Raw genomic sequence first — 72,089 nt, 5'->3', positions numbered from 1 at the left:
ACCTCGATTCAGACTTATGAGTTTATGAAATTTTCACTTTACAAAACTCGTGCCGAAACATATTAAATAAATCCGGAATGGTTTCAAATTTGGCGCACTAATCATAAATGATATAACAGAGCTATTCCAACTCTCGGAATCTCAATCTGAGTCCGATATCGGTAAAGTCAAATTCACGGTCAAACTTTGGAAATCTTTAGCCTTTAAATTTCTAGTTTCCGTTAAATGACGATAATTCGAGCTAGGGACCTCCGAATTCGATTCCGTGCATACGCCCAAGTCCCAAATTATGATACGGACCTACCGGAACTGTCTAAATACTGATCCGGGTAAGTTTGGTCAAAATGTTGACCGAAGTCAACTCAAATGAGTTTTGAAGTTCCATTTCACAATTTAATCAATTTTTCATATAAAAACTTTTCGAAAAAATTTACGGACAGTGCAAGCAAGTCGAGGAATGCTAAATGGTTCTATTCAAGGTCTCGGAGCACAGAACTAAATGTTAAATTTAAAGTTGACCTATCGGGTCATCACATTCTCCACCTCTAAAACAAACATTCTTCCTCGAATGGTATTAAAAAAAGTACCTGGGATGGTAAAAAGGTGTGGATATCTACTTTGCATGTCCGACTCGGACTCCCAGGTAGATGATTCAACTGGCTGACCTCTCCATTGTATTCGAACTGATGAATAACTTTTAGACCTCAACTGTCGGACCCGCCGGGCCAGAATAGCTACCGGCTTTTTCTTATAAGTCAAATCTTTGTCCAATTGGACTGAGCTGAAATCTAACACATGGGACAGATCACCATGATATTTTCGGAGCGTAAACACATGGAACATCGGATGAACTGCTGATAAACTAGGTGGTAGTGCAAGCATGTAGGCTACTTCACCTACCCTTTCAAGTATTTCAAAGGGTCCGATATACCTAGGGCTCAACTTGCCCTTCTTTCCGAAACCTCATTACATATTTCATAGGTAAAACCCGGAGCAATACTCTTTCTCCAACCATGAATGCAACATCACGAACTTTACGGTCAGCATAACTCTTTTGCCTAGACTGAGTTGTGCGAAGTCGATCCTGAATAATCTTGAACTTATCCAAGGCATCATGTACCAAGTCGGTACCCAACAACCTAGTGTCTCCCGGTTCAAACCAGCCAACTGGAGAGCGACATCGCCTCCCGTATAATGCTTCACACAGAGCCATCTGAATGCTCGACTGGTAGCTGTTATTATAGGCAAACTCCGCAAGTGGAAAGAACTGATCCCAAGAACCTCCAAAGACTATAACACAAGCGTGAATCATGTCTTCCAATATCTGAATAGTGCGCTCTGACTGTCCATGTTGACACCCAATTTTGCCCTCATATTTTTCCAAATAGTATATATATTCTCAAAATGTCATTCTGCATCATTACTCAATTTACAAGATTTATAAAGATATTTTTATAATTTTTTTCATGATTTTTAGGGCTTTAAAATTAATTTTCTTGCATTTACATTATCTAAATATTTATTAATTATCCCTTAAATTATTTATGATGACTTAATCATCCAAATTACTATTTTTGCATCCACATATATGTTTCATAATATTTTACTTCATTTCATATAATTACATTTGTATTTTTGTTTTTGAGTTATTTACATAATTTTGCAAAAATGACTTATATTCTACAAATAATTGTATTTACTATATTATTTATGCTAAAATAGCATTTTTATATTTTTATAATGTTAAGTTAATATTTTAATAGTTTTACAACATAAATATTATTTTTTACCATTTATTAAACGTTTTAATAATTTATTTTATTAATTTTAAAAGGGTTTCAAGGGCTGGCCCAAAATAGGTTAATTTTCGGGACCAAATTTGGCCCCAACCACTAGCCCAACACCCCAATAACCCTCCAACCCAATACTAGATGACCTTTTAGCCCAACCCGGTCGTGACCCATCTTATAACCCGCCCCATCTCCCTTTTAATCTTGGTCGTTGATCTCAGAGATCAACGACCAACAAACCATCCCTTTCTTTTATCCACCAAACCCCTAACCCTAAAGACCACTCTCTCATTCCGCCGCCCCAGAACCTCTCGAACCTTCCTCCTCACAAACCCTAACAGCTACCTTCCTCAATCTTCTCCCAAATCCGATCAATCTTGAATTCTTCCTACGATTCTCTTACCTTTTATGGATCATCTCATCGTTTCTTACAAGACTATGGTGTTACATAGTACTTGCCTCAATTTTGGCAAGTACCAATCCCCAAATCGGGTGCCACCACCTTCAACCTTTGAGATTTAGACATTATTTCGTCTATATGCACTCACTACCAGGCTATATGGTCCGATTCAGTGAGATTTTCGACCATCTGTGCTTTCCTTTTGAACTAGGGTTTACCGAATTTTCTCCCTAAACTGATTCTAGTTTATTTTGCATGCTATACCTTCCTTATTTATGTTTAATCTACTATCTTTCTTTGCTGGGGACTTAATTCTGATGCTATATAAACCCCTCCCCAATTCCCTTTTGAACGGACTGGAATCACTAAAGAACTACTGTTATTCTCTCATACTCTCACTCACTCGATACTATTCTGAATCTATTGGTCTTGGCCGACTAAAAGCCAAGGCCGTCGGAATCCTCTCTAACGACCCCCTTAGTGCGAGCACTGCTCGAGGTCCATTTGAGGCTCTTGTGAACTCTGACACACTAGGATTTGGATCTTTTGGTTGTTCTCTTTGCTGGTGATATTCGAGTTGTTTCTGACACCTAGCCTTTCTCTCATTTTTGTTTGTTGAATTTGCAACTGGTTAGTGCTTTTGACTCTAGCAATCCTATTCCTATTTTCTGCTTATGTTCATGTTTGTATACTAATATTTGAACTTCCGTGAGCCAGCATGATATGGATATTGTGATACCTTTGTATGCAATTCCATTCGTCTTAATGTTATTCTGCAATTCTAGTGTTCTTTAGCATCAAAATCTGGTTAAGTCTTAAATTTTCAGAATATGTTCACTATGCGTGGTTAACCGGTTTGATCCCTGACCTCCTTGTGTTCATTATGTTTATGTTAAACTTGATTGCTGCATTTGTTGCCTGTTATGAGTTGATCTTCATGCCCTGCTTTGGATTTGTTTTTGTACTAAAACCTCTTAGGGAAATTAATGTTTAAATAATTCATGTATAACTTGCTACTTGCTAATCTGCTTAGAGTTAATTCATGACCATGCCTAACTTAAACTCTCATGCTTAATTCCATTGCTATAAGAACTCTTGTTTGATAGATTTTTGCAATCAAACTTTACTTATTCTGAAAGTCTATCTCTGTGATGCTATCATTTTAAATCTGTTCGTTACTACTCATTCTATGTGTTTGCTAAAGTCTTTTGTATGTGCTCATGTGTTCTTCCACCTATTAGAAATCACCTTTAGTATGGTTACTTAGAAATCTTGCTAATGAGAATCCATGTGTATGTATCCTTGCCTAGACTCTAAGTCACCTAAATGACTGGTTGCATTTATGTTCCTATGTTCCTGTTATTTGTTAATGGGTAAGCGAGACAATTGTCTCAATGTTTGGGCCTGGTTTGTTGGGCCATGTTATTGTTGGACCTGAGCACCGAATTCAACCGTGCTTTAATCATCCTTAAGTACTAGAATTTGGGCATATTGGTTTATACAAAGATTGGGGCTGGTGAAGGCCCAGAAGCATCACTGGGTTATTTTGTATTTGTGTTTGGCCTTTAATTGCTCTATTGGGCACGTAATTATTCTACTTGTGCTTGTAATTATTCTATTTGGGTCTGTAATAATTTGTAAGAACAAAACAGATGGGGAAATTAGTAAAACGAGGAATAGGGTACTTCAATTCTCACATAAATGGGTAGAAAACGTGCCTATAGGATTTATGTGGTCTATTTGCTATTACATGCTTTAGTTTTATGCGTAGAAAGCCTGCCTACAGGAGTCACACGCACACACATCACTTAACTTGCCAACTCATGCTATTTCAAGTATTTGTCGTACATGTTTCTTCTATTGTGCTTTTCTTAGATAGCATCTCTATAGGGCATATCAATGCAATATTCTACTTATTTAGGTGTCGTGCTTATAGGACTTCGAATGAATAGTCTATCAATTGCCTCAATTATCATTGTACTGCTCATCTAGATACCATGCCTATAGGTTTAATAATCAATTAGCTACCCATATCGTTTGTACTGCCTCGTTTAGATAGCATGCCTATAGGGATAAAACTATATAGAGTCAATTGCCAACTATAGATATCATGCTCCTAGGACATTGTCACCTGTCTAAGAAACTCGTCTATAAAATCAGCGCTGGTAATTCATGATTCTGGGGTCTTTCCCTGCTTTTTGCGCAAACAATCTAGAAATCATGCCTATAGGTTTGTAACCTGCAAATCCGTTGCTTGTGTATTGCTAAAATCAGAATCACTTAGAAACCATGTCTATAGAACTTATAATGATTTAATCTATATGTTAGCCTAAAATGCAGCATTGCCTATTTGATATTGGAATCATATAGAGATCATTCCTATAGAACCAAAAGATTCTGAGTCTCAAGTTCGAAACGTTCTATTGCTTAATCTGAAAATCAGTCTGTGTGCTTCTCCATTTATGTATGGAGGCTAACATGAGCCACTCTCTGCTATTATGTGCAGTCCTCTTTGTTCTTGAATACGCGATTAGTTTTATTGTTTTTGAGCAACCTAAATAAGTCTAGAACCACCCAAATACAGGTCCAAAGCCTCCTGGACCATAGGCATGGGACGGGTAGTGCACGCATAGGCCGAGACTTAGAATTGAATTAGAACGCTTTAGGTAAACAACTTCAATATAGTAATCAGGTAGCATGAGATGATAGTCTGTGCCCGCTGAATAATATGAGCAACTCTTATTTAAATGGAGTTGCGAAGTATTATTTATCTTGCACGGGGTGATCCTTTAGGCTAAAAAACTTAGGACCCTCCTCCTTTATATACTTGCTATTCACACTTAGTCATTTAATATAGATCATTATAGTCATATCCTTGTAGTCCTTAAGATTTGTACCAATTCTCATTGTGTTATAATGAACTTCTTCGACTTTTGTATTTCTTGTTTATCTGATCATCTAGCCTAATTACGTAATCCACATAGTCTTAAGTTCGGTCGGGACCCATAGTTATGGACCTCGAAGAGTGCCTAACACCTTCTCTTTGAGGTAATTTGAGCCCTTACCCGATCTTTGGTGGCGTTGACTGGTCAAACAGAGTTATTTGCGTAATAGGTTCCCTAACGCACCTCAAAACCGTTAGGTAGCGACTCTTCTCTTTTAAAACCCTTCCTTTAAAAGAGTTGTCCCACGTCGAGGCCCGCTTTCGAGAGAAAAAGGGGCGCGACAGCATGGCGACTCTGCTGGGGAATTACATTTAGGCTCTTACCATAATGAACTTGACTTATGTGGATTTTTTTTTTAATCGCCTCGATTTGTTAAAATTTTCTATGACATGCACATCCCTTCCCTTATTCACTTGTGTTTGATTAAATTTGCTATGGCATCCTTTCCCCTATTCTCCTTTGTGTGTTGTGACAGCTCTTCGTCTCTTTCCATCTTGTCTAAAACTGCTATATCATGCCTTTCCCATCCCCACTTCCTTACCTGCTTTATTACATTCCCGCATATATTTTTATGAACTAAACTAACTTCTTCCTTTTGTCTTTCTTCAATATTATTTCCATATTATTTATTGCTTTTACATATCATGCAAATACTTGACAACTTGTTATTATTTCTTCATAAAGCATGCTCCATATCATACTCCTTTCGTGCCAACTATCAACCTAACGGCACTTGATGAGTGTCCGCGCTCTTCCGAAAATTATCCTTTTAAATCGGAAAGGCTTATTTGCGGTAGACTAGTCGATCAGCGGTGCAATCGACGGTCCCGTGTCTTTCCCTCTCAAGTTGTCCACTTGGGAGTATCAGTCTAGATCATTCTAGAAACCCCACTCCAACTTGAAATGTACATGCATCATGCTAAACCTAGTACGGGTTGAAACATTATAAACGTAACAACCCGCTAAGATGAACCTTGTCCAAAGTCCGACGGGATTTCCACAATCTCAATGGACACTATCATATTATGTGCATTACTTGGAGAAAATACACCAACGTATTGATCATTATTGCATAAGTAGTCAAATCTGGAGGGGGAAAGGGCTAACCTTTGTTTGCTTGCAGAAAAATGAAGCATGAAGTCCCCAGGTTTGAATGGTCCAAAACATCCCACCATTGCTACTTGACTGGTGGAAAGACCTTGTACCTTGCGACAAGAATCATGTGAGAAGGGTATTGGGTGACCACCATCTTTTCTGAACATTCGACCAAATAGGGCATTTATTGAGGCCGCTACCATGTTCTGGGACGAGAAAATAGTTGTTTTTCGATTTGGCAATATAGAAATGACTCCCCTCCTAGAGGAAATAGGAGGCTTCGCCAAGTTACCATGGGATAGTCCGGGATTACTGGTACTAGAGAATCGCACTCCTCGCGATTTTCTAAAGATGCTGGGTTTTAAGAAAAATGACGAGCTGCTCTGTTTAAAGAAGTCATGCATCCCTTTTGAATTTCTTTATGAGAATTATGGGCATAGCAAGTCATATCATCTACATCATGAGGAACTTGCCATTACTTTCTTGGGTTGGACGCACCGCTGGGTTTATGTGTTCATCGTCTGCTTCTTGGGGTTGTTAATATTCCCAACAAAAAGGGGAAGGATTCATACTCGCTTAGCCATGGTCGCCAGGACTTTGATGGAGGGCATCGAAGGACAAACTTATACCATCATCCCTATGATCTTAGTTGAGATGTACCGCGCTCTAGATCGATGCAAGCAGTGAGTTGGACACTTTGAGGGTTGTAATTTGCTACTACAAGTCTGGCTGCTAGAACACTTGAAAGAGGAGAGTATCGTCAAGAACTTCTGCGACGGCCGTTGAATGACTACATAGCTTACCACCACCCAAAGAAAATGATGTTTATCCCAGACAGGTTTGCACAACATGGAAATGTTGTAAGTTGGGTACGTTTCTTCAGCAATCTCACGGAAGAACATATACATTGGATGTTTGAATATGTTTCCTAGCAGTGAGTTCATCATCAAGTCAAGAGGGACTACTCATCTGGTACTGATTGGGTTACGAAGCATCTATCCTTATGCTCCCATAAGGGTAATGAGGCAAGCAGGGAGAAAACAAGTCATACCTCAGGTTTCCAACATAGTCTAGTACAAGGCAGATTTCAAATGAGACGTCATTCCATTCAAGTTGGAGGCACAACATATGTGGAACCAAAAGGTCATTGTGGAAAAAGAAACCAGTGAGCCAGACAGGTATCACGCCGGTCATATGTACTACTATCTATCATGGTTGGAGGATGACATAGCAAGAGACGTCCAGTCGGGAGTCAATTTGACGGATATGGTCATAGATGAAGTAGCTGAAGCATAGGTTAAGTATAGAAGGCTACGCAAAAGGGTGTTCGAGTCTGAAGCTAAACATCTGGAACAGCACAAAGTGAATATAGAAGCGATAGAGGAATGGAAGGGTATTTCCACTAAGTCAACGAAAAGATTGGAATACTTGGAACAAGGATTGATGGAGCTCGAGGGAAAGATGAGAAAGGGACTCTCAGATTGTCAAGGCACGGATGGCAGTGAAGGAGGACATCTAGCAAAAGCCTACTTACTATTGGATATGCGCGATCTGGGAAACCTGATTGATGGGGTCCAAAGAGCTAAGCACAGAGAAGGTCCTTCAAGGACCAAGCAGACTAGGAAATGATGTTCTTTACAGCTTTCTAGCTTAGCTTTAGATTTCGATTGAAATAAGGCTAAATGCCATTAGTAATTTTTTATTATTGTCAATTTAGTAAAGGTTTGATTCATTTTTGGCATTAATGAAATGACGCAAATGTTGGCATCAATTTTTCTCCAAGTCTACGTGTCGCTTAGGCCTACCTCGGGCACAATGAGGTCCCCAAATTAGGACGCGGATTATTGCATGACTTTGTGAAACTTGTTTAATACCGTAAGCATTCTTTCAATATCCCTTACTAACTTGGTTACCTTTTTGCTTTTTCTTTCTTTTGATTATTCCCATTCCCCAAGGTTGGTTTGTGCATACTGGCATCATCAGCATATCACACTAGATCCAGAGGTCCTCCACCTCCTCCTCCACCAAACGATCCTAAAGGCAAAAACAAAGGAAAAGGGAAAATGGATTATTTGAGTGGTATCAGAAAAGACAACGCCGCCATGGCAGAAAACATTGAAACTTCAGATGGCCGAAGTACTCCGGCACAGAATGAGTTGGTCTTACATCTGGAATAGAAAATCCTAGAACTACAAGGCGAGCTTGAGCAGGTCCAAAATTTAGAAAACCTCTCCCTCACTTTCAGTGTCCCCGACATCAACCAGCAAAATCCGATTACCCAGAACCAAACACCACCGCAAAACGCACAAAACCAAAACCCACCACCCAATTCTCCTACGCCACACCAGTATCCCGCATCTCCCCAGAACCTTAACCTGCCACCAGTACCAACCCCTCAATAACAACACATCCAACTCAATACCCACAAACCACTACTTATCACACTCCCCATAATGTGCCATAACCTACTCTTGATCCCCAAAACTCAACCAATGACCACCCTTATACCCAAGTGTCGGGAATCCATCAAAGCAATCCGATATATGTGAAAACTTTACCCTACACCCCGCAGCAAACCCTATACATACCCGAATCGACTGAGAAGGACCTGCTCATTAAAAACATGGCGGAGGAACTCAAGAAGCTCACTGGTAGAGTTCAGAATGTTGAAGTCGGTAAAGGCGTTGAAGGTCTAAACTATGAGGACCTATGTATTCAGCCGGTTGTGGAACTACCGAAGGGTTACAAACCTCCCAAGTTCGAAATGTTCGACGGGACTAGTGATCCGAAAGTGCATCTGAGAACATACTGTGACAAACTTGTAGGAGTAGGCAAAAATAATTAAATCTGTATGAAGTTGTTCATGGGAAACCTCACAGGAGATACTTTGTCATGGTACATCAGTCAAGACCCGAAGAAGTGGGTTAGTTGGGTAAGCATGGCATCAGACTTCATGGACAGATTCAGATTCAACACAGAAAATGCGCCAGATGTTTTCTACATTCAAAATCTCAAGAAGAAGCCAATAGAAACCTTTCGCGAGTGTGCTACTCGTTGGAGATCAGAAGCTGCGAAAGTAAGGCCAGCACTTGAAGAAGAACAAATGAATAAGTTATTTGTCAGAGCTCAAGACCTGCAGTATTATGAATGGTTGATGGTTATTGAAATCACAAATTCTCCGACATCATCAAGTTAGGAGAAAGAATAGAAGAAGGGATTAAGAGTGGGATGGTAACCAACTTCGAGGCACTGCAGGCCACGAACAAAGCTTTACAATCAGGAGGTATTTCGAAAAAGAAAGAAGTAGGCGCCGTAATGGTAGCCCATGGTCCCAAGTCTCATCTTGCATACCAAATACCTCCACCCACATACCAACCCTCACACCCCAGATACCAATAACTTGCTACCACCTATCATGCCTATAATACTCAACCCGCATATTACCATTCTCCACCACCCGCTCGCCAAAACTACCAAAAACCACGACCAAATTTTAACCGAAGTCCACCTAGACAATACACCCCAATTGCCGAACCCATAGACCAATTGTACGAGAGGCTGAAGGCTGCTGGTTACGTCGCTCACATTCCTATCATTACTATGGATAATTCTTCCCAGTGGATCAACCCCAACAAGACATGTTCCTATCATTCAGGCATGAAGGGTCATACCATTGATGAGTGCCGCACATTGAAAGATAAAATTTAGACATTGATCGACACTAAGGTCATACAGGAAAAGGAAGTTGCACCAGATGTTTGTAACAATCCTCTACCGGATCATAGAGGTGAGGGAGTGAATGTGATAGAGACAGATGAAGAATGGGACTCGGAGGGGTCAATAGGACTCATTTGAGAGGGAGATGCTCCTAAAACAACTCCAGTCACCCTCATGCCGGTTGTGGTCCAAACCCAGGCGCCATTTGAAGTTGAGGTATCTACACCCTTTACCGTGATGGTAGCACCCACATCGTCCTACCAGTCTGATGCCATCCCATGGGACTATGTTGCAGAATCAAAGAGAAAAGGAAAAGCAAAAATAGAGGAAACAGGGGAAGCACAAGGTATGACTAGAACTGGCCGAGTTTACACCCCTGAGAATCTGGGAGGAACAAGCAAGGAAGCCGCATCTAAGCCGCCAATTGTCGAGACTAGCAATGATGATCTTTGGAGGAAGGTGCAAGCAATAGAGTACTCTATTGTTGACCACTTAAACAAAACTCCTGCTCAGATATCCATATTGTCACTGCTATAAAACTCAGACACACGCAGGAATGCTTTGATGAAGGTGTTGAGTGAAGCTTATGTACCCACCAACATCACTAGTGGGGAGATGGCTAACATGGTCGGACAGGTATTGGGAAGTCATATAATCACCTTTCATGAAGATGAATTACCACCAGAAGAATTGAGTCACAACAGGGCACTACACATTACAGTGCGATTTGAGGATAAGTTCATCGCCAGGGTTCTGATAGACGGGGGTTCAAGTCTCAACATATGCCCACTGACTACTCTGAAAAGATTAGGTAAAGGCCTGCACGAGATACAGATGGGAAGCATGAATGTGAAAGCATTTGATGGATCTTATAGAGCTACCATTGGAGAGATCAACCTCGGTCTACAGATGGGCCCGACTTGGTTTGATGTCGAGTTTCAGGTGCTGGATATATCTGCTACTTACAACCTATTATTGGGACGACCATGGATACATGCTGCTGGTGAAGTGGCTTCAACCCTGCATCAGGCTGTGAAATTTGAGTGGAATCATCAGGAGGTAATCATTCATGGAGATAGAAGTAACCCCATCTACACCAATTAGACTGTTCCAGTCATCGAAAACAAAAAGAAGTTGGGTGGAGAAACATACTATCGCAGTGAGCGAGTCAACGCAATTGAAAAGGACCGATGGTGGAGCAACAATATAAAAAGCATACTGCTATGGATAGGGTATGAACCCGGCAAGGGTCTCGGCAAAAATCTCCAAGGGATCACCAAACCCGTATAACCACAACGTCATGGCACGACTTTTAGACTCGGGTATGAATACACATAGCGGGAGTTCCAGGATTGGTCACCACCATGGCGTGGTCCTTATTATCCACTGAAACAACCAGTACCATGTCTACACCAAACATTTCATCAAGATGACATGATGTGGGGATCCGAGGAAGACGAAGTTTTAGCGGGCATGAGGAAGTTGTTTCTAGGCGAAGAGGATATAGACTGCAGTGCAATAGTTGAGGAGGAGTAGTAGGAGGAGGAAGACCTTACTATTTAGACCATGGAGAAAGGAGTTGTTCTCAAGAACTGGACTGCTGCACCATCCCGAGCCCGTCGAATTCCTGGGTAGCCTGGCAAATTAGCATGAATTACTTTAAATTTTGAGCATTTAAGACATTTTTTAGTATTTTGTTTTGAAATAATATCTCGAGACATCGAGTCGTATTTGTTGACGTTTTAAGATTTTATTAATGCATTACTGCTTTTCGTATTTATTATTATTCTTTATATTTTCTTTTTCAGCATTATTGTTACTTATCCCGATGAACCTACGACTGTGACATGTAATGAGACAACGCGACATACGGATAGTGATTCAGAGGATCTAGAAGATGATATAATACATGAGGAAATCATGAAAGAAATAGAAAACTTTGAAAACAAGCCAACGTCTAATTTGGAGGAAACTGAGGTCGTTAACTTAGGGGATTCCGAAACGGTCAAGGAAACACATATAAGCATTCATCTATCACCATCAAAGAAGGAAGAGTACATCAGATTCCTAAAAGAATATAAAGATATCTTTGCATGGTCCTACGACGATATGACTGGTTTGAGCACATCTATAGTGGCTCACAAGCTACCCATTAATCCCATGTGTCCACCGGTAAAGTAGAAGCTCAGAAAGTTCAAACTGGATATGAGTTTGAAGATAAAAGAAGAGGTCACCAAGCAAATTAAAGCCAAGGTTCTCCGAGTGGTCGAATATCCGACTTGGTTGGCCAACATTGAGTTTCAAAGAAAGATGGGAAAGTTAGAGTATGTGCTGACTATCGAGATCTGAACAGAGCAAGTCCCAAAGATGATTTTCCACTGCCCAACATACACATACTGATTGACAACTGTGCCAAGCATGTGCTCCAATCCTTTGTGGATTGCTTCGCAGGATACCATCAGATCTGGATGGACGAAGAGGATGCCGAAGAGACAGCCTTCATTACACCATGGGGGATATAGTGTTACAAAATGATGTCGTTTGGTCTGAAGAACGCTGGGGCCACCTACATGAGAGCCATAACAACCATCTTTCATGACATGATACACAAAGAAATATAGATGTATGTTGATAACGTTATCATCAAATCTAAAAGGAATTCGAGTCATATAGCAGACTTGAAAAAGTTTTTTGACCGGCTTCGAAAATACAATTTGAAGGTGAATCCTGCAAAATGTGACTTCGGAGTCCTTGCGGGAAAATTGTTAGGATTCATCATCAGTCACCGAGGGATTGAGTTGGACCCATCAAAGGTCAAAGCTATCCAAGACCTACCACCTCCGAAGAATAAGAAAGATGTGATGAGCTTTTTAGGGCGTCTCAATTACATTAGCCGCTTCATAGCACAGTCAACTGTGATATGTGAGTCAATCTTCAACATGCTGAGGAAAGATTCTACAATAAGTTGGACTGAAGAATGCTAGAAAGCCTTCGACAAAATCAAGGAGTATTTATCTAAACTACCTGTTCTGTTCCCACCAAAACTAGGAAGGCCTCTGCTGATTTATTTGTCCGTATTGGAGGGAGCTTTTGATTGTGTTTTGGGACAACATGCTGAAACTAGAAGAAAGGAGCAGGCGATATATTATCTGAGCAAGAAATTCACGCCTTACGAAGCCCGGTATTCTTTGCTGGAACACACTTGCTGTGCTTTGACGTGGATAGCTCAGAAGTTGAGGCATTATTTCTGTGCATACACTACATATCTCATATCAAGGATGGATCCGCTAAAGTACATCTTCCAGAAACCCATGCCTACGGGGAAGTTAGCAAAATGGCAAATATTGTTGAGCGAATTCAACATCGTCTATATAACTCAGAAGGCAGTCAAAAGGCAAGCATTGACAGATCATCTGGCAGAAAATCCCGTAGATGGAGAATACGAACCATTGAAAATATATTTTTCCGATGAGGAGGTGTCATTTGTAGGAAAAGATATCACCAAGGCATATGATGGTTGGAGAATGCTCTTCGACGGAGCAACAAACTTCAAAGGAGTGGGTATTAGGGCTGTCTTAGTATCAGAAACCGGCCAACACTATCCGGTATTCGCAAAACTCAGGTTTTCATGCACCAATAATATGGCAGAATATGAGGCTTGAATTTTGGGGCTTAGGTTGGCCATTGACATGAATGTTCAGGAGCTGCTGGTAATCGGAGATTCAGATCTTTTGGTGCACCAGGTTCTAGGGGAATGTGCTACGAAGAACACTAAAATATTGCCATATTTACACTACGTACACCAGCTGATCAAGAGGTTCACAAAGATAGAATTCAAACATGTTCTGAGGATTCAAAATGAGTTTGCAGATGCGTTATCTACTTTGTCTTCCATGATACAGCACCCGGACAAGAATTTCATCGATCCTATCCCAATAGGGATTCAGAAACAACTTGCTTATTGTGCTCATGTTGAAGAAGAGATTGACGGAAATCCATGGTTCCACGACATCAAGAAATACCTGGAAAAGAGAGAATACCCAGAGACTGCTACCCATACTCAGAAGCGCATGCTTCGCAGATTTGCCAACCATTTCTTTCAAAGCGGGGGAATTCAATATAGAAGGACTCCCGACCTGGGGTTACTACGGTGTGTCGATGCCTAGGAGGCATCCAGATTACTCGAGGAAATATATGCCGGAACTTGCAGACCGCACATGAATGGTTTTATCTTAGCCAAGAAGATACTAAGACCAGGGTATTTCTGGATGAATATGGAGACAGACTGCATCAAGTATATTCAGAAGTGTCTCCAATGCCAGATACATGCTGACATGATACGATTACCACCCAATGAACTCAATGCAACAAGTTCACCCGGCCTTTCTTCGCTTAGGGTATAGATGTCATCGGCCCAATCGAGCCTGCTGCTTCAAATGGGAATAGGTTCATTTTGGTGGCCATAGACTACTTCACAAAATGGGTTGAAGCTGTGTCTTATAAAGTGGTAACTAAGAAGGTTGTAGCGGATTTTGTTCGGGACCGCATTGTTTGTCGATTCGGAGTACCAGAGTCAATTATTACCGACAACACCGCCAATTTAAATAGCGATTGATGAAATCCATGTGTGAAACATTCAAGATCAAGCATAGGAATTCCACAGCATATAGGCCACAAATAAACGAAGTCATAGAAGCCGCCAACAAGAACATCAAGAAGATATTGAGGAAAATGGTGGGTAATTATAAAAAATGGCACGAGAAGCTGCCATTTGCTTTGCTTGGATATCGTACCACAGTTCGCACATCAACTGGGGCAACTCCCTACCTATTGGTTTATGGTACTGAAATTGTTATTCCTGTCGAAGTAGAAGTCACCTCTCTAATAATTATACAAGAAGCTGAGCCCAGCGATGCATAATGGATATGAAGTCGCTATAAACAACTAGATCTCATTGATGGAAAAGAATGAATGTAGTATGCCATGGTCAACTATACCAGAACAGAATGGAAAGAGCTTTCAATAAAAGGGTCAGGCCAAGGCAATTCACACCGGGGCAATTGGTGCTAAAGCAAATCTTCCCGCATCAGGATAAAGCCAAGGGGAAGTTCTCGCCCAAATAGCAAGGTCCCTACATGGTTCATCGAGTACTAACATGAGGAGCACTTATACTTGCAGAAATGGACGGAGATATTTGGCTGAGACCTATCAATTCAGACGCGGTCAAGAGATACTATGTTTAAGAGTGTTTGTATTTTTCATTTGATGTAACTGAACTATGCTTGACCTGATTCCCGTTTAAGAGGGGATGCGTAGGCAGCCCTGTGGGTTCGGTCACATCCTAATAAAATCTTCATTTCCCCCATGATCAGAAGCTGGGGCAAGATTTCGAGTTTGTCCGACTTCATCACGTATAGAACAACCAAGGAATGTGTTGCCGGAAGTATGCATTTAAACTGGGGTACCCTCAAAATTCTAAAGCAAAGAGGTTGCAATGTCTTTAAATGTGTCGCAGTCACCGGTTCATCTAAATTATTTGATCTCATGCATTATCATATTTCAAAACAACTACACTTTTGCAAATAACCTTATCAAGTGCATACATGCTTTTCGAAAACTTTGTTTCTATGGCAGCCAGATGTTACTCAGGGTAATTCAAGCAGGACCTCAAGACAAGAGTAAAGGCGAAGCAAGGAATTAAGAGCACGAACCAACCGTTCCCCCACAAACTCACAATTTTTCTTTGGATGCAGGCATAATAAACACAACAAGAATATTTGCAAATAGATACACGCAACAAAATCACTATCTTCATAATAACAAAGTTACCTAACGCAAACACATCAAGCTAAGAAATACTTCATTCTCTCACAGCTATCCACTGCCTTTCATCGCATAAGGCTAAGCACTGCCTTTCTTTACATGAGACTAAGCATTGTCTTCATTTCTTGCATGAGGCTAAGCATTGCCTCTATAATTGCATAAGGCTAAGCACTGCCGCATGAGACTAAGCATTGTCTCCATTTCTTGCATGAGGCTAAGTATTGCCTCCGTAATAGCATAAGGCTAAGAACTGCCTTTCATCGCATAAGGCTAAGCACTGCCTTTCTTTGCATGAGACTAAGCATTGTCTCCATTTCTTGCATGAGGCTAAGCATTGCCTCCGTAATTGCATAAGGCTAAGCACTGCCTTTCTTTGCATGAGACTAAGCATTGTCTTTATTTCTTGCATGAGGCTAAGCATTGCCTCCGTAGTAGCATAAGGCTAAGCACTGCCTTTCATCGCATAAGGCTAGGCACTGCCTTTCTTTGCATGAGACTAAGCATTGTCTCCATTTCTTGTATGAGGCTAAGCATTGCCTCCGTAATTGCATAAGGCTAAGCACTGCCTTTCTTTGCATGAGACTAAGCATTGTCTCCATTTCCTGCATGAGGCTAAGCATTGCCTCCGTAACTACATAAGGCTAAGCATTGCCTTTTCTTTGCATGAGACTAAGCACTATCTCCCCTCCTTTGCATGAGACTAAGCATTGTCTCTATTCTTTGCATGAGGCTAAGCATTGACTTTCCTTGTCAAATACTAAGCATTGTCTCATTTCCTTACATGAGACTAAACACTGTCTCCGCTACACTACATAAGGCTAAGCACTACCCCCCTTTATTCGTATAGGGCTAAGCACTGCCCCCATCTCATATAAGACTAAGCCTTGTCTTGTCTCGTCCTCGCATACAACTAATCATCATATCTTTGCATTTCGTAGGCTGAAATATAGCCATTTTTGTCCGAAGGTGTCATAGTCCGAAGGCACCATCCTCATAGCTGGGAGACACCATTCCATGGCCTGAGGATCTCTCGAAACTGCACATCATTATTCAAAGGCGTCATAGTCCAGGTGTATCATCCTCATGGCCCGAGGACACCATTTCATGGCCTGCAAATCCTTTATCATGCGCTTCATGGCCTAGGACGTCATGGTCTAAGAACATCATCCTCATCGTCCAAAGACAACCTTCATGATCCAAAGGGTATTTGCATCATGTTTAAATTGTCGCAATGACCCATATATGTTCGCATGCACTGTGTTTTAAGTTTTGCAAGTAATTAGGGAGATAACTGTTCTACAACGGGGAGCAATCTTCACTCTAGTTTCTGTTCACAACGTTCAGATCCTTTGACCACCTCGAAACATAACCGACTACCCAAAAGAATCTTTTCGAAACATACGAACATTCTTGTAACAACTTCATCGATTTTGTTCGCCATTGGATCCAGGACTACACACGGCCTGATTCCCGTAACACTAGGGATATGTAGGCAACTCAGGAACCAGGGTTCGACCCCCATTTATTTTTTTCAAATCACATCATTCCCCACTTAATTCGGCCAAAATTGGTCATCATTTTCTTTACCCGACAACTCTTTCATCATTCCCAGGTAAAGAGGGGTAGCTGTTGATACCCAATTTGCCCTCATATTTTTTCAAATAGTATATATATTCTCAAAATGTCATTATGCATCATTACTCAATTTACAAGATTTATAAAGATATTTTTATAATTTGTTTCATGATTATTAGGGCTTTAAAATTAATTTTCTTGTATTTAAATTATCTAAATAATTATTATTTATCCCTTAAATTATTTTATGATGACTTAATCATCCAAATTACTATTTTTGCATCCACATATATGTTTCATAATATTTTACTTCATTTCATATAATTACATTTGTATTTGTGTTTGAGCTATTTACACAATTTTGCAAAAATGATCGATATTCTACAAATAATTGCATTTACTAAATTATTTATGCCAAAATAGCATTTTTATATTTTAATAATATTGAGTTATTATTTTAATAGTTTTACAGCATAAATATTATTTTTTATCATTTATTAAACGTTTTAATAATTTATTTTATTAATTTTAAAAGGGTTTCAAGAGCTGGCCCAAAATAGGCTAATTTTTGGACCAAATTTGGCCCAAACCATTAGCCCAACACCCCAATAACCCTCTTGCCCAATACCAGATGACCTTTTTAGCCCAACCCGGTCGTGACCCATCTTATAACCCGCCTCATCTCCCTTTTAATCTTGGTTGTTGACCTAAGAGATCAACGGCCCACAAACCATCCCTTTCTTTTATCCACCAAACCCTTAACCCTAAAGACCACTCTCTCATTCTGCCGCCCCCAGAACCTCTCAAACCTTCCTCCTCACAAACCATAGCAACCGCCTTCCACAATCTTCTTCCAAATCCGATCAATCATGGATTCTTCCTACGATTATCTTACCTTTTATGGATCATCTCATCATTTCTTATAAGACTATGGTGTTACATAGTACTTGCCTCAATTTTGGCAAGTACCAATCCCCAAATTGGGTGCCACCGCCTTCAGCCTTTGAGATTTAGATATTATTTCGTCTATATGCACTCGCTACTAGGCTATATGGTCTGATTCAGTGAGATTTTCAACCATCTATGCTTTCCTTTTGAACTAGAGTTTACCGGATTTTCTCCCTAAACTGATTCTAATTGATTTTGCATGCTATATTTTCCTTATTTGTGTTTAATCTAATGTCTTTCCTTGCTGGGAACTTAATTCTGATGCTATATAAACCCCTTTCCCAATTCTCTTTTGAACGGACTGGAATCACTGAAGAACCACTGTTATTCTCTCATACTCTCACTCACTCGATACTATTCTGAATCTATTGCTCTTGGCCGGCTGAAAGCCAAGGCCGTCGGAATCCTCTCTAACGACCTCCCTAGTGCGAGCACTGCTCGGGGCCCATTTGAGGCTCTTGTGAACAATGACGCACTAGGATTTGGGTCTATTAGTTGTTCTCTTTGCTGGTGATATTCGAGCTATTTCTGACACCTAGCCTTTATCTCATTTTTGTTTGTTGAATTTGCAACTGGTTAGTGCTCTTGACTTTAGCAATCATATTCCCCTTTTCTACTTATGTTCATGTTCTATATACTAATATTTGAACTTCCGTGAGCCAGCATGATTTGGATACTGTGTTACCTTTGTATGCAATTCCATTCGTCTTAATGTTATTCTGCAATTCTAGTATTTTTTAGCTTCAAAATCTGTTTAAGTCCTAAATTTTCAGAATATGTTCATTATGTGTGGTTAACTAGTTTGATCCCTGACCTCCTTGGGTTCATTATGTTTATGTTAAACTTGATTGCTGCATTTATTGCCTGTTATGAGTTGATCTTCATGCCCTGCTTTGGATTTTTTGTCCTAAAACCTCTTAGGAAAATTGATTTTTAAATAATTCTTGTATAACTTTCTACTTGCTAATCTGCTTAGAGTTAATTCATGACCATGCCAACCTTAAACTCTCATGTTTAATTCCATTACTATAAGAACTCTTGTTTGACAGATTTTTGCAATCAAACTTTACTTATTCTGAAAGTCTATCTCTGTGATGCTACCCCTTTAAATATGTTCGTTACTACTCATTCTATGTGTTTGCTAAAGCCCTTTGTAGGTGCTCATGTGTTCTTCCACCTATTAGAAATCACTTTTAGTATGGTTACTTAGAAATCTTGCTACTAAGAATCCATGTGTATGTATCCTTGCCCAGACTGTAAGTCACCGGAATGACTGGTTATATTTATGTTCCTATGTTCCTGTTGTTTGTTAATGGGTAAGCGAGACAATTGTCTCAATGTTTGGGCCTAGTTTGTTGGGCCATGCTGTTGTTGGACCTGAGCACCGAATTCAACCGTGCTTTAATCATCCTTAAGTACTGGAAATTGGACATGTTGGTTTATACGAAGATTGGGGCTAGTGAAGGCCCAGAAGCATCACTGGGTTATTTTGTATTTGTGTTGGGCCTGTAATTGCTCTATTGGGCACATAATTATTTTACTTGTGCTTGTAATTATTCTATTTGGGTCTGTAATAATTTGTAAGAATAAAACAGATGGGGAAATTAGTAAAACGAGGGATAGGGTACTTCAATTCTCACATAAATGGGTAGAAAACGTGCCTATAGGATTTATATGGTCTATTTGCTATTACATGCTTTAGTTTTATGCGTAGAAAGCCTGCCGATAGGAGTCACGTGCACACATATCACTTAACTTGCCAACGCATACTATTTCAAGTATTTGTCGTACCTATTTCTTCTATTGTGTTTTTCTTAGATAGCATGTCTATAGGGCGTAGCAATGCAATATTCTACTTATTTAGGTGTCACGCTTATAGGACTTCGAATGACTAGTCTATCAATTACCTCAATTATCATTGTACTGCTCATCTAGATACCATGCCTATAGGTTTAATAATCAATTAGCTGCCCATAGCATTTGTACTGCCTCATTTAGACAACATGCTTATAGGGATAAAACTATATAGAGTCAATTGCCAACTATAGATATCATGCTCTTAGGACATTGTCACCTGTCTAAGAAACTCGTCTATAAAATCGGCGCTGGTAATTCATGATTCTGGGGTCTTTCCCTGCTTTTTGCGCAAACAATCTAGAAATCATGCCTATAGGTTTGTAACCTGCAAATCTGTTGCCTGCGTATTGCTAAAATCAGAATCACTTAGAAACCATGCCTATAGGACTTATAATGATTTAATCTGTATGTTAGCCTAAATGCAGCATTGCATGTTTGATATTGGAATCATATAGAGATCATGCCTATAGAACCAAAAGATTCTGAGTCTCAAGTTCGAAACGTTCTATTGCTTAATCTGAAAATCAGTCGGTGTGCTTCTCCGTTTATGTGTGGAGGCTAACATGAGCCACTCTCTGCTATTATGTGCAGTCCTCTTTCTTCTTGAATGCGCGATTAGTTTTATTATTTTTGAGCAGCCTAAATAAGTCTAGAACCACCCAAATAGAGGTCCAAAGCCTCCTGGACCATAGGCATGGGACGGGTAGTGCACGCATAGGCCAAGACTTAGAATTGAATTAGAACGCTTTAGGTAAACAACTTCAACATAGTAATCGGGTAGCAGGAGATGATAGTCTGTGCCTGCTGAATAATATGAGCAACTCCTATTTAAATGGAGTTGCGAAGTATTATTTATGTTGCACGGGGTGATCCTTTAGACTTAGAATTGAATTAGAACGCTTTAGGTAAACAACTTCAACATAGTAATCGGGTAGCAGGAGATGATAGTCTGTGCCCGCTGAATAATATGAGCAACTCATATTTAAATGGAGTTGCGAAGTATTATTTATGTTGCACGGGGTGATCCTTTAGGCTAAAAAACTTAGGACCCCCCTACTTTATATACTTGCTATTCACACTTAGTCATTTAATATAGATCATTGTAGTCGTATCCTTGTAGTCCTTAAGATTTGTACCAATTCTCATTGTGTTATAATGAACTTCTTCAACTTTTATATTTCTTGTTTATCTGATCACCTAGCCTAATTACGTAATCCATATAGTCTTAAGTTCGGTCGGGACCCACAGTTGTGGACCTCGAAGAGTGCCTAACACCTTCTCTTTGAGATAATTTGAGCCCTTACCCGATCTTTGGTGGCGTTGACTAGTCAAACAGAGTTATTTGCATAATAGGTGCCCTAACGCACCTCAAAACCGTTAGGTGGCAACTTTTCTCTTTTAAAACCCTTCCTTTAAAAGAGTTGTCCCACGTCGAGGCCCGCTTTCGAGAGAAAAAGGGGCGCGACAGTCCGTTTGTCTGTGGATGAAATATTGTACTCAACTCAACACGCGTGCCTAACTCACGCTGTACAGCCCTCCAGAAGTGCGAGGTGAACTGCGTACCTCGATCTGAAATAATAGACACGGGCACACCATGAAGGCGGACAATCTCTCGGATGTAAATCTCCGCTAACCGCTCTGAAGAATAGGTAACTGCTACTGGAATGAAATATGCTGGCTTGGTCAACTTGTCCACATTAACCCATACTGCGTCAAACTTTCTCTGAGTTCGTGGAAGCCCAACAACAAAATCCATAGTGATACGCTCCCACTTCCACTTAGGAATTTCTACCTTCTGAAGCAGACCACCAGGTCTCTGATGCTCGTACTTGAATTGCTGACAATTTAAACACCGAGATACATATGCAACTATATCCTTCTTCATTCTCCTCCACCAATAATGTTGCCGCAAATCTTGATACATTTTGGCGGCACCCGGATGAATAGAATACCGGGAACTGTGGGCCTCTTCAAGAATTAATTCACGAAGCCCATCCACATTAGGCACACAAATACGGCACTACATCCGTAGAACTCCATCATCCCCTACAGCAACCTGTTTGGCACCCCCGTGTCTCACCATGTCCTTAAGGACAAGCAAATGAGGATCATCATACTGTCTCTCTCTGATATGCTTATACAAGGAAGACCGAGTGACTGTGCAATCTAGAATCCGACTGGACTCTGAAACATCTAACCTCACGAACTGATTGGCCAACGTCTGAACATCTAAAGCTAACGACCTCTAACCAACCGGAATATACGCAAGGTTACCATACTCACAACCTTTCTACTCAAAGCATCGGCCACCACATTGGCCTTTCCGGGGTGATACAAAATGGTGATATCATAGTCTTTCAACAGCTCCAACCATCTTCTCTGCCTCAAATTGAGATCTTTTTGTTTGAACTGATACTGTAGACTACGATGATCAGTGAATACCTCACACGAAACACCTTAAAGGTAGTGCCTCCAAATCTTCAGCGCATGAACAATGGCTGTCAATTCTAAGTCATGAACAGGATAATTCTTCTCATGAACTTTCAACTGTCGCGACGCATATGCAATCACCCTGCCATCTTGCATTAAAAATGCACCAAGCCCAATGCGAGATGCATCACAATATACCGTATAAGATCCTGAACCTGTGGGCAATACCAACACTAGCGCCGTAGTCAAAGCAATCTTGAGCTTCTGAAAGCTCAACTCACACTCGTTTGATCATATGAATGGGGCACCCTTCTGGGTCAATTTTGTTCAATGGGGATGCTATGGATGAAAAGCCCTCCATGAACCGGCGATAATAACCTGCCAAACCCACGAAACTCCGGATCTCTATAGCTGAAGTAGGTCTAGGCCAATTCTGAATTGCCTCAATCTTCTTAGGATCCACTTTTATGCCTTCTGCCAATACAACATGCCCCAAAAAGGTAACTGAGTCTAACCAAAATTCGCATTTTAAAAATTTGGCATATAACTGATTATTCTTCAAAGTCTGAAGCACAATCTGAAGATGTTGCTCATGCTTCTCTTGACTGCTGGAGTAAATCAAGATATCATCAATGAATACCACCACAAACGAATCCAAATAGGGCTTGAATACCCGGTTCATCAAATCCATAAATGTTGCTAGGGCATTTGTCAGTCCAAATGACATTACTAGGAATTCGTAATGCTTATACCGAGTCCGAAAAGTTATCTTAGGGACATCGGATGCGCTAATCTTCAACTGATGGTAACCAGACCTCAAATTGATCTTTGAAAACACCTTGGCACCCTGAAACTGATCGAATAATTCATCAATTCTTGTCAACGGATATTTGTTCTTGATAGTAGCCTTGTTCAACTGCCGATAATCTATACACATCCGCATTGAACCATTTTTCTTCTTTACAAATAACAGTGGTGCACCCCAGGGCGAGATGCTAGGTCTAATGAATCCCTGGTCAAGAAAGTCTTGTAACTATTCCTTCAATTCCTTTAGCTCTCGCGGGTCCATACGGTATGATGGAATAGAAATAGGGTGGGTGCTCGGAGCCAAATCAATACAGAAATCAATATCGCTGTCGGGTGTCATCCTCGGAAAATCTGCCGGAAATACATCTGGAAACCCACGGACAACTGGGACTGAATCCATAGAAGTAACATCCGCACTGGGATCGCGAATATAAGCCAAATAAGCTAGACACCCATTCTCGACCATACGCTGAGCTTTCACGTAAGAGATAACCTTGCTGGTGGAATGGCCAAATGTCCGTTCCACTCTATTCGAGGTAACCCCGGCATGGCTAATGTCACCGTTTTGGCGTGACAATCCAATATAGCATGATAAGTGACAGCCAATCCATTCCCAATATAACATCAAAATCTACCTTATCAAGAAGTATAAGATCCACGCTTGTCTCAAGCCTCCTAATAATAATCACACATGAATGATAGACATGATCTACAATGATAGAATCCCCCACCGGCGTGGACACGTGCACAGAAGCACTAAAAGAATCACGAGGCACAACCAAATATGAAGCAAAGTAGGAGGACACATAGGAATAAGTAGATCCCGGATCAAATAGAACTGAAGCATCTCTATGGAAAACTAGAACAATACATGTGATCACGGCATCGGATGACTCGGCCCCAGGCCTAGCTGGAAAAGCATAAAATTGGGGTTGAGCCCCCACCACTCGGAGCTACATCTCTAGGGCGGCCTCTAACTGGCTAGCCTCTACCTCTAGCTATCTAACCCCTGCCCCTAGTTGGCTGGGCGGGCGGTGGAGAAACCGGTGCTGGTATGATGGCACGAGAATCCTGCTGAGATCTGTTGCTCGACAACCTAGGGCAATATCTCCTGATGTGGCCAATGTTCCCACACTCATAACACACATCCTGTTGTCGTGGCTGCTGAAGTTGAAGCTGACCCGAACGGGCCGGATAACCGCTGTAGTGACTCTGGAGCGGTGGTGCACTGATATGAGCTGAATATGCACTAAATGTTGGCTGCCCAGAGTAAGGCATAATAGGACCATGACTCCCTGAAGCACCGTGAGATGCCTGAAGTGCTGAATAAAATGGCATGGAAGGATGACCCCTACCATAAGTACCCCTGCCTCCAGATGAGGCACCTTTGAAATTACCGGAATAACGGGGTCTCTTATCTAAAACTGGCCGTCTCTCCTGAGCACGAACTAACTCGATCTGTCTAGCAATATTCACAACTTTCTGGAAGGAAATATCACTCCCTGTCTCCTTGGCCATCTGAAGCCTGATAGTATAAGTGAGTCCATCAATGAATCTCCTCACTCCCTCCTTTTCAGTAGGAAGCAAGACGATGGCATGACATGCTAAGTCCACAAATTGGGTCTCATACTGGGTAACAGTCATACTACCCTACTGGAGACGCTCAAACTGCCTGCGGTATTCCTCTCTCAATGTAATAGGAACAAACTTCTCCAGAAATAACTGTGAGAACTGCTCCCAGGTAAGTGCAGGTGAATTCGCTGGTCTAGCAAGTACATAATCTCTCCACCACCTCTTGGCGGAACCAGTCATCTGAAACGCAGCAAAATCGACCTCGTTGCCTTCAACTATTCCCATGTTCCGCAACACCTCATAGCAGCGGTCAAGATAATCCTGTGGGTCCTTAGAAGGTGTACCACTGAAGTGAACTGGAAAGAGCTTAGTAAACTTGCCCAATATCAATAAGGCCTCAGAAGACATGGCGGGCCTATCACCAGCCTTTGCCGCAACAACTGGCTGAACTACCCTAACTAGTGGAACTACTAGAGCCTGATACTGGGGAGCTATCTTCTCCGGAGCGGGAGTAGTGAGAGTTTGTGCTCCTCCCCTATCTTGTGAGACAGTTGGTGCCACTGGAAATGTGCCATTCTAGGCCACACCCTCCATAAGGCTCACCAAACGGACTAAAGCGTCCTGAAGTACTGGAGTAGCTATGAATCCTTCCGGGACCTGAACTGGTCCAACATGTACATACTGAGCTGGGACCTCCGCTTCCAAATTCACCTGAGGTTCTACAACAGGTGCTGCTACTTGAGCTCGAGGCTGGGCTCTGCCTCTACCTCTACCTCGGCCTCTGACGCGACCTCGACCTCGGCCTCTATCCCTGGTCACAGTTGCCATCAGGGGCTTTGGCTCCTGTTCGGCGGTAGATATGGTACGTGTTCTCGCCATCTGCGAGAGAACAAGAATAGAATGGTTCAATCATCGATGATAGAATAAAATCACACGACAGAATAAGAAAGAAGTGATATTTTTCCTAAACTTCATAGCCTCTGGAAGATAAGTACAGACGTCTCCGTACCTATGCTTCAGACTCTACAAAGCTTGCTCGTGACTCGTAAGACCTAAGTAACCTAGTGCTCTAATACCAACTTATCACGACCCGAAATTCCCACCTTCGGGACCGTGATGGCGCCTAACATTTCACTTGCTAGGCAAGCTAACGTTAGAATAATTTAAACCATTTTTAACAATTCATTTTAATTAAATAGTGAAGAGACCAAACAACCAGAATAATGTCTGAATTAACGTGAACAAACCAAAACAATAAAGATGTCTAAATACCATCCCAGAACAGGAGTCACAAGTGAACGAGCTTCTAGAATAATACAAACAAGGGTCTGAATAAAATAAAGTTGTCTGAAAGAAAGCACACAACCAATATAAAGTAAAAGGGGACTTCAGAGCTGCGAACGACGTGCAACTATATCTCAAGTCTCCTCTGATAGCTGAATTCGAGCAAATCTTACAGTACGCCACCTGGACCAACTCCGGTATCTGCACAAGAAGTGCAGAGTGTAGTATGAGTACAACCGACCTCATGTACTCTGTAAGTGTCGAACCTAACCTCGACAAAGTAGTGACGAGGCTAAGGCAGGTCGCTTACATTAACATGTACGCAATAATAATAATAATAATAATAATAATAATAATAATAATAATAATAATAATAATAATAATAATAATAATAATAACGGGAATATAGGTAAGACAGTTAAATCATATCAATAACTGAATCAATTCAGCAATCATAGCCAATTGTCTCTTTTATCATTCCGTTGCGGCGTGCAACCCGTTCCCACAATATAATCCTCCAATTAATTTTCGTTGCGGCGTGCAACCCGCTCTAACAATATAAACTTAAAATAAAATCCGTTGCGGCGTGCAACCCGATCCAATAATATAATCCTCCAATTAAATTCCGTTGCGGCGTGCAACCCGCTCCAACGATATAAACTCAAAATATAATCTGTTGCGGCGTGCAACCCGCTCCAATAATATAATTTAACAACACTTAAATGTAAAACTACTCCAATAAGTACCACATATAATAAGAAATCATTAGGCAACAAAGCATATAATAATTATTATTTATTTAGGAAACAAGTAATGACAAGTAGCAATTAATAGTGGAAATCAGGGAGAAAATATGCAATTTAATATTTAATATACTAAATGTCAAGTAGCAATTAAGACACATAACACAAATAAGCATGTAGCAATTATAGCATGAATTCAAGACATAATATTGGACAAGGAATATGAGATAAATAATTAATATAATAATTAATTCATGATTAAAAATAATTTATGATTTTCAGATAAATATGCAAAGAACCCATTTGATGACGTATAGGCACTCGTCACCTCGCCTATACGTCGTTACATATGAAATTCACCTAACAAATAATTCAAGAGTTATATTCCCTCAAGTCAAGGTTAACCACGACACTTACTTCATTTCGCAATTTCAAGTGATCACTCGACCATAGCTTTTCTTTTCGAGTTAGTCTCCAAACCAATCAAACCTATCAAATTATTGGCCAATAATTCAATTGGAGCTTTGGAAATTATTCATAATTCGAAAAAGACTTAATTTAAGTCATTTTCAGAAAAGTCAACCAAAAGTCAACGTGAGGCCCACTTTTCGGAACCCAACAAAAAATCACAGAATCCAGACACCCGTTCTGATATGAATTCAACCATACTAAAATTATCGAATTCCGACATCGGATTATCCTTCAAATCCTAAATTTTTGTTTTTGGATAGTTTTATAAAAATTACAATTTCTTCCATCTAAATCCGAAATAAACGATGAATATAAGCATGGATTTATGAAATATAATCACTTTCAGATATAGAATACTTATCCAAGTCGAAGTCATAAAAAATCCCTTTGGAATCGCCCAAATCCGAGACTTAAAACTCAAAAATGAGTAAAAATAGCTAACACTCGATTTTATGTATTCTGTCCAGCATTTTTGCATCTGCGGACACAAGTTCCGCATCTGCGGACTCGCATTTGCAAGACAAGGCTCGCATTTACGATTCCAGGCCAGTGGCCACACCTGCGCAAAGAGTGTCGCACCTGTGACATCGCAGAAGCGACGAGCTAACCGCAAAAACGGTCCTCCCTTCGCATAAGCGATTGTGCATCTGCGCAACATTACTCCGCAGAAGTGGAGCATCATTCCAGTGCTTAGGTCACAGAAGTGGGGCCGCACCTGCGCTCCAAAAGTCGCAGGTGCGAAACATCAGAACCAGACCTGCAAATCTTTTCAAAAATGGTCTGAAACTCGCCTGAAACTCACCTGAGCCACTCGGGACCTCGTCCGAATATTCCAACAAGTCCCGTAACATAATACGGACTTACTCGGGGTCTCATTTCACGTCAAACAACGTCGAAACTACAATTCACACATTGATTCAGATTTATGAGTTTATGAAATTTTAACTTTACAAAACTCGTGCCGAAACGTATTAAATGAATCCTGAATGATTTCAAATTTGGTGCACATGTCATAAATGACATAACAGAGCTATTCCAACTCTCAAAATCTCAATCCGAGTCCGATATCGGTAAAGTCAAATTCACGGTCAAATTTTGGAAATCTTTGGCATTTAAATTTCTAGTTTCCGTTAAATGGCGATAATTCGAGCTAGAAACCTCCGAATTCGATTTCAGGCATACGCCCAAGTCCCAAATCACGATACGGACCTATCGGAACTGTCTAAATATTGATCCGGGTCCATTTGCTCAAAACATTGAACGAAGTCAACTCAAATGAGTTTTGAAGCTCCATTTCACATTTTAATCAATTTTTCACATAAAAACTTTCCGGAGAAATTTATGGACTGTGCATGCAAGCCAAGGAATTCTAAATGGTGTTATTCAAGGTCTCGGAGCACAGAATTAAATGTTAAATTTAAAGATGACCTATCGGGTCATCACACAAAATCGAGGGAAGGTGAACAATTACTGATATATCTAGCAGTCTCGAAAGTAGCGGTAACTGCTGTTTTGGTCCGAGAAGTAGAAGGTATACAATTTCATGTTTATTACGTTAGTAAAATCTTATCGGGAGCAGGGATTAGTTATCCATACCTCAAAAAATTGGCCTTAGCTCTCGTAGTCACCTCTCGTGGTGACAACCTTTCCCTTGAGGAATGTTGTTCACAAACCTGAGTTGTCATGCCATTTGGCTAAATGGACAGTCAAAATTAGTGAATCTGACATTGAGTACAAACCTAGGACTGCGATCAAGTCACAAGTTTTGGCCGACTTTGTGGCCTATTTCAGTCCCGGATTAATGCCCTTGGCTACTAAGTAGTGTTGGTGTCGGAAACAACGTCAGGAGTTTGGACCCTGTTTACCAATGGAGCTTCTAATCTAAAAGGGTCTGGTCTTGGGGCAGTTCTAATCACGCCCTCGGGGGAAAACCTGAGGCAGGCCATTAAGATTGTTCCATTAACTAACAATGAAGCCGAGTATGAGGCTTTGGTTGCAGGACTTGAACTGGCCCGGAGACTTAACTCCGAGATCATCGAGATCAAATGTGATTCCCAGCTGGTATTAAACCAAGTGTATGGGATTTTTGAAACAAAGGAAGAACGCACGCAATAGTATGTGAATAAGGTTCAAGCGTTGCTTGCATGGTTTAGGGAATGGTTGATCATACACATTCCGAGAGAAGAGAACGTTGAAGCAGATGCATTGGCTAATTTGGGATCATCAATGGAGATGAAAGGATCTAACTCCGATACCGTCGTCCAACTTCTACATTCAGTATTAGATGTGGATGGTTATTGTGAAGTCAATTCAACAAACTTAGTTTGGGACTGTAGAAACGAGTTCGTCGAATATCTTCGACATGGAAAATTTCCTGAAGACCTGAAGGCATCCCGGTACCGCGCACCAAAATGGCTCGTTATTGCCTCAAAGATGGGCAATTATATAGGAGATCATACCAAGGCTCGTTGGCCCGATGTTTTAAGCCTCGAAGCCTGACTACGTGATGAGAGAAGTTCATGAAGGAGTTTGTGGGAACCATTCTGGTGCAGATACGTTGGTACTAAAGCTGGTTAGGGTAGGATATTATTAGCCCCGGATGGAACAGGACGCAAAGACGTGCGTTTAGAACTGCGACAAATGTCAACGCTATGCACAGTTGGTACATCAACCGGTGGAACTCTTTCATTCAGTGTTGTCCCCATGGCCATTCATGAAATGGGGGATGGATATAGTTGGCTCGCTGCTATCGGGTCCCAAAAAGGTATGATTCCTTTGAATTTTAACTGATTATATCACTAAATGGGTCGAATCATGTCCTTACCAAAAGATTAGTACGTGAAGTGGTCGACTTCCTATGGGACCACATCATCTGCCGATTTGGAATACTGAAGGAGATTTCCTGCAATAATGGACCACAGTTCATAGGCTCAAAGGTCACAAAAGTTTTGGAAGATTTGAAAATCAAGAGGATTACATCCTCACCATACCATCCGAGCGCTAATGGACAGGCGGAGTCAACCAATAAAGTGATTATCCATAACCTCATAAAGAGTTTACAAGCTGTTAAAGGCAAATGGCTCAAAGAGTTATCGAGTGTGCTATGGGCATGCCAGACAATGGAAAAATCAAGCACGGGAGAAATACCTTCCTCCCTTATATATGGCATGGAAGCTCTGATACCGGTGGAAGTAGGGGAGCCAACTTTACGGATTTCCCAAGAAAATGAAGAAGCAAACAATGAGGCAATGTTGGTGAAGCTGGATTTGCTCGATGAACACATGGACTTGGTATACGTAAGGATGGTGGCCCAAAAGCAAAGAATGGAAAGGTATTATAATCGTAGGGCCAATCTCCGCTACTTCAATGTAGGAGACTTGGTTTTGAGATAAGCGATTGATAACACTCGGGAAATCAACCATGGGAAGCTGGGTTCAACTTGGGAAGGTTCTTACCGGGTTTCAGCTGTCACCGGTAAAGGATCGTACGAGTTAGAAAATCAAGATAGAGTCAAATTGCCCAGTAATTGGAATGTGACTCACCTCAAAAGGTATTACTGCTGATGGATCCTGTCAATACTGAAAGTATGTGCTGCACTCTTTTTTCCTTCGACCAGTTTTTGTCCCAATCGGGTTTCTCTGGCAAGATTTTTAACGAGGCAGCAACGGAAAGCATACTACGAACGGAGCGTCACTGGCAAGGTTAAGACATTTAAATGACAAGGCAATAAAATGATAAACCGCTATGGGATAGTTAAATAATCTTTGGCTCGATGGCAAGTTCCTAATGGGAAACAAAACTTGCCATCGAACCAAAGACAATCTAACGTTTCACGAGTTATTTCCACCAATGAAGCAATACTTCTAGTGTTCCAATTTGCATACTTCGTATTCGAATACTAGGGGAGTAGTAGTATAAGATACGATAACAAGAATGCCATAAAAATCGGGGACTGCATGACCAGCCCCGTAGAAATAAGTTATACAAGTTAGCCACATGAATTGGCAGTTTCTTTTTTCCTTTAGAAAATGAATGATTATGTACTTTTAAAGATAGAAGGAATAAAATAAAATCCTTTTATTTTTATCTTGTTTCTTGTCCAAATGATGAGTTGATTTTATCATTTGACAGTTAACAAAAAACTTCAAATGCTTGTGGCGGAATGGACACGAGACGTCCTCTTCAAGAGCACTATAAATATAAGAGGGGCCTCTCATATGAAACCCTCATAGTAAAGGGTTGATTCCGGAAGAATTTATGCCTGGAATAAGAAGCTATCGGACGAAAGTATACCCGAAGCTTTAACTAATTCAATGCAAAGAGAATGTATTTTGCACAACACTGAAGCAAAATTCTTCTTTATTTATCAAAGTGCCAAACTCGGTGAAAAGTTTGGCATAATTACAAATTACAAAAAAAAGGTAAGGAAGAAAAAATCTAAGCATTATCGCCGCCGGAGCCCGAAGGGAGAGAGGGATCTGCCCCCTCCCCCCGGTGAAAGAAGTCGGATCAGCTGGCGGTTTGGGGCCTGGACCTTCATCATCATCTTCTTCAACCTCCCCTTCAGTTCCTGAGTATTCAGAACCGGTGCTCGAAGAGTCGGTTGCAGTAGGATGAGCGGGAAGATTTTCTCGGGCAATTAGCTCCAGTCCTCGGGCCTTGGCGATTTAATCATCGATATTGATGATGACCGATTTGGCCTCTTCCAAGATTTTTATCTGCATATGGTACATAGCATAAGTCTTTTCAAACATGAGGGAATCCTCTCGGTACTGGAGCTTTGCCTTAAGTCTGTCAACCTCGGCTTGAAGGCCATCCCGCTTGGATCTCATGGCACCAAGGCTAGAATCAAGATCACGAGTTGCAGATAGATGAATCTGATTTTGCTCCATGATCTTCTTAAATCTTTCTTCCATTTTGGCCCTCTTTTCCTCGGTGGCATTGGCCTCCTCTGTTTTGGAGCTCAAGGTTGCCTTTGAAGTTATTCACTTTTTCCTCGAAGGCAGACTCGCGCTCGGCAGCAGCAAGCACAGTATCTTGCAGCTCAGCCCACTTAGCCTTAGCCTCTTGAAGTTGTGTATGTAATTGAATGGCTTCTTGGCTATGGGCCATTATTTCTTGTTCACTTTGTTGCAATCGGGCCTTAAGCTCGCCTGCCTCAGTAGCTTTTACCTCCATTACCGGGAGGTATGCAACAAGTTAGTATCTTTTGGCCAATAGTTGATCCCGCTCGGAGGCAAGTCCTTGCTTATCGAGGATCAATTTTTGCAGGCCCTCGGAAGAAAGAAAGTTGCTATGTAAAAAAGGATATGAAGATTAGAAATCCCATTACAGCAGATAAATAGAAAACAAGTGATAAGAAAGCAAGTACGGTACCGCTGCCGCATTATGCATAACATTATTCAACAAGCACTCCCCCGAAAGGGAGCGTATTTTCTTCCTATCTTTCTCTGAAGCCAACTTGGACAACAAATGGCACTCCTTCGAAATCGAAAGAGTAGCACTCCTCCTCCCTAGGGGATCTGGGGAAGGGGGTGAGTAATTGTGCCCCAAATTCTCATGGTCAGGAGACCGGGGAGGAGAAGCACCCTCTCTCGAACGGCCTGTTGCCGGTGGAGGAGATGCAGTGGGTGCTGGTGGTGAAGCTATAACTGGTGTTGAAGGGCATGAAGTAGTTGGCGGTGAAGGTTGAGAAGCAGCTGCGGATGGAGCAGTGTTGATTATTGGTTGCTCAGTGTTCGAAGGCAGAAGAGGCCCGAGGTCCGAGCTCTTTAGAACATAGATAGAAACGGGGGTTGGAAAGCGAGAATCAGCATCCTCTACTATATCTATCTCACCCCAAAGTGCTTGGACCTCATCTGCAGTCGGGTTTTGAAGCTCTCCCGACTGAGCGTCCGATTGAGCTGATGAAGTTATTTTTCTCCTTTGGGGGGGGGGGGGCACTTCATCACTAGTTTCTCCATCTTCCATAACAACCACTATGGCCGGCTCGGTTGTTGTTGTTTTTATTTTCTTATTCTGAGCCTCGGCCGAGTAAGAACGTCGCCTTTTTGGTTGCTTGTTCTCTGGCTGGTACTTCGAAAGGAAGCAACTTCACTGGAAGCAGGTCCGCGTGCACCGCTTCGAGCAAGGGCACTTTGTAGCACCCTCATGGCTTCCTTGAGGTCGGTTTAAATATCGACCTCGGGGCAGGTGACAGAGCCCTACGGAAGTCCTGAACCAAGCAAAAAATGAAGTTATCAAAGTTATCTACATTCATACAAAGATAAAAGGAAGAAGGACTCGGTTTACCACGGTTCTTGGCCTTCCACCCATATTTGGGAGCGATTTCCTTCCATCAGCGGGATTCTGGTATTGTAATTTTCGGAATCTTCTGAACCCACTGTCTAGGCCTTAAAACTATGGTGGTTCCCGCCGGGTAGCTGAAGCAAAAGAAACGAAGAAGTCAACAATAACGGAAAATAATCTTTTCACGAAGCAATCGAATAAAAAACTTACGAGAACAGTTCTACGACTCAGGAAAAGGTAGAGCTGTGGCCGGGATGATGTCTCTGGTGGCGATGATGAAAAATTGTTCCATCCACCCGCGATCATTGCCATCATCCATGCTGGTGAGGATGGTGTGGTGACCATGTTTGCTGAAATTTATTACTCCCCCACGAAAAATTTTCGGGGAGTAGAGTTTCATCGTGTGTGTAAGGGCTAGGGTTTCCCCAGTCTCTGTGCACAGCTGGCGCAGGCAAGCCACCGTTTGCCATATAGATGGGCCTACTTGGGCCAAGCAAACCCAGTACCAGTGGCAAACTCCAAAATTACGGGGTTAGGCCCTTCATTCTACGCCAAAGAAAATGGACCCAAGGTAAAGGGATACATATAGACATACGTAAAACCCTCTTTGGTGAAGGTAACTTGCTCTATCATATCCGGAGCGAGGATGTTGAGGTTAGGGCAGTTGCAGTCCTCCTTCACTGCATGGATACTAGAAGGGCAAATGAAGGAGGGATACCTACTAACAACCCAAGTTCGTGAAGACGTAATAGGAGCCTTCTCTTGGAAGTCATTAGTAATGCTGAGTTTTTTTTGGTATGATGGTGTTTATAATGGGAGGCTCATAATCGGCATCAGCGTCCTTGTTTCTCTTCGGACCTCCACCGAAGAAAAGGCCAGAGTTTCTGAAGGATGTAGCAGAGAAAGCCATAGTAGTAAAGACACAGTAAAACGTTTTGCTAAGGATGTTGAAGGAGATGGAAAGCTTTCTAAGAAAATGCAGAGTAAGTGCAGAGAAGAAGAAAGGTTTATGAAAACAAACTTTGGAAGTAAAGTAATGAGTAGAAGTGAAGATATAGACGGTAGAAATTGTGGTCATGATTACCTAAAAAATCGGTGAAAATATTGCTGAATCGCGGGACAACACGTGTTCGGGGTATTAAATGTGAGAGGACGTGTGTCCTTTCAAGCGTCAGAGACTGTTCAAAAGGTTTCCCGCCAAGAAAGGAATCTTCACCAACTTCCCGGTGATATAAAGATATGTCATCAGAAGGCAGGAGGACTATCTGTATAGGGTAAAATTGGTTTGTAATGAATGATCGAATGATAGCATGACACGTGGAACCGAAGACAGGTAAAAGGCGAATCAAGTAACAACCAGTTCTGGGAACAGTTGTAATTGACTCCGGGTAAACCGCGAAGGGAGCATGATCAACAAGAGCAGATCGAATATTTGCCATCGGATAGCATTCAATGAAGAATATTCTCTAACATTAAATGGGCAGCCATTGCAGAAAATATTTGCATTTATGGCATGCCGTTATATATTCATCAATGACTCCATTATTATAATTTAAGTGGGGCATTATCCTAGGATCTTGTTTCCGTAAGTATAACTATAAATATTAGGTTCAGCAACCATTGTAAGGCACAAAATTCTTGGCAAAACATATACTGCATTTCATTTTCGCTTTCAATTAAATAATTTTATTTTTTCTTTTATATTGCTTTCATTTCTGTCCTCTGAGACACTCTGCTCGGAGCCAGGCTTGTCATCTTCTTTGATTTCAATTGCTAGGTCTTATTTTTAATCTTATTTCTTTATCATTTTTGGGATCAAATCAGTTCGCTTGTTTATAAACCACATAACAAATTTAATTGTACCGTTTTAGGGTAAACACCCATATGGATATTGAATAGAACGAGTTTGCTTCATGATTCCGTGACATACTAAATAAGGGATTGTTAGAAGAAAACTCCTATAGTGGATAACTATAACCCTTTGTATAGGTTGGGTGCTTGTTTAAGGCCGTAAAGTACTCGCTTAAGGCGACAAACAGAGATACGGTTTAAATATTTATTGACCCATTAATTCGAACACGTATTTAAATATATTTATTAGAAAAAATCAAATATTTCATACCAAAAGACTTCATTTTTTCTTTTATATTGCTTTTATTTCTGTCCTCGGGGACACTCTGCTCGGAACCAGGCTTGTCATCTTTTTTGATTTCAATTGCTAGGTCTTATTTTTAATCTTATTTCTTTATCATTTTTGGGATCAAATTAGTTCGCTTATCTATAAACCACATAATAAATTTAATTGTACCATTTTAGGGTAAACACCCATATGGATATTGAATAGAACGAGTTTGCTTCATGATTCCGTGACATACTAAATATGGGATTGTTAGAAGAAAATCCCTATAATGGATAACTATATCCCTTTGTATAGGTTGTGTGCTTGTTTAAGGCCGTAAGGTGCTCGCTTAAGGCGGCAAACAGAGATAAGTTTTAAACATTTATTGACCAATTAATTCAAAGAAGTATTTAGATATATTTATTAGAAATCAAATATTTCATACCAAAAGACTTCATTTTTTATTTAAACTCGAAATCTGATTAAAAGCTAAAGGATCCAATCATTTCGCCTCGCGTCTCGTTGGTCAAATCCTTTTTTTCGGATAAAAGAGAACAAGTACGAGATATTTACCCAAAATATGAAAATCCTCCAAGAATTCAAGAAAAGCATTCCCCAATCTAATTGAAGAGTAGACGTGGCATTTTGCAGATTCTTCTTTAGGAACACTAGGCATACTAACGTCACTTTATTTCTCTACATATCTATCTATAAACTTCTTTGCTTTTTTCATTTTTAATTTTGGCTAAAAACTCTTCCTATACACCTACGGAATAAACCTCTATGTTTTTTGTTTTTTGCATTTAATCATTTCTTGCCTAATACTTACTTCAAAAACCAAAACCCTAAAAGGGATTGATTCGCCGCCAGAATTTCTTCTCTCCTCCCCCCATTTAACCTTCATCACCTCTCTCATTAGCTCACAGTTTTCTTTACCTGCTCTATGTTGAGAAAAAAGAATTTTCTTGGAGTTTAATTAGTCAAAGATTGAATTTTTATCAACACCAAAGCTTCAATTTTCAGCTTATACATGTGGGTTTTTGTAGTTGTAAGGTTTATATGATAAAGTTTTGGCTCTTTTACTTTTCTTGCGTAGCTAGGTTTTGTGGGTACTGATTATAATTGTTGTAGAATGAGTATATAATTGGTCTTTGATCATGGAGTTTTCTTGGTACTATTTTATTTGATCAAAGATTGGATTTTTATGAGCTCAAAGCTTTGATTTTGAGGTTGTACATGTGGGGTTTTGTAGTTTTTAAGGTTTATGTGAATCTTTTTTTTAAACCTTTCTTGAGTTGCTAGGTCTTGTGCGTATTGATTATACTTGTTGTGGAATGAGGGTATACATAATTGTTCTTTGATCATGGAGCTTTCTTGGAATTATATTTGATCAAAGATTGGATTTTTAAGAGCTTAAAGCTTTGATTTTGAGGTTGTGCACGTGGGGTTTTGTAGTTTTTAAGGTTTATATATATGACAAAATTTTGATTTTGAATAGCTTTCTTGGGTTGTTAAGGCTTGTGGGTATTGATTATATTTGTTGTGGAATGAGTGAGTGAGGATGGTATCTGAATTGGGTAGGAGACCGATGATTGGGAACAATGAAAATTCATTTGGAGATGAGTTTGAGAAAGAGATTGGGATGTTACTTCATGATCAGCGAAGACAAGAAGCTGACGATCGCGAGAAGGAGCTGAATATGTATAGAAGTGGCTCAGCTCCACCTACTGTTGAGGGTTCATTGAGTGCAGTGGGTGGATTGTTTAACAATAATGGTTTCATGTCTGAGGAGGAGCTTAGGTCTGATCCTGCTTACTTATCTTACTATTACTCCAACGTAAATCTTAATCCTAGGTTGCCCCCACCACTTCTGTCCAAAGAAGATTGGCGGTTTTCACAGAGGTTGCAAGGAGGGAGCTCCGCTATTGGTGATAGGAGGAATGTAAACAAGAATGATATTAATGGTAATGGTAGGAGGTCACCCATGCCTCCAGGATTTAACTCGAAAAAAGCAGAGAGCGAGAATGAGACGGATAAATTGCAGGGTTCAGTGGAATGGGGTGGTGATGGGCTGATTGGTTTGCCGGGACTAGGACTAGGTGGTAAAAAGAAGAGCATTGCTGAAATATTCCAGGTGCATGGTTCAAACATTATCTAGTGTATTTTTTTAATTTTTTTTTTGTTTTTACAATTTCAATATTGACTATTGGATGTTAGATTCCAAGATTCAGGTATTAAATGCTTTTGAAAGTGCCTGATTAACGTTTGGTATTTAATGCTTCATGAATTTAGCTCATTTATGTTACTGCCCGAATGGTATGTTTGTTATAGAAGGAAACAGTTCAACAAGTTTCCTTGAGGTGTTTTGGCTGTATTTGGCATTTTCGAATTGTGGAAATATTTTATTGTTGTGTGGCATGAGTGCTAGGTGACAGTCAATTTGTCTTCCTATTGAACCGCTTTGTTTACATGATGGTTTGGTAGATGTGTAACTCCATTTCGCTCAATAATCTCTGCCTGATGAGATTTGAGGCAATTCTGCATCTCCGAGGCCAACATTTTAGCATTATGATTAAAGGGGGCGCCTTCAAAATTTTAATTCAATTTAACTTTCTCTCTATTTATTTATTCTTTTCTATCTCAAATTTTTATATTGACAATTCATCTGGACATATATGACATAAATGAGCATTTTTTGTTCCATATAAGAGAATGGTTTCTGCGATCACATGATAAAAACAAAATATTGTGACAATTAATGATATCAAGTGCGAGATTGGCTTTGAGAAAGTGTGGCCTCAGTGTGTTCCAATAAGAGCAAGCATCTCATGTTAATCGGAACAATGCATTATTTCATATATGGGACTAGATTTTTGCATTAGCAGGATAAGAGCAAAATCGGGTAACAATTGATGATAGTCTAGAACGATGTTGCATTTCTATGTATACTTAGTATAATGCAGTAAGTTCATAGGCAATATAAGATACTGATATTGCTATATTAAGGAAAAAATAGAAATTCCTTATGTTGCGAATATATATATATATATATATATATATATATATATTTGTTTATGGATTACAAGACTACAAGTATGCTGTATCATTTTGAAATTTTATCAAGGAACAAGTAGATGTTGGTTTTGTAATTGGAAGTTAGATTTTTCTTTTGGAAAGACCCGGTGAAATTGTTGTGAAATTGCTTTTTGCTGCTTGTTTCAGTGGAGATTATATCTCAACTTTCATACCTCTTTTGCTTCTCCAAGTTGTGCCCCTTAAATAGAATGCCTCTTTCTATAGTTAGCAACTCTTTAACTCCCACATTCCACATGGCATATTTAACACCACAAAATTCAAAAGTTTCCTTATTTTTCTTAAATTCTGTGCCCAATCAAACTAGGGCACATAAATTGAAATGGAGGGGGTCTTATTTTGTCTCGGGAGAAACCTTTTTTATGTTTTATCTCGAGAAAGAGAATTTAACATGATCATCTGATGGGTTTTAAGCCATGTTTCATCCAGGATGACTTCAGCCGTGTGTCACCTGCTCCTGGTCACCCTTCACGGCCAGCTAGCCGAAATGCTTTTGACAGAAGTGGTGATGCAGCAGAAGCTGAGCTTTCTCATCTTCGTCACGAGTTTTCTTCTTCAAAGCCTTTAAGGTCTGCATCAAGCACTCAAACCCCGTCCGATGAGATGTCTGCTTCCTATTCATATGCTGCTGCTTTATCAAGAAGTACCACTCCTGATCCCCAACACATTGCGAGGGTTCCTAGTCCTTGCCTTACTCCTATTGGTGGAGGGAGGGTAGTCAATTCAGACAAGAGAAGTGTTAATAGTCCAACTGAGTCTCCAGAGCTTGTTGCTGCCTTTTCTGGCATGAATCTATCTAATGGTACGTCGGATGACATCATTTCTCAGATTGAACAAGATGTTGGTTTTAATACTATATTCACTAATCTTGCAGGTGGGCAGAATAACACAAAGCAGCATGAATTCTTGAAGCAATCTGAATCCCCACAGTTTAATAGGGCTTCTACTGTTCAGTCTGCAAAAGTACCATATTCTGTCGGCTCAGACCATAATAGTTCTAAACCCCAAGCTGCTTTCTCCAATAGTTCATACCTCAAAGGATCGGGATTGAATAGTGGAGGTGGCGTACTTTCTCAGTATCAACATTTGGATAGTCCAAATTCATCTTTTTCTAATTATGGTTTAAGTGGTCATTCTCTCAGTCCAATGTCAAGCCATCTTGGCAACTATAATTTGCCACCTTTATTTGGAAATGCTGCTGCTGCATCAGCTATGGCTGTACCTGGATTGGACTCTCGAATGTTGGGGGGATCTAATTTGAGCGCTGCAACCTCAGAGCATAATCTCAGTAGAATGGGAAATCAAATGGGTGGGCCGTCATTCATGGACCCTATGTATCTTCAGTACTTGACAGCTGAATATGTTGCTGCTCTTAACGACCCTTCCGTGGACAGGAACTACATGGGAAATTCGTATATAGACTTGCTTCAAAAAGCTTATCTTGGTAATGCTGTACCTCAGAAATCTCAATATGGAGTCAAAAGCAGTGGTTCAGGTCATCATGGCTATTATGGAAATCCTGCATTTGGAGTTGGTTTGTCATATCCTGGAAGTCCTTTAGCAAGTCCTGTCATCACAGGCTCTTCAGTGGGACCCGGTAGTCCTATGAGGCATAGTGATTATAATAATATGAGACGAATGAGAAACATAGCTGCTGCAGGTGTCATAGGACCATATCACTTGGATGCTATGGAAAACAGCTTAGCATCCTCCCTGCTGGAAGAGTTCAAAAGCAACAAGACCAGGTGTTTTGAACTTTCAGAAATTGCAGGCCACGTTGTTGAGTTTAGGTAAACTTGCTCTTATGTGTTTTTTCCTACTTGAACTATCTGTGTTTTTTTCCTACTTGAACTAGCCTCAATATATATTATCTATGATCAGTGCCGACCAGTATGGGAGCCGATTCATTCAGCAAAAGCTGGAAACTGCCACCACTGAGGAGAAAAACATGGTGTTTCAGGAAATTTTTCCCCAAGCTCTTACTTTGATGACTGATGTCTTTGGAAATTACGTAATCCAAAAGGTATGGATTGATGTTGAGGTGCATGGATCTTCCAATCTGTCCTGTTTCTCTTCAATTGGATTATAAAGTCCATATTTCTCTTGCAGTTTTTTGAACATGGATTGGCATCCCAGAGGAGAGAATTAGCTGGCAAGCTCTTTGGGCATGTATTAACACTGAGCCTTCAAATGTATGGTTGTCGCGTCATACAGAAGGTATACCAGATTGAATCTAGAAATGCTCATAAGTGTTATCTGCTAGTGTTAATCTTTTGCTTTGGTTCTTATTCTGTTTGGTTCACTATACAGGCAATAGAAGTAGTCGACGTGGACCAGAAGATTGAAATGGTTGAGGAGCTTGATGGTAATATCATGCGTTGTGTAAGAGATCAGAATGGGAATCACGTTATTCAGAAATGTATTGAATGTGTACCAGAAGATCACATTCAATTTATCGTGACGACATTTTTTGGACAAGTTGTTACTCTCTCCACCCATCCATATGGCTGTCGAGTAATACAGGTAGATGAGTAATGTGTCTCATCCATTTGGATTAGTAATTTTAGTGTTTGATATTTACGAATATTCCTTGATCTTTCAGAGAGTATTGGAACATTGTAGCGATCCGGAAACCCAAAGTAAAGTGATGGGAGAAATTCTGGTATCTGTTAGCATGTTGGCACAAGATCAGTATGGTAATTATGTTGTTCAGGTATGGAATACTCACTGTCTATATATGTTGCTGCTACTGGTGTCTTGACTGTCTTATTGAGAAGCAATTATTTCCATTTTCTTTTTCTTGAGTTAGTTGTTTGTTATATCCTGTTGTATTTTACACAATATCCTCACTTCTTGACTAGTATGGAGCAATGCGTAAAATGTATCTGAGTTGGTGATTCCTGAATTTGTTGTTGATATGGGCACATGTTTTGCTTATTTTAGACTATGGTAATATTGCGCATTTCATTCCATTTTTTGATGGCTATGTCTTGCTTCTTTATGATGTACTAGGAGAACATTGTTGTGTCACTGCTAAGTGCCAAAATGAGGTCATTGATTTTTACTATAATGGTTGGAGAAGTGAAATCTTTTGCAAATTGTTTTCTTTTCCTATTTTGGGAATTTTGTTTGTTTGCAAAGTGTTTTTTTTCCCTTCAAAATTACAACCTTTGAAAAACTAAAAGTAGATGTTTTTTTTTTCTTTGCAAAAAAAAAAAAAAAAAAAAACCCTAAACAAACAGTTAGAAATTTGAAAAAGTATTTGCAAAAAATTTTCAATCAACTTTCCAACTACATGCACATGCACATTCACCTGGTTCTTTACTAGTGCCAATGTATGCTGCTGTCCTTAACATGATGCTAAATGGGCAAAAACCTTTCTTTCTTGCTGCCTTCCATATGTTTCGCTAAAGCGCTAGTGTTTGAAGAAGCTCCTTTGGTCAATTAAATTTTTGTTTGTGCTAACAACACTTTGCTATATTAGCAAACATGTCTTTCATTCCTATACTGAGGTATAATTCTACCTTTTTTTTTCCTTTTCCTTTTTCTTCCATTTGTTGTTTTAAATGCAACACTTGCAGCATGTACTAGAGCACGGGAAGCCGCATGAGCGCTCTACCATAATTCAGGAACTAGCTGGGAAGATTGTGCAAATGAGCCAGCAGAAGTTTGCCTCTAATGTTGTAGAGAAGTGCTTAACTTATTGTAATTCCAGCGAACGACAGCTACTGGTGAATGAGATGCTTGGTACGACTGATGAAAATGAGCCTCTTCAGGTTTGTCTAAACTTTAGCCTTGAACGATCGTTTGTCAACCGTGCTTCATAAGTCATGTTTCCTGTCTCTTAGTTTGAGTCATTAGACCCTCTAAAACAACTGTGCTTTATGCCAAACTGAAATTATGGAGTCTTGAATTAAATCAAACTAGATCACAAGAATGATTGGTGCAAGCGTGCCAGCTACGATATCTAGACCTCTTTATCCCCAGCTGGATGGTGAGCGGCATTGGACTTCCCCTTAACATGTTTGAAAGGACGTGAGAATTAAGACGCATGGTGATGTCGCATATTAATGTGTTTAATTATTCACCATTTCCAAGCAAATCACATAATGGCAGCAGAGAACAACTGGATTTTCTGACATTTGTATTATGCTCGTGCTTTTGGACATTCTGGCCTGTTCCTTTCCCCTTTAATTAGAAATAATTCATGTGCCTTGTGATCCTGTAACACCAGACTTTGGATGCTGAGACTGTTGTCTTGGAAAAACAAAAGAGTAAGAGATGTCTTGGAACATTGGGTAGTTCCCTAATTTCTGCTGGACTTCGCCCTTAAGAAATAGTCCTAGTTGTTGAAGTGGAAGAATTACTGTGAGCTTTAAGCTAGACTTCTTGTACTATATATTCCAATTGGACTTGAATGAAGCGTGATGGATACAGGACTCTTACACCCTACCCAGACTAATTTGTGATTATGGCGGAGTTGGTTGATTGATGAGCTTCTATGTTGGGAACTTCCTTTCTCCCCATCTTGTACTTTTTTTCAATGATCTCACTTTATATTTGACCCACATTAAGTATCCCAAATACTGAAAGTTTTGAGGATGGGCCACCTACAACTTCATGTTGGCTAGCTAAGAAGAAAGTCTTTTCTTGAAAGCTTTTGGCTAAAACATTTGTGCTGCTAATATAAAAACGTAAACTAGTTATACCATTTCAAGCTCCATTGTAGCCTGAAAACAGTGCTACCTACTTATTTAATGCGTTTAGTTAGAGGCTCAAAAATTTTTGCTGGACAATTTTTACCCAAGTGTATGCCAACAGGATTTCCTCAAATTTCATGAATTAGTTTTCTATGATGTTCAACCCTTGATTTGTCTACGTTATGCTATTCAATCAGGAATGTATGCCAACAGGATTTCCTCAAATTTCATGAATTAGTTTTCTATGATGTTCAACCCTTGATTTGTCTACGTTATGCTATTCAATCAGGAATGTATGCCAACAGGATTTCCTCAAATTTCATGAATTAGTTTTCTATGATGTTCAACCCTTGATTTGTCTACGTTATGCTATTCAATCAGGAAAATCGTACCTTAGCGATATTTGCATTTTAATTTTGCATCTATGGGAATAGAGTTCATGTAGGGAGTACAGTCACATAGATAAGTGATTGTGATATCAAATAAATTTTTAGTCTTGGTTTTAAAATGTGCATCATGTTTCCTCACTTTTCTTCTTTTTGTCCAGGCTATGATGAAAGATCAGTTTGCGAATTACGTTGTACAGAAAGTTTTGGAAACTTGTAGCGATCAGCAACGTGAGCTGATCATGTCGAGGATAAGAGTTCACTTGAATGCTCTGAAGAAATACACTTACGGAAAGCATATTGTTGCCCGTGTTGAAAAACTAGTTGCTGCTGGGGGTAAGCAGTTTCCTGTTTGCATTTGGCTGGAGCATTGGATGCATCACTTATTCAACTTCAAATACGCTTTTTTTTATCAGTTCAGTCAAATATATTCCGAACGCCAGTATTAAATGATTTGTTATTCTGTTTTGCAGAAAGAAGAATTGCTGCTCAGTCCCCAAGTCCTGCTTAGTCTTGTAGGAAAGAAAGTTGTACAGCTAACTGAGGCTAGTTTGAGCTACCTATCTTCCTTTTCTCCTACATCTAGTGTTTTAACTCCATACATGTCTTCAAAGGTATGGAGTAAATTGCAAATAAAGTTGTTGCATGTACTAGAGAACTGTAAATTGTGTAGTTAAAACATAAAGTCAGGAATGCTGAAGCTGAGATGTCAAATATTGGAGAACGGCTGTGCAGAGGAAGTCTCGTCTCCAAAGGGTGTAAAAAAAATCAGACGACGAGGCAGTTTATATCAACGCGATTGTACAAATGTTGCCATGTGGAGAGTTGATGTTTAGGTGGTCAGAATTTCCATGTATGGGATTTGACAATTTTCTTTTGGTCAAGTGTATTTTCCTTATCTCGGATTCTCAGTTTACTACAATTTTATGAGTCTACAATTCCTTTATCTCTCCCTTCTTGAGCCAAGGGTCTGTGGGAAACAGCCTCCCCAGACTCTATATGTGGGATTTTACTGGGTGGTTGTTAATGCTCTTGTATCTGCAATAGGATTTGTTTGTGTTTGTCATCTAGTGATGTAGGTCGAGTATTGTGGTGGTAGGTTTGGTTGCAGTAGATGCAGCTATAGTGACATTATGATCTCTCATAATTATCGCCTCTAAGGTGCATTTGCTTAGGCTATTGATTTAAGCTACTGAGTGCGCCCAATTCTAGGCATGAAGGATTAGCAGTGGTGGCAAATATATTTGGCTAAAGAGTTTGGATTCAAATCCTATAGAGAACTAGTTAGTGGTAACTATTCAATATCATTATAAAAACAGGTTAAAAACAAATTTTGAGTTCTACAAATTGTGATTTTTATTTTAACTAATTGACTAATGACTATTTACAGCAATAAAAATAAGCAACTAAAGAGATAAAGTGTGTCGATGAGTAAAAGCCATAGGATAGTGATTTTTCTAATGCCTAACGTGTTTTCTGTAATTTTGTCGAATTATTATCTTCTATCCCGCTTTTAAGTTCTCAAAATTAATCTATTACTCAAAAGTGAAGTTGTTCAACAACAATCTAATGTAATATTTCTCAAGCAAAATAAGACATAACGACACATTTAATCGAGGATTCTTCAATTAACAAAGAGCAAAACATAGTTGAACAAATAGATTTCCTCAATTATAGATAAATACTGTTAACAAGTCACTCAATAATTGGTTCCATTGCAATCCTAAATGAGAAATTTAGCTACTCATAATTGTACTAAAAAATAGAATAACTATTGTCAAAACAATATTTGTTTTCTTGATGTCCATTAGTCTCCTGTGATTGTCCATTCCTCCAAAAGAATTGATGGGTGTTGATGCAATACTTGCTACCACAAATTCTCTCTATTGTGAGTTTTTTTATTGAGAAATCTACACGGTAGGCCCTTCAAAAATTTTATTATCCCATGTTTTGAGCATTGACCCGAAATGTCCCTCAAGCCCCAACGCATTACAACTAATAGCCCATAAATGACCCATAAGACATTGATCCACCCACGCCTTTTAAGTCGCATTTTTCCCATTCCACTAACTGCTCTCGAAACAATGCTTTCTTCTCAAACACCGCTTTTTTATTTTTACTCTGGTGCTCTCAATGTACAAGTCTAAATTTCAGTAGGTTTTCTATTTTTTTTTCATATTCAAATCTATAGTCGAAAATCTTACTATCTACTTATCACGACCCCAAATTTCCTCCGTAGGATGTCGTAATGGCACCTAGTCTCTAAGACTAGGTAAGCCTATCAATGCGGAATAATAATAAATATCTGAAATAAATAAATTACAATTCAAACAATTTCAACTCCCAAAACCCGGTAAAAATAAGTCACAAGCTTCTAAGAATTTATTCTCAATGTCTCTATATGTCAAGGTCTAAATAAAATATAAGGAAGCAACATAAAATGATAGAAGAGGATTCCGGAATCTGCGGACGCTGGCAAATATACCTCGAAGTCTCCGTGCGCAGGTAAATCACTGACGTCTAGGCTGGTAAAATATACCTGGATCTGCACAAAAAGATGTGCAGAAGCGTAGTATGAGTACACCACAGCGGTACCCAGTAAGTGCCAAACCTAACCTCGGTAGAGTAGTGACGAGGTCAGGTGAGGCCCTACTGGAATATAATAATGGCATGGTAAAATGTTTATCAATGTAGTAAAATAAAATGACATTGGAAATGAATCAAATAGTATGTCACATTTAATGACATCAAATAATTACAAATAATATCTCGTGGAATCAAAACAGAATTTCCTTCAACTTTATGAAAATCACAACAATTAATCGAAAGTAACTATGGCCATAAATCAATATCAACAAGGGCACTCCCGAGGTACCGCCTCGTAGTCCCAAATCATAAATACATTCACAATATCTCATTTCCTTATATCACCGCGGGAGCCTTCACAATTTATTTAAAGAAAATATTTTTTCCCGAAATAGCATCCCGCATTTTAGCCACCCTTATCACACCGCATGACTTCTAGTAGTTCCCCTACTAGCCACGCGTATCAAGCCACCCTTATCTCACCGCATGCGTTTCAACACCCAGACCTTATACCATCGCATGAGTATCAATATCACAATATATCACAATTTACACCTCAAGTGCTCAAATAATTTAACTTGCCAAAATAATTCAACAACAATATTTTTCCACAATAAAGAGATCACGGCTCATGCCAAAATAAATCATCAATAATAGTTTTCCACAATAAAGAGCTCACGGCTCCCTCACAATGAGTATAAAAATATTCAGGAGTAAATAATTTAGGAAAATAATATTTCAAAATCTTTACTACGTTGCTTCAATATCAAGTTTAAAAATATCAAATACTTCATATTAATAATATTTAATTTAAAGAAAATCAACCTTCAAATAATGCACAGAATAAAAGAAACCAAGTTTCAACTAAACAGGTAAAATAATTAGTAAGAAAAGATCAAACAAATTTGAAGTATATATCTCAGATCAATGATGAAGAATATAACAAGATAAAATAATTTAATAAATGCGCAACAGTGATCTACACAATTTAAAAATATAATTTTTCGCAATTTAGCCCGTGTACACACTCGTCACCTCGTGCACATAACTTTCAACACATTTCAATAATCACATCAATACCAATCCTAGGGGAACTTTTCTCCACATAAGGTTAGACAAGTCACTTACCTCGACTTGCTCCAATTTAACCAAGTATTATGCTTTTTTCTCGAATTTCCGACTCCGATCGACTCCTATCTAGTCATAATTAATTCGATACAGTCAACAAAAATTATAGTAATCACTTTTATAAGATAATATTACATTTTCATTAAAATCCGAAATTAGCTCAAAATTTGTCCGTGGGGCCCACATCTCGGAATTCGGCGAAACTTACAAAATCCGACAACCCATTCAATTACGAGTCCACTCATACCAATTTTACCAAAATCCGATAACAACTCGACCTCCAAATCTTAAATTTTCGTTTTTGGAAGATTTTGCAAAAATCTTGATTTCTTCCATTTAAATCAATAAATGATGAATAGAACCATGGATTTATGAAATATAATCACATTTGGATATAGGACACTTACCCAAGTTGAAGTCTTGAAGAAATCCTCAAAATCGCCCAAGAACCGTGCTCCAAAACTCCAAAACGAAATGAAAGAAATGATCATTTTTGGTCCTTAAATTTCTGCCCCGAAAATACTATTCCGGTCGCTAAAAGTCCAATCCCGTCACTAAAAGTGTCACATCTGGTCGCTAAAGGTGCACACCAGGACTATTTATACCAACAGTTTTATTTCACTAAAAAGGCTCTAACTCCATCATACGAACTCGGAATTCGACGATTCTTGTTCCTATGAGTCACAAATAAAACTACGAACCCATTCGTTTAATCGAAACTCAACCCGGAGCTCATTTGCTCCAATTAACTCATATTTCACGCTTAAAACTCAATCGCGACTTGATGAAATTAGACCAAACTTTTCAGATCACTCCTATAATTCATTATCAAAATGTCGAAAGTCTCGAAATTGAATTTCGATCTCTAGAACTAAAAATAAACTTTTGGATCATTACATGCTTATGTTAAAAACATCAAACTCTTCCTCGACAGCCTGTAGTATATCAATCATAACTTCTTGTACTCAACTCCAACTGTCAAACGGTTTAAAGTTCTACAAACTAGATACAAAGTACTACAACTTTCATGTTTTTCTCATCGTCCAACTCCTTATAGATTGCGAGATATAGGCTCCCAAAGTCAGCCCTGTGCAGCAGAAATTTCTGGCGATGCACACTGCTGTAGCAAAAATCTGCAGTACCAGCTTCAGTCAATCGATCATAACATTTTGTTAAATGTCTGAATGATAAATGGTTTATCATTCTGGAAACTAGAATCAAAGGGCTACAACTTTCATGTTTTGATAATTTTCAGATTCCTTATAGATTTCGAGATATAAGCTTCCAAAGTCAGCTCTGCGATTGCACCAGTTGCTGTCCAAAAATAGCTTCTGCAGCAGAAATATTCCAGCAGTTCCTTTTTATCTGAAATCCATTCCGTTAACCTTCCGAAATCCATCCGAGGCCCTCGGGACCTTAACCAAATATACCAACATGTCCCAAAATACAATATGAACTTAGTTGAGGCTTCAAACCATGCCAAACAATGCCGAAATTACGAATCGCACATCGAATCGAATTATGAGTTTTCAATTCTTCCAACTTCTATATTTTGCGCCGAAACATATCAAATCAATTCCGATTGACCTCAAATTTTGCACACAAGTCATAAATGACATAACTGAGTTATGATTTCAGAATCGGATTTCGACCCCGATATCAAAAAGTCAACCCCTCGGTCAAACTTCTCAAAAATTCAACTTTCGGCATTTGAAGCCTAATTCTACTACGGACTTCCAAATAAAATTCCGATCACGCTCCTAAGTCCAAAATCACCATACGGAGCTATTGGAATTATCAAAATTCTATTCCGGGGATCGTTTGCACATAATTTGACATCCGGTCACTATTTGAACTTAAACTTTTAATTTTTCATCAAAATTCCATATCTCTGGCTAGGGACCTCGAAATTTGATTCCGGGCATACGCCTAAGTCCCAAATCACGATACAGACCTATCAAAATTATCAAAATACTGATCCGAGTTTGTTTACTCAAAATGTTGACCAAAGTCAACTTAGTTGAGTTTTAAAGCTCTAATTCACATTTAAATTCATTTTTCACCTGAAAACTTTTCGAATTTTTTTTATGGACTGCACACGCAAGTCGAGTAATAGTAAATAGTGCTTAGATCACATAATTAATCATTAAATTTAAAGATGACATTTTGGGTCATCACACTACTTTATCAGTTTTTGATTATAATGCAGAAAAGAGGGCTTTGAAGAAAAATATAAAGTCGATGCCATCTCCATATACTATAAAATTAGTTGGTAAAGGGGTGACATATAACCCTAATTTCAGTAGGAATGATGATGATGATTTTGTTGATTCACCAAAATTTGGGTGCGATTTGGGGCATGCAACCCCTAAATCTGTTGAAGCAATGCAAAATACCCCAATTTATAGAAGGACTCATTTACATAGTGGGACTCCCAGTGATAGAGTAACCAAATCACAAACTTCTCAGCGTGTAGTTGTTGAAAGAGGCACGAGTTCAAAAAGAAAGATTAAAATGGTTGAAAGAGATATTGTGAAGCAGAAGTCTAAAATGATGGGAAAGGATGTTGTGAAGGAAAAGGATAAAGGTTCTAAAAGGAAGGCTAAAAGGGATAGGGATGATGTTTCATAAAAAAAGAGAAAAGTTCACGTTGATCAAAAGAAAAAATGTTATAGCTCATCTGATTTGAAGGTATTTTCCAAATGATATAACTCTGACTTGTATGTACTTAATTTATTTTAGTATGTAGAAAATGTATCCAATATAGCAACTATGTTCCACATTTGTATGTAAAATGTATCATATTTTTTTCAAATTGTATATAATTTGTATCAAGTTTATAAGAAATGTGCAATTTGTATATAAAATATATCATTTATCCACATAATGTATAAGTAATGTTAAAGTGCATATTTGTGGTTGTTATGAAGCTTTTATATATATATATATATATATATATATATATATATATATATATATATATATATATATTTCTTGTATTATCTTCAGTTTTGGGATTACTATGTTCTTTTGGGTGATCACTATAGTACTTGTATCAGTGTGCATACAAACTGCAATGTAGTGAAACATTTGAAAGATACTTTGGATGATCAACAGCTTGAGATATTTAGAAGAACATGTTTTGGTTATTTTGTGGACTTGCCCGATTTTTTTTTATACAGAGTCAACTTATTCATTCACTATTGCTTAGGGAAGTGGTGTCACCAAAAGATGATGAGTTATGGATTAAAGTGAATAGTACCAAGCTGCACTTTGGACTTGCAGAGTTTTGTATCATCATAGGTTTAAAGTGTAATTGTCACGACCCAGAATTCCCACCCTCGGGACCGTGATGACGTATAACATTTCATTGTCTAGCAAGCTAACGTTAGTTAGTTTTAAGCCATTTTAAACAAATCAAATTTAACTCATGTCGACTACTGAAATAAAATACAGAATGCCATAACAACTGAAATATCTAAATACAACCCCGAATCCAGTGTCACAAGTGCACGAGTTACTAGAATAGTACAAATAAATGTTTGAATGAAAGTAAAGCTGTCTGAAAGAAAAGACACAGCTAAGATAAGGTAGAAGGGGACTTCAGGGTTGCGAACGCCGAGCAACTGTACCTCAAGCCTTCGTACTGATAGTCAACCCGAGCAATCTATTGACTGTCGCTGGGACCGACTCTAAAATCTGCACAAGAAGTGCAGAGTGTAGTATGAGTACAACCGACCCCATGTACTCTGTAAGTGCCGAGCCTAATCTCGACGAAGTAGTGACGAGGCTAAGGCGGGTCACTTACAATAATCTGTATGTAGTATAAAATAATGTCAAGAAAGGAAAAATACGGAAAATGAAATAAGGCAGTTAACTCATGAAAATAACTCAATCCTCAAAGAAAACCAGTAAATGCCAGAAATACCAATCCTTAGAGTCTCGTACGAAAGTACCGAAGCCAACACAATACAGTAAGGAATAAAAACACATAAACGGTTGCGACGCGCAACCCGATCCCACCGTACAACACTATCCTCCCTTATTCCACCATGTAAATATTAATAATAATAAGTAAATATATGTTGCGGCGCGCAACCCGATCACACCATATAATCAGAGTCAATATCATAATTCTCCGTTATTTCACCATATCAATCCACCCATATTTCACATGTTGTGGCGCGCAACCCGATCCCACCGTATCAATATAAATCCTCCCTTATTTCACCATATCAATCTACCCTTATTTCACCTATTGCGTCGCGCAACCCGATCCCACCGTACAATATAAATAAATCAATAAGTCCAATCAATTTAACAACTCGAATCACAAGAATCTCTACGATTAACGAATATGAAGCACAACCAGAATGGAAATCTCGTCCCAAATTAAGAATTCACTATGATTAATACTAAGCAGTAAGACAAGTCAAATAAATGACAACTAAAGGGTACAAATAAGTCATTTAAGGTAAGTAACAGTTAATCATGGAAGCATGGGAGAATCTAATATTTTTAACACGAGAATAATAAATGACATGAAGCAAATAAAGGCATGGGAAGCATTTAAAGCATGGAATAAAATAATTAATGAAATACGGAAAAGCAGAGAAACAAGTATTTTGACAGCGTATATACATTCTTCACCTTGCATATACGCCGCTACACATGAATTTCACATAGCACATAACTCAAGGGTTCCTAATTCTCTCAAATCAAGATTAAACTCAATACTTGCCTCGCTCCGCAAGTAAATCAAAGCTCTACCGGGGCCTTTCCTCTGAAATTCGACTCCAAACCAATCGAATCTAACCAAAATCGACTCAATAACATCAAATAATGCTAGGGAATTAAATTACAATACATAAAGTTAAGATCTTTATACTTTTTCCAAGAAGTCAACCCCGGACCCGCTTGGTCAAAACTCAAGATTCGGACCAAAACCCCACCCATTCACCCCCGAGCCCGATTATGTAAAAAAATACAAAATCAACACTTATTCCGAAAAAAGTAAAAATAATTTCGGAAAAATTATTTTCCGGAAAATTATTTTTTCCGGAAAATTATTTTTCCAGATTTGTTTTATTTTTTTCGGAATAAGTGTTGATTTTGTATTTTTTAAAAAAATTAGGAAAAATAATTTTCTGAAAAAATAATTTTGCCATGTTGGATTGCTTAGGTGGATGGCCATGTAAGCAAATCTAACCCAGTTGGATTGCCATGTCATATTCAATGACAAGACTAGCAATTTAAGGGCATTTGTGGTCCAAAATATAGACGACAGAGATATTTTTGGTACAAAAAATAAACGGAAGGCATTTTTGAGCTATTTCAGATAGTTCAAGGGCATTTTTGGCCCTTTTCCGTTGATTGTGAGTATTTGTTAAAATAAAGATAAAATTTATATCAAAATCATATATTTATCTAATATCATAGAGAGTATGAGGTTATTTATCGTGATTATATATAGTATTAGTTTCGAAATTCGACCCCAATTTGAGGTCTAAATCCGGAATTTGCAAAAACCCCGAATTCTTCCTAAATCGCATATGAAAGGAAGAAAATAAGTTAAAGTATACTAACCTATGAAATGGTGATGAATTTTCTCTTTAAAATCGCCTCTAGGCCGAGTTCAAATGGAAAGATTGTGAAAAATGGGTGAAATCCCGATTTTTAGAAGTTTATATGACTGGGCGTCAGGTGTTCATCGCATTCGCGAGACACCTAACACACTCGCAAAGGGAACTTCCTAGATGGCTTATGCGACCGCGGAATACTCTACACATTCGCGTAAGCTTAGCCCACCTTGCCTTCGCGTTCGCGAGCCTGGGCTCGCGTTCGCGTAGAGTAATTTCCATTCCCCAGCCCCTGCCTCTCTAACACTACGCGTTTGCGATGGTGTGGTCGCCTTCACGAAGGGCAGACCCCGCACTGCTCCGCGTTCGCGACCAAAGCCTCGCATTCGCATTTAGTAAAATCCACCCCCAGTTCCAACTACTCTTCATGATCGCGGGAGTATCTTCGCGATCACGAAGAAGCATGCACCAGAAACCAGCAGAAGTCAAGAAAACCAGAAATTTCTAAGTTCAAATCATCCGTACGAAACTCACCCGAGCCCTCGGGGCTCCAAACCAAACATGCACACAAGTTCAAAAACTCATACGTGCTCGCTCGCGCGATCAAAACACCAAATAATACCTAGAACTACGAATCGGACACCAAAACAAATAAAATTTTCAAAGAAACTTAAGAACTCTCATTTTAACAACCGGACGTCCGAATCACGTCAAATCAACTCCATTTTACACCAATTTTTGCAGATCTAGTCATACATACTGTAATGAACTTATACCAAGTTTCGGAACCAAAATCCGGACCCTGTAGCAACAAAGTCAAACTACGGTCAAACTCAGAATTTCTTTAAACCTTTAAAATTTTACTTTTCAACAAATTATGATAAATCAAGTTAGGGACTTCCAAAATTAATTTCGGGCATACACCCGAGTCCCAAATCACGATACAGATCCACCGGGACCGTCAAAATACTGATCCGGGTCCGTTTGCTCAAAACGTTGACCGAAGTCAACTCAAATGAGTTTTAAGGCATGATTTCATATTTTCGTCAATTTTTCACATAAAAACCTTTCGAAAAAAGACAGGGACTGCATACGCAAATCGAGAAAGGCTAAATGGAGCTAATCGAGGTTTCAGAATACATAAATGAAGGTTAAAACTATAAATGACTTATCGGGTCATCATAGTAATGGCGATCCCAATAAGGATTATGAATATGTCCAGTCGAGTCGATTGATGAAATTGTACTTTCCAAATATGTGAAAGTGTCCAAAAAATTATTAACTGAGTGTTTCTTTAAAGAGTTATGGAAATCTGATGAGGACGCATTGAAGATTGCAGTATTGTATTTCATTCACAGTTTCCTATTTCCTATTATGGATGCTGATTTCATGACAAAGGATGATTTTCTGTTGGTTGAGTATGGTGATTTTGAAACATTCCCTTTGGGAAAAGTGGTTTTCAATACTATGTTGGAGTCAATGAAGGATAAGGTTCATAATAGAGATGTACCGATATGGTGGTTTGCCTTTGGCATTTCAGTGTTGGTTTTATGAATGCTGCCCCTATACTCACAAAAATCTCGCTTACCGCATTGGAGATCTTGTGCCACGCATACTAAACTGGGCTGTAAAGAAGAAGGTGACCTTCAAGAGGTTGAAGAAAGAATTTTTTTTTTTAAATCGCTAATAGGTAAAAATATTTTTGTTTACTTTACAATATTTTGATGCAATTCTTATATTAATTTACTTCATATGCTAACAGTATAAATAAATTATAGATTTATGATACATTTTTTATACCTTAAATATACATCATATCAATTAACTGTATGATGTGTAGTTTCTGCAAATAATATTTGGTTGTCGTTTATTTTTTTAAAATTTTATGATTGCTAAGTTAATATTTTTTGATTTGTAGTTTGTGTTTGGTAACATTGCCCAACAAATATTGAACAAACAAGGCTTGAATTGTATGATTTTGTCCCGGTATTTGAAGATAAAATGAGATGGATATCGTATCTGGAGCTTTGCCTGAAGTTAATCCAAGAGATGATGTTGATGATTTCAACACTCGACCTGGAAAAAAAATGCTAAAAAGCAGCCCAAAAATAAGTTGGAATCACAACCTATAAACAATCCGGATCCACAGCCCAGTAACTTGAGTTCAAGCGACAATGAGTAGAAACTTCTAAGAAGTAAAATCAACAAGGTACATACATTATTTCTATTTTGATTTTGAGCAATTCTGGCTTCTCAATTGATATTCGGTTTCACTTTTCTTTTCTAGGTAACGACAAATTTTTGTCATTGGAGCGGTTACTGATTTCCTAATTTGAAAAGGTTTTTAAAACTTTAGATGAAAGCGATGCTTCAAAGGTATTCTCATGACTATGCTTGTTTGTTACTTTTACCTGTTACTATAATTTTGATAACTTTTTGTATATTTTTCCTGAACAGGGTGATAGAGGAGACGACGTCCATCATGATAGTCATGGCCATCATGATACTAGTAATATTCATAATGATTATTTTGGTGATAAGGAAGTTGTAGAGAAAAATATTGGTAGTGAGGAAGTTATGGAGAAAAATATTGGCAGTGAGGAAGTGTATAGCGCAACAGGTATTGTATAGCGCTGAGTGATTGAGTGTGCTGAGCATAGTGGGAGTGAATGCGAGACAGTGAGATTGAGTACTCTGAGAATGTGAGTGCATGAGTACAATCTCTGAGATACATTGCATTGACATGCACACATGACATATATGCATAGAGATGTATTTTCCTCATGCTGTACGGTATCATATTATTCATGATTTCTCACACATGTTGACAGATGGGCATAGTGATGCATTTCTTTTACACTGGTTATCTGGAAAGAAAATGAGATATTTTATTTATTATTGAAAGGATTTTGGAAAAATTACTGTTTTCAAACTTATTCATATTTTTGGTAACTTCGGTAAACGATTTGGGTTTTCATTGATGTACTTGAAAGGCAGAACTATTTTCAGAAGTCATGATTTAGCTGAGCATTTATTCTTTGAGTTACTTCTGGTATTACTTGTTTAATATTGTTATGAACTATTGTTGGTTATGGAAGTTGGACTCTGACCTTGGTACAAGCTCGTTACTACTTTCAACCTAAGGCTAGGTTTGTTACTTACTCAGTACATGGGGTAGGTTGTACTGATACTACACTTCTTCACATTGCGTGCAGATATTGACTGATGTTGTTGCTGTGCTCGATGGTTGCGTGATTTGAAGATGTACCTGCATTCCTATTATAGCTGCCTCTTGTTCATGGTAGCCTTAAATTATAAAAGCTCTGTTTATGTACTATTCAAACAGACTATGTATTTATTTCATTTCAACTTTGTATACTCTATTCTTAGAAGCTCATGATTTGTACTACCAGTTCTTGGGGATTGTGTAAGATCAGGATCTTTATTCACTTAAATTGCTTTAATAATTATTAGTGAAATAGGTTAGTTGGAAATTGGCTTACCTAACAGGATGGGTTAGGTGCCATCATGACTAGTTGGATTTTGGTTCGTGACAAGGTGGTATCAGAGCTCTAGGTTTATAGGTTCTACAAGTCATGAGCAAGTGTCTAGTAGAGTCTTGCGGATCGGTATGATGACGTACATACTTATCTTCGAGAGGCTACAAGGCATTTAGTATATATACTTCCCATTTTTATTTCCTTATCATGCGGGATTGATTCAGCTTGGGACATAACTCTTTGAATTCCTTCAACATATTCGTATGCACACATGAGTGCTCGGTATCAGTTGTGTATCGCCAGCTTGTGATTTCAGGGATGATGTGCGAGATGTGAATTCAATGTTTTGGTGATGGGCCAGTCTGGAGGACTTGAGGCTATGGTTAGACCACAGTTTAAGCTCGGTAGCTTCAGTTATAACTTGTACAATTGGACTCATATGTCCGGTAATGACCCTACAGTGAAATTTATGGCTCGATGAGCGGTGAAATAGAGGTATGATAGGTATGATGTGACCGCGGGATGTGTTAAGATGATTTGAATGTGACGAGAAGCGTTTCCTTGAAATGTAAAGAAATGGCCATTGGGTGCTTGATTTTCATTTTAATGTGACGTACATTCTCGATTATGAATGTTTTGAAGGATCTTTCATATTGTTAAATTTTAGGGTAAATTAAATTCTCATGTCTGGGTAATGAGTTGGACTCAGATTGACTAAGTGATTGCATAGTAATTGTGACTGCGAAAAGATATAACAAGATGCCAATTTTGAGGCTAGGGAGGTGAGCTATCTCCTGGAGAGTAATCTACGTAGGTGTGTTCCTTATATGTGAGTGGAGAGTTACTTTTCCGTCAGTAGGGCGTATGTGTGGAGATTTGAATTTGAATCTGGCTGAGAAAGTTGACTTGAGTGTCAAGAGAATGATTGCAAGCTTAGCAGATGATTTGGGGTATTTTTATGGTTGGCATTGTATGAGCTTGAGAAGAATTTTTTGTTGAACTGAAGGAAGTATTAGGGAAGTAGTAGAGTATGGATATTGTGAGTTATGGACTGTTTAAATTTATGGCTTTGAGCCAAGTGGGGGAGCCTGCTGCAGACGACTTAATTTCATGGTTATATTTTAAATTTTAGTTTTGGTCTGAGGCATACTTGTGGATTAGTTATGACTTGCAGAGATGGAGTTCGAGAATGACTTGAGTAAACGAATTCTTGGATACAGGTTATATTATACTTTATGAGTATATGAAAATCATGGGATGAGTGAGTTGTTATTTTCAAAATATGTTGTACGCACGGAGTATGAATTTGATTGGGGGTATTAAAGTAGAGTTACTTCTTTGAGTGTTGTTGTGCTAATGGGGCACATGTCTTTTGACCCATTTGGGCGGTGCAATTAGATTTGAGCAAAGTGGGTGACTCCCGAGAAAATTCTAGTGGGTTTGAGAATTTTATATTGCAATTGAGAATTTCTCCGGACTTGCGTATGGATAAAATCTGAGATTTAAGTTGGATGATGTCGAGACTTGTTGTATATCATTATGGATTTTATATTTTGGTATCAAGAAGGTGAATAAAACAACCTTAGACTCAAATAAGGTATTCTCAGAGTGGGTGTTTCAGTTATGGTATTTATATGGTTAATTATAATGTGGTGAGACTCTAAAGATGTTTTGGTGGTAATATTCTTGAGTTTAATGACCTACGTGATTTGGTCGAGTTAGAGAAATTTAGTTCTAATAGCTTGGTTATGTGCAAATGGATTTCAAAGTGTTCTTGATGGTTTCTACCATGGTTTGAACCGGATATTTCTACTAGTGTGAGAAACGTGTTGTGTATTATAATTTCCTCTTGGAAGGAAGCAAGATAAAGGTTTCTAACTAACCGGATATATAATTTGCTGGTGACCAGAGTTGATAATGAGATTCTTGTACTTTTCACACGATGGCAAGATAGATGTTATGTGTTGTGCGGAAGTTAGATTTACATGTACAAGGTAGCAGTTCAGTCTTGAAGGAAGGTAACGAAGTTTGGGCAGAATGGTCATGAATTCTTAGACAACATGTGCGGTTTCAAATGACTAGATAAATACGATTACTACTTGGTGTTGTATGAGAATAGTGCGTATTTCATAAGGCGCATTGTATTTTGACTTACGGATGTTTAATTAGTATTACAGTACTCACATGGTTGATAGATTGCTGATATTCAAATTTTTCCAAGTGGCACGAAAGAACTTTTAAAGTATTTCTCGTGGGATGATCGTGTATGAGAGAAGTGTTAGACATTTGGGCGGTGGAGATGGGACCAGAAATGGTGGTGCGTGTGTTCTATGGATTTAGAGACTAGGAGTTGTCAGGAACAAATTATTTCATGGTTGTGGATAGTGAAATTGTGGTCAGAGCTAGTCAGATGATAGGATGTATTATGAATTAGTCGCGATGAATCTTCGGAGGGTTATTTATCTACTGTGGGTGACCAGAGTTGATTTGGGGGTCCATTGATAGGCCCAACTAAGATGTGTATTCTACACCAAGCCGGAATGGATGGCTCTATACTGCTATTGTTGAGGGACGTGTCATTCGGTTGATGCTGAACTTATTCGTGTTCTGAAATGATCTGTGAGTTACTCCTTTATGCTACGAGGAGTTGTGATTCATTGGTTATGTGCACAGATGGTGCGGTTCTATTTGAACCTTATAGCGGAATTTGAGCGTGATGAGTATTTGGGTATTGCATGAGCGATAGCGTAATGGTTATGTCCTTTCAGGTTTTGTGTGGTAGTTTTGTCAATTGCATCTCCTTCGTTATTAATTTGGAGCATGGTGGCTCGGGGTATATAATATGAACCCCGTGTTAGAATCGGGTGATGGTTCTACGGTGTATGATGAATTTTTAACATTTCGTTGTGGTGGTACTTGTTAATCTGGCGGGGCAGTGCTCTCGTTTGAGTCATTTTCCATGACTGGGTACATTTGAATTGTTGCTTATTGGTGCACAGATTACACGGGTTATGGATCTGAGTTATATTGGTGCGGTATGTCTGTGGAACAGTTATGTTTAGTAATATACGGTCATTGGACCTGGAATGGGTACTATCAGGTTTAATTTCGGTATATTCGGGAGTATAATATTAAAAGTCGGCTCAGAAGGTGATTACGGTTCTGGTTGGGGCGATAGAGCTCCGTGACTTGTTGATCTGGTAAGTGGTCATGAAATTTTGCATGTTTTTTTATTATCAACAGTGGTTATGGTTATGGTTATGGCTTGATACAGCTTGTTCAAACTCATACATGGTGTAAATGTAAGATTCGTGTCTTGAAAGAAATTCTAAAGGTTAGAAATTAAATTCCAAGGTTTATGGGCTAAAGTTTAATCAATTATTTCAGTTGTATTGTGTTGTCAAGCTCATATGGAATAGGGTGACGTGGGTTCACCCCCGAGTATGTGGGTGGTAAGATGGAACAGTGATTTGATGGCTTAGAAACAACTTTTGGCACGTTCGAGGACGAACGTATGTTTAAGTGGGGAAGAATGTAACGACCCGATCGGTCATTTTAAGTATTACAACCCCGTTTTCCCATTTACTAGTCAAATTGGGCTTTACAGTTGTTGTGTGACTTGTTGGGGCAATTGGTTCGGGTCCGGTGAGGTTTTAGAATGAATTGGAACACTTAGTTCCAAGGTTTAAAGCTTAAGTTAAAATAGTTGACCAGATATTGACTTATGTGTAAACGACCTCGGAATTTAATTCTGATGATTCCAATAGCTCCGTATGGTGATTTTGGACTTAGGAGCATGTCCGGAAAATTATTTGGAGGTCCGTAGAGGAATTAGGATTGAAATGCCGAAAGTTTAATTTTTGAGAAGTTTGACCGGGGTTGACTTTTTGATATCGGGGTCGGAATTTGATTCTGAAAATTGGAATACCTCTGGTATGTCATTTATTTCTTATGTGCAAAATTTGAGGTCAATCGGACGTGATTTGATAGGTTCCGGAGTCTTTTGTAGAAATTAGAAATTTCAAAGTTCATTAGGCTTGAATTGGGGTGTAATTCATGGTTTTAGCGGTTTTTTTAGGTGATTTGAGGGTTCGACTAAGTTCGTATGATATTTTGGGACTTGTTGGTATATTTGGTTGAGGTCCTGAGGGGCTCGGGTGAGTTTCAGATGGTTAACAGGTTGGATTATGGACTTGGAACTCTGCTGGAATTTTTCTGATGCACCATCTGGTTTCCTTCATCGCGTTCGTGAGTGGAGCCTCGCGTTCGCGAAGAGGAATTGATAGTCTGGCAATATTTGCTCTTCGCGTTCGCGAAGAGAAGAACGCGTTCGCGAAGGGTGGACTGGGTGTGCATCGCGAACGCGAGAGGTGTTATGCGTTCGGAAGAAGAGAGGAAGCAGCTGAAGACCCCAAGCAATTGGTTTATGCGTTCGCGTAGGGGGTGTCGCGTTCGCGTAGTAAGGGGGAACGAAGCATCGCGTTCGCGATGAGTTGAACGCGTTCGTGTAGATGACATTGAGGCCGAGGAATTTTGTGCTTCGCGAACGCGAGGGTGATGTCGCGTTCGCGAAGGAGGAATTTGGACGGGAGCTATTTTATGCTTCGCGAACGCGAGGCACTAACCGCGTTCGCGAAGAAGAAAAGCCTGGGCAGTGAGTTTAAGTTCTGAAAATGGGACTTCGTCTCATTTTCAGTTTTTGACGGATTTGAGCTCGGGAAGAGGTGATTTTCGGGAGTTTTTCAAGGAAAATAACGGGGTAAATGATTCTAACTCGGTTTTGGTTAAATTACATGAATCTATTATTGTTTTTATCAACAAATTAGTGTTTTGGGTTGAAAATAGTAGAAAAATTCATAGACTTTAATTGAGGATTTGAAGGCCGAGTTGTGGTCAGACTTGAGTAATTTTGATATGGTTGGACTCGTGGTTAGATGGGGGTTCAGATTTTGTAAGTTTTATCGGATTCCGAGACGTGGGCCCCACATGTGATTTTTGGGGCGTAATTTCGAATTTTTGGAAAATATTAGTATTTTGATATGGAATTAATTCCTTTAATTTTTGTGAGCTGAATCAAATTAATTGTGACTAGATTCGAGCAGTTTGGAAGTTGATACACGCAGAATGGAATTTCTAGAGCATTGCTTAGCTTGCTCGACATTGGATTTGACTTGTTCAAAGTAAGTAACTCTTCTAATCTTGGAGCTGAGGGTATGAACCCTGAATGTATGTATTATGTAAATCGTTGGGAGGCGACGCACATGCTAGGTGACGGGCGTGTGGGCGTGCACTATAGAAATTGTGACATAATTGTTTCTGTGGAATTTTGTAGTTAAATAATCTTGGCATTTTCCATGCAGTTTTATGTGTTGAAGAAATTGAACTGAAAAGCATATTAAAAATCATGTTGAGGCTATGTGCCAGTATTATTGGGACCCACAAAGGTCATATTGATGTGAAATATTTATTTTAAATTGAAAATTCATACTCAGTCATATTCATTTCCTTGCATATCATATCTCATTCTCTGTTGTTATTTATTGATACATCATATCATCAGTTTGGGCTATTCTCATGACATTGTGAGCCCATGAGAGAGAGACTGGAGAGATTGATGACTGAGGGAGGCCGAGGGCCTGATTGTGAGGATATTTTTGGGATCGGGCTGCACGCCGCAGCAGGCCATGTTTGCTTTATATATATTATACTATTGCACGTGAGTTGGCCGTGCGGATCTATATATTATACTATTACACATGAGTTGGATATATATACTATTATATGGATCGGGGCTGCCCGCCTGCAGCAAGCCTTATTGGCTTCTTATTGCACGTGAGTTGGCCGTGCGGATCCTTATATTATTATTGCATGTGAGTTGTCCATGCATCACGTGAGTTGGCTGTGCGGATCCTTATATTATTATTGCACGTGAGTTGGCCGTGCAACACGTGAGTTCATTGTGCAAATCCTTATATTATTATTGCACGTGAGTTGGCCGTGCAGCACGTGAGTTGGCTGTGCAGATCTAGATATTTATATTATGGCACGTGAGTTGTTCGTGCTTATAACGCTTGGGCTGTAGGATCCCCTCATGAGTCTCTACACACCCCCAGTGAGTGTAGTCGACTATAAACAGGGATCGTGCTGCACGCCACAACAGGTATTGTATAGCGCTGAGTGATTGAGTGTGCTGAGCATAGTGAGAGAGAATGCGATACAATGAGATTGAGTACTCTAAGAGTGTGAGTGCATGAGTACAATCTCTGAGATACATTACATTGACATGCACACATGACATATATGCATAGAGATGTGTTTTCCTCATGCTGTACGGTATCATATTATTCATGATTTCTCACACATGTTGACAGATGGGCATAGTGATGCATTTCTTTTACACTGGTTATCTCGAAAGAAAATGAGATATTTTATTTATTATTGAAAGGATTTTGAAAAAAATACTGTTTTCAAACTTATTTATATTTTTGGTAACTTCGGTAAACGATTTGGGTTTTCATTGATGTACTTGAAAGGCAGAACTATTTTCAAAAGTCATGATTTAGCTGAGCATTTATTCTTTGAGTTACTTCTAGTATTACTTGTTTAATATTGTTATGAACTATTGTTGGTTATGGAAGTTGAACTCTGACCTTGGTACAAGCTCGTCACTACTTTCAACCTAAGGCTAGGTTTGTTACTTACTCAGTACATGAGGTCAGTTGTACTGATACTACACTTCTGCACATTGCATGCAGATGTTGACTGATGTTGTTGATGTGCTCGATGGTTGCGGTATTTGAAGATGTACCTGCGTTCCTGTTGTAGCTGCCTCTTGTTCATGGTAGCCTTAAATTATAAAAGCTCTGTTTATGTACTATTCAAACAGACTATGTATTTATTTCATTTTCGCTTTGTATACTCTATTCTTAGAAGCTCATGATTTGTACTACCAGTTCTTCGGGATTGAGTAAGATAAAGATCTTTATTAACTTAAATTGCCTTAATAATTATTAGTGAAATTGGTTAGTTGGAAATTGGCTTACCTAACGGGATGGGTTAGGTGCCATCACGACTACTTGGATTTTGGGTCGTGATACTTTTAGCAGCTCCAACCATCTCCGGTGCCTCAAATTTAGATCATTTTGTTTGAACAAGTGCTGGAGGCTACGATGATCAGTAAATACCTCAAAAGACACACCATAGAGATAATGCCTCCAAATCTTCAATGCATGAACGATGAAAGCTAACTCCAAATCATGAACATAGTAGTTTTTCTCATGAGGCTTCAACTTGTGTGAAGCATAAGCAATCACTCTACCCTCCTGTATTAACACACACCCAATGCCGATCCGAGAAGCATCATAGTACACTGTTTAAGAGCCTGAAGCTGATGGCAAAACTAGAATTGGAGCTATGGTCAAGGCAGTCTTGAGCTTCTGAAAACTTGTGCGAAGCATAAGCAATCACTCTATCCTCCTGCATTAACACACACCCAATGCCGATCCGAGAAGCATCATAGTACACTGTATAAGAGCCTGAAGCTGATGGCAAAACTAGAATTGGAGCTATGGTCAAGGCAGTCTTGAGCTTCTGAAAACTCTCCTCACACTCATCCGACCACCTGAAAGAAGCACCCTTTTGGGTCAGTTTAGTCAAGGGCGATGCAATAGACGAGAAACCCTCCACAAAGCGACGATAATAACCGGCCAAGCCGAGAAAGCTCCGAATCTACGTAGCTGAGGATGGCCTGGGCCAACTCTGAACTGCCTTTATCTTCTTCGGATCCACCTGAATACCTCCACTGGACACCACGTGCCCCAAGAATGCCACTGAACTGAGCCAAAACTCGCACTCGGAGAACTTGGCATAAAGCTTCTCCTCCCTCAACTATTGCAACACAATCCTTAAATGCTGGGCATGCTCCTCCTGGCTAAGAGAGTACACCAGGATGTCATCAATAAATACTATAACAAATGAGTCAAGATAAGGCTGAAACACATTGTTCATCAGATGCATAAACGTTGTTGGGGCATTGGTCAGCCCAAAAGACATCACAAGAAACTCATAATGACCATAACAGGTACTGAATATTGTTTTAAGAATATCCAAGTCCTGAATATTTAACTGGTGATACCCAGACCTCAAATCAATCTTGGAGAACACCCTCGCTCCCTGAAGCTGGTCAAACAAATCATCAATACGCGACAATGGATACTTGTTCTTGATTGTAACTTTGTTCAACTGCCTATAATCAATGCACATTCTCATAGTACCATCCTTCTTCTTCACAAACAACACCGGTGCACCCCAACGTGACACACTAGGCCTAATAAACCCCTTATCAAGGAGTTCCTAAAGCTGCTCCTTCAATTATTTCAACTCAGTTGGTGCCATGCGATATGGTGGAATAGAAATGGGCTGAGTGCCCGGCACCAAGTCAATACCGAAGTCAATATCCATGTTGGGTGGCTTGCCCGGCAAGTCTGCAGGAAACACATCCAAAAATTCCTGCACCACCGGAACATAATCAATAGTAGGAGCATCAACACTTACATCCCTCACAAAGGCCAAATAAGATAAACAACCCTTCCCAACCATCCGCTGGGCCTTCAAATACGAAATCACCCTACTGGGAACGTAGTCTAGAGAACCTCTCCATTAGTCCTCTGTAATCCCGGCATCGCCATTGTCAAAGTCTTAGCGTGACAATCTAGAACAACATGACATGGAGACAACCAATCCATACCCAAGATCACATAAAAATCAACCATGCTAATCAATAAGAGATCAACTCTAGTATCCCGACTCCCAATGGTCAGTACACACAACCGATATACACAGTCCACAATAATAGTATCACCCACCGGCATAAAGACCTGAACAGATGAAACTAAGGACTCACGGGGCATATCCAAATGATGAGCGAAATACAATGATACATATGAATAAGTGGAACCGGGGTCAAATAGTATAGAGGCCTCCCTGTGGCAAACTGAGACAATACCTGTGATGACTGCATCTGAAGCAACAACATCTGGTCTGGCAGTAATAGCATAGAATCGGGCCTGACCGCCACCTGATTGGCCTCACCCTCTAGGGCAACCCCTAACTGACTGAGATCCACCCCGAGCTGGCTGAGCGGGTGGTAAAGTAATGGGAGCTGAAGTCGTAGGCTGACTCCTCTGCTGAGCTGGACCTCATATACGGCGGGGACAATACCTTTTGATGTGACCCATATCTCCACACTCGAAACAACCCCTCCATGCGAATGGCGGTGGGGACTGGAGGGATCCCCAAGCACCAGGATATCTGCTAGAAGATCCCGATGCCGATGAGCCCTGAGATGAAGGTGCATGGGACGAACTCTGAGCTGGTAGGGCACTGAGAGATGATTGGCCCTGATGATAACTATATGAATCGTGACTGGATGATGCAACACGGTAAACTGGACGACCCGTATGAGCGTGCCTGTAAGGACGACCCCTGCCGCAGTAAAACTGACCCCCTGAAGGAACACTCCTGAAATCACCTGGTCCACGAGGCCTCTTGGACTCCCTTTCTCCACGCTCCTGGCTACAGACCATCTCTATCTGCCGAGCAATGTCGACAATCTCATCAAAATAAGCACCAAATACCCTCTCCCTAGTCATAAGCAACCACAATTGATATGTGAGGCCATTGATGAACCTCCGAATCCTCTCCCTATCAGTGGGAACTAGCCAAACTGCATGACGAGACAACTCAGAAAACCTCATCTCGTACTGCATCACAGACATGTCATCCTGACGAAGCTGCTCAAACTATCTACGCAGCTCCTCTCTGTGAGACTGTGGCACAAACTTCTCCAAGAAGAGAACGGAAAACTCCGACCATATAAGCGGTGCTGCACCGACCGGCCTGCGCCTCTTATAAGCCTCCCATCATTTGAAGGCAGCCTCAAAAAACTGAAAGGTAGTGAACAAGACCCCACTGGTCTCCAAAATACCTACTGTCCGCAACATCTGCTCGCACCTATACAGAAATCCCTGAGCATCCTCTGACTCAGCACCACTAAATGATGGAGGTCAAAGCCTCCCAAACCTCTCAAGCCTCCTCTGCTCATCGTCTGCCATAACGGGGACTATAGGGGTCTGAGCAGCTGCAGCCGGCTGGGCTGGTAATGCCTCCGGTATCTGAAGTACCTACACTACCTGATCTGGAGTACGGGCAACAGGGGTATGAGTACCTCCCCCGACCTGAGAAGTGGCAGGTACGGCTTGAGTCGAAACTACCTGAGCAAGGCCAGTGCAAACTGTCAATATCTGGGTCAAAGCCTCCTGAAGGCCTGGAATCACAATAGGCACAACTGGTGCCTGATCTGGCCCCACTGGCTCAGCTGTATCGGGTACCTGCTCCTGAGCTGGAGTGACTGGTGGGTCTGCAGGTGCTGCCCTAATTGCTGTACGAGTTGTAACTCTGCCCCTATCGCGCGACCTCTACCATGACCTCGGCCTCTCGCGGCCCTAGCTAGTGGTACTGGTGGCCGTCCATCCTGCCTAGTAGTACGTGTCCTCACCATCTGTGAGAGAATAGAATAACAAAAGTTTAGTTATCGGGACCAATAATCCGCACGACAAGATTACAAGAAGGTGAAATTTCCTAAGGGTTCGGCAACCTATCGAAGATAAGTACAGACGTCTCCGTACCGATTCGCAAAACTCTACTAAACCTGCTCATGACTCGTGAGACCTATGTAACCTAGGCTCTGATACCAACTTGTCACGACCCCAAAACCAACCGTCGTGATAGCGCCTATCGTGGAACTATGCAAGCCAACTACACAGCCATGATCACCCAGTAAAAACTTTGAAAAACGGAAGCAGTAAATGCTTAATAAACCATTTAAAAACTAAAATAAAACCACAACGCAATACAAATCCCTCACAAAAATTGGGGTATCACCGAGTACATTAGCATCTATGTCAGAATACAGTATACTACAATGTCTAAGGAGTAAAAATTGAAGTACAGATAAACATAATGAGGGAGAGTCAAGGCCTGCAAACGCCATGCAGCTACCTCGATAGTCTCTGAGAACCTGTTTTCCCAATCAGCAGCCGCCGTAACCGGAAGTACCTGGATCTGCACACGAGGTGCAGGGTGTAGCGTGAGTACAACCAACTCACTAAGTAACAAGTCCAAACTATGGGCTGAAAGTAGTGATGAATTTAACCAACACAATTCAATACAGAAAATAACAGTGCATAAATGTAAACATGCTTTCAAGTTCGATAAATATCTTAAAACAGTAAAATGGATCAATCTAAATGATATGAAAAGTATAACTCCTCTACTTCTACTATGCTAATGTACATGCTGTATGTGATGTACCATGCAGACAGCCTCATGTGCTCACACTCTCAAATGCTCAATCACTCGGTACTGTATATGGCCCAAAATATCCCACGGAAGATCCATCCCAGAATATATACATCACTGACCATCAGTCACCCAGTACCGAGTAGGGCAAATCCAGCCCGTGGAGAAAATCCATCTCGAGGTATAAAATGCTTCGGACAAGATCCATGTCCAAGGAAGATCCATCCCTCAATAATATCAACCGCTCTCACTGGTGGTGTGTGCAGACTCTGGAGGGGCTCCTTCAGCCCAAGCGCTATCATAAATCAGTATAACCGCTGCGGCGTGTAGCCCGATCCCATAAATGTCACTTATAATCAGGCCCTTGGCCTCACTCATTCATCAATCTCTCCAGTCTCTCCCTCACGGGCTCACAATGTCATGATACTAGCCCGAAAACAATGATATGGTGTATCAAAAATTAACAACAGAGACTGAGGTATGATATGGAATGAATGAATATGACTGAGTATGAAATATCAATGAAATCAGTAAGACAACAACAAGAAACGACCACTATGGGTCCCAATAGTATCAGCATAAAGCCTAAACATGATATCTATCATGAGTGACAACTCAATTACTTTATCACATGATGAAAACACGGATATCAACAAGATAGAACCACTAGATAGTACCGTGGAATCGACCAGGTCACAATTCTCACGGTGCACGCCCAGCACTAGGCATGTGCGTCACCTCAATACCAATAACATAACACATAATTCGGGGTTTCGAACCCTCAGAACCAAGTTTGAAAGTGTTACTTATCTCAATCCGGGCTAAACTCTACTCCAAAATGCCTTTGTTCCTCAAATCAGTCTCCAAGCGTCCTGAATCTAGCCACAAGCAGTACAATACAATCAATATAGGCCAAAGGAATCAATTTCACAAGAAATATACGAAATTATAGCCAAAATCTGAAATCGGCTCAAACCCGCCCCCCCGGGCCCACGTCTCAAAATTCGACAATGTTACATCCAAGTTTTCATACATGGAAGTATGCCATAAATAAATTAATGGAAGTTTGGGAATGAGATTATTTTGAGATTATAAGAATTATGCCATTTCAAACAAGTGATGAGTAAATTCGTAAAGGTGAGAGGGGAAGCAAGTCAAAGAAAATGAATTTTCGTCCAAGTTTGACATGTGGGATAAAATATGGCCCGAGCTAAAATACTCGGTATTTATGGACTAGTGCCATACAATATACCATATGACCACGATGGTATGATGTATAAGGTGTGTTAACATGAGTAGTATCTTAAGTAATTTGAGATAATTCTTAATTATGTGGGAAATTGGTTAATAGGAGATTAACAAGTTGATTAAGATAATTGGTGGTTAATTATTGGACAAAATCCATAACGTGGCAGAAAACCCATCTAAGGATTGTGACTCATAAGTCACTATGATTATGTGGAAAGACTTAAAGAGCATGAGTCATACTCATTAAATAAAGAAGAGACACATTTCATTAGCAATTTTTAGAAGTTGTGAATAGATCAGAACGTTAGCCATTTTTGTCAATTCCTACAAATTTTCAAATTCTCATTTGCAAACACTCCAAATTAGATTCTAACCCTTACATTAAGCAACGTGAATTCTTGCAACCAAAAGGAATCCAACGAGAATTTTTAAAATCATAGTAACGTAAAATTTTGCGGTTCTAAAGGAGTACGGTGCAACCTTTTCCAAGAACATCATACGGATTTTTCCCTACTCTGATCTTTCCGTTACGTGTTGTCGCAATTGTTGTGTGTTAGAGGGATTGTCAAAAGAATCAACTCAGATATGTTAAGACTATCCCTTCTTTCCTTTTGGCATAATCTATACGACATGAAATGAGCAAATGCACAACCTCCATAAATGACTCTATTCATAGAAGTATTAGAAGTGCCTATGTTCTTGAATTCCCATGTATCTTATTATTCTATCATCTATTCATGGGTCTCAGAAAATACGTAAGTTGAAAAAGTTTACTTCAAGATATTATTCAAAGGCATAATGGCCTTATGGTATTGCGAGAGATTTTAATGATGTACTTCTCTTGCATTGCATTCATTTATACATATACATTGACCTATGACCAGATGGCTTTATATACACGTATATATAAGTATTTATATGTATATGGGATATGGGAAAAGGTTATGGCGTTAAATACGCACCACCACCTGATCAGCTGGTATACATTGATGATTTTGTCCACAGTGACCGAGATGATATGATGGGATGACCTCAGAGGCTTGATGATGTTATGAAACATGTACCGACATTCATACGCATATGCATGACACTATAATTATTTCATGATTTATAGAGTTATCCAGACTTACGGGTTGAGTCATTTACTCTATATTTCTTCCACGTCTGTAATGTACTTATTTATGTGCCTTACATACTCGGTACATTATTCGTACTGACATCCTTTTTTCCTAGGGACGCTGAGTTTTATGCCTGAAGGTCCCGATAGATAGGTCGAGAGTCCTCCAAGTAGGCTATCAGCTCAACGGAAGATGTTGGTGTGCTCCATTTGCTCCGGAGTTGCTTGTTTGGTCAGTATGATTTAGACGCGTATTGTTTGGTATGGCGGGGCCCTATCCCGACCTTTATATTAAAGTGTACTCTTAGAGGCTTGGAGACAGATGTCATGATATGGGAAAAGGTTATGGCGTTAAATACGCACCACCACCTGATGAGCTGGTATACGTTGATGATTTTGCCCACATTGGCCGAGATGATATGATGGGATGCCCTCAGAGGCTTGATGATGTTATGAAACATGTACCTATACACGACATGACTTTCATACGCATATGCATGACACTATAATTATTTCATGATTTACAGAGTTATCCAGACTTACGGGTTGAGTCATTTACTCTATATTTCTTCCACGTCTGTTATGTACTTATTTATGTGCCTTACATACTCGGTACATTATTCGTACTGACATCCCTTTTTCCTGGGGACACTGAGTTTCATGCCTGAAGGTCCCGATAGATAGGTCGAGAGTCCTCCAAGTAGGCTATCAGATCAACGGAAGATGTTGGTGTGCTCAATTTGCTCCGGAGTTGCTTGTTTGGTCAGTATGATTTAGACGCGTATTGTTTGGTATGGCGGGGCCATGCCCCGACCTTTATATTAAAGTGTACTCTTAGAGACTTGTAGACAGATGTCATGTATGCGAATGCTTGTATGGCCTTGTCGGCCTATGTTTTAAGTATATGAAAGATCATCCCGGCCTTATCGGCCCATACCTCATATGCATAAGTTTGGATTACATGTTGGGTCATCCAATGTCGAGTATTTTTCCCATGTTTTATTCTATTTATCTCACGACAGCCTCTCTGGCTCATTTACCTATGGTAGTATGATATGAAACATACGCTACGTAGGTACTCGGTTGAGTAAGGTACCGAGTGCCCGTCGTGGCTCATCGGTTTGGGTCGTGACAAAAGTAGTATCAGAGCAGTTCTGTCCTAGGGAGTCTACAAGCCGTGTCTAGTAGAGTCTTGTTTATGGGTGTGTCGTGCACCACACTTATAAGCAGAAGGCTACAGGGCATTTAGGATTGTCACTCTTTCTTCCTACTCTAGATCGTGTGGTAGAGCTCAGTTGTAAGAACTCAATTTCCTAAACTCTATCTTACTTATAGTACAACGATACCTACATCTAGAAAGACGGTTGGTAAGAGATATAGCTGTGGAAGAGTTGAGTCAGAGGAACTCAATTTTTGCATCATGCTTATGATGGATAAATATGAGGTATTGAGAAGATCATGTGTATACTAAGATGTAAAAGCCTCTTTATAAGGAGCCTTAAGGAAATAATATCTATCCACCCCTATGGT

At 39.7% G+C, this 72,089-nt stretch overlaps 6 protein-coding genes across 7 annotated transcripts; 4 read left to right on the top strand and 2 right to left on the bottom strand.

Moving 5' to 3' along the window:
- Positions 1-8,853: 8,853 nt before the first annotated feature.
- Positions 8,854-9,426, top strand: LOC138906206 (uncharacterized). The gene is made up of 2 exons (XM_070194736.1): positions 8,854-9,010; positions 9,110-9,426. The coding sequence occupies exons 1-2, from the start codon at positions 8,854-8,856 to the stop codon at positions 9,424-9,426; spliced, it is 474 nt and encodes a 157-aa protein (XP_070050837.1).
- A 3,142-nt stretch (positions 9,427-12,568) lies between these two features.
- Positions 12,569-14,867, top strand: LOC138906205 (uncharacterized). The gene is made up of 6 exons (XM_070194735.1): positions 12,569-12,869; positions 13,173-13,552; positions 13,649-14,097; positions 14,184-14,241; positions 14,344-14,454; positions 14,589-14,867. The coding sequence occupies exons 1-6, from the start codon at positions 12,569-12,571 to the stop codon at positions 14,865-14,867; spliced, it is 1,578 nt and encodes a 525-aa protein (XP_070050836.1).
- Positions 14,868-30,097: 15,230 nt separating this feature from the next.
- Positions 30,098-30,849, top strand: LOC104093132 (uncharacterized). Its single transcript, XM_070194734.1, has 2 exons — positions 30,098-30,221; positions 30,386-30,849. The coding sequence occupies exons 1-2, from the start codon at positions 30,098-30,100 to the stop codon at positions 30,847-30,849; spliced, it is 588 nt and encodes a 195-aa protein (XP_070050835.1).
- A 1,936-nt stretch (positions 30,850-32,785) lies between these two features.
- Positions 32,786-34,090, bottom strand: LOC104093131 (pollen-specific leucine-rich repeat extensin-like protein 2). Its single transcript, XM_070194733.1, has 2 exons — positions 33,956-34,090; positions 32,786-33,526 (listed from the first exon to the last, which is right to left on the bottom strand). The coding sequence occupies exons 1-2, from the start codon at positions 34,088-34,090 to the stop codon at positions 32,786-32,788; spliced, it is 876 nt and encodes a 291-aa protein (XP_070050834.1).
- A 2,474-nt stretch (positions 34,091-36,564) lies between these two features.
- Positions 36,565-44,989, top strand: LOC104093130 (pumilio homolog 2-like). 2 transcript variants are annotated; one of them, XM_070196362.1, is made up of 9 exons: positions 36,565-37,998; positions 39,387-39,759; positions 39,832-40,747; positions 40,839-40,980; positions 41,067-41,480; positions 41,560-41,670; positions 42,539-42,733; positions 44,205-44,379; positions 44,517-44,989. In XM_070196362.1, the coding sequence occupies exons 1-9, from the start codon at positions 37,426-37,428 to the stop codon at positions 44,552-44,554; spliced, it is 2,937 nt and encodes a 978-aa protein (XP_070052463.1). In that variant the 5' UTR covers positions 36,565-37,425; the 3' UTR covers positions 44,555-44,989. The 2 variants fall into 2 exon arrangements, with proteins under 2 accessions (XP_070052463.1, XP_009597137.1); XM_009598842.4 differs by having other exon boundaries at positions 36,567-37,998; positions 39,387-40,747; positions 41,067-41,174; positions 41,268-41,480.
- Positions 44,990-66,033: 21,044 nt separating this feature from the next.
- Positions 66,034-66,591, bottom strand: LOC138906204 (uncharacterized). Its single transcript, XM_070194732.1, has one exon. The coding sequence runs from the start codon at positions 66,589-66,591 to the stop codon at positions 66,034-66,036; it is 558 nt and encodes a 185-aa protein (XP_070050833.1).
- Between the last annotated feature and the right edge of the window lie 5,498 nt (positions 66,592-72,089).

Source organism: Nicotiana tomentosiformis, chromosome 2 (assembly GCF_000390325.3).
Source record: "Nicotiana tomentosiformis chromosome 2, ASM39032v3, whole genome shotgun sequence".
NCBI classification, from domain to species: domain Eukaryota; kingdom Viridiplantae; phylum Streptophyta; class Magnoliopsida; order Solanales; family Solanaceae; genus Nicotiana; species Nicotiana tomentosiformis.
Note: the sequence above shows the minus strand (reverse complement) of the source record. Positions and strands in the feature narration are given on the sequence as shown.

What these genes read in the sequence shown, in the direction of transcription:
- LOC104093132 (XM_070194734.1), top strand. Translation starts at nt 30,098, where the DNA reads ATGTCAACGCTATGCACAGTTGGTACATCAACCGGTGGAACTCTTTCA. An exon ending in TGCTATCGGGTCCCAAAAAG is followed by an intron (nt 30,222 to 30,385) that starts GTATGATTCCTT and finishes CACAGTTCATAG; the next exon opens with GCTCAAAGGTCACAAAAGTT.
- LOC138906205 (XM_070194735.1), top strand. Translation starts at nt 12,569, where the DNA reads ATGTATGTTGATAACGTTATCATCAAATCTAAAAGGAATTCGAGTCAT. An exon ending in AAACCGGCCAACACTATCCG is followed by an intron (nt 13,553 to 13,648) that starts GTATTCGCAAAA and finishes ATGAATGTTCAG; the next exon opens with GAGCTGCTGGTAATCGGAGA. An exon ending in AAGCTGTGTCTTATAAAGTG is followed by an intron (nt 14,455 to 14,588) that starts GTAACTAAGAAG and finishes GAAACATTCAAG; the next exon opens with ATCAAGCATAGGAATTCCAC.
- LOC104093130 (XM_070196362.1), top strand. Translation starts at nt 37,426, where the DNA reads ATGGTATCTGAATTGGGTAGGAGACCGATGATTGGGAACAATGAAAAT. An exon ending in GCATTGCTGAAATATTCCAG is followed by an intron (nt 37,999 to 39,386) that starts GTGCATGGTTCA and finishes TGTTTCATCCAG; the next exon opens with GATGACTTCAGCCGTGTGTC. An exon ending in TGGCATGAATCTATCTAATG is followed by an intron (nt 39,760 to 39,831) that starts GTACGTCGGATG and finishes CTAATCTTGCAG; the next exon opens with GTGGGCAGAATAACACAAAG.
- LOC138906204 (XM_070194732.1), bottom strand. Translation starts at nt 66,591, where the DNA reads ATGAGGTTTTCTGAGTTGTCTCGTCATGCAGTTTGGCTAGTTCCCACT.
- LOC104093131 (XM_070194733.1), bottom strand. Translation starts at nt 34,090, where the DNA reads ATGGTCACCACACCATCCTCACCAGCATGGATGATGGCAATGATCGCG. An exon ending in TGAGTCGTAGAACTGTTCTC is followed by an intron (nt 33,527 to 33,955) that starts GTAAGTTTTTTA and finishes TCGAAGTACCAG; the next exon opens with CCAGAGAACAAGCAACCAAA.
- LOC138906206 (XM_070194736.1), top strand. Translation starts at nt 8,854, where the DNA reads ATGGCGGAGGAACTCAAGAAGCTCACTGGTAGAGTTCAGAATGTTGAA. An exon ending in CGAAATGTTCGACGGGACTA is followed by an intron (nt 9,011 to 9,109) that starts GTGATCCGAAAG and finishes GAAACCTCACAG; the next exon opens with GAGATACTTTGTCATGGTAC.